Source organism: Pipistrellus kuhlii, unplaced genomic scaffold, assembly GCF_014108245.1.
Source record: "Pipistrellus kuhlii isolate mPipKuh1 unplaced genomic scaffold, mPipKuh1.p scaffold_m20_p_12, whole genome shotgun sequence".
Lineage (NCBI taxonomy): Eukaryota > Metazoa > Chordata > Mammalia > Chiroptera > Vespertilionidae > Pipistrellus > Pipistrellus kuhlii.
In genome coordinates, this window is record NW_023425427.1 from 10144134 (window position 1) to 10216222 (window position 72089).

Sequence of the window (72089 nt, forward strand, 5' to 3'; positions counted from 1 at the left end):
CTTGTAGTTTTAGAAATAAATTCTTAGAAAGTATAAATTCTAATACAGTACATTTTTTAAAAGATATTTTAAAAATATATTTTTATTGATTTTTACAGAGAGGAGGAGAGAAGGGGATAGAGAGAAACATTGATGAGAGAGAAACACCGATTAGCTGCCTCTTGCACACCCCTTACTTGGGGATGTGCCTGCAACCAAGGTACATGCCCTTGACCGAATTCGAACTAGGACCCTCCAGTCTGCAGGCCGACGCTCTATCCACTGAGCCAAACTGGTTTCGGCTAATGCAGCACATTTGCTAGAATGTAGCCATTAGCTAGTTTATGGACTTTAGAACTCATATGTGCATTAAAAACATGAACAACAGAAATATATTAGCATGTAGGACCTCAAATTTACATAAATGCTGAATAACTGGTTGGGTGGGAAAGATGTGACTTGTGGATTCATAACCTAGACTTACAGTCAACTGGGAGATTATGAAAAAAGATGGTTGTGACTCTGTATTGATAAATTTGTTGGGAGGTTTACCCCCCCTCCCCCCTTTCTTCTAGTTCTTCTAAGTTCCTGCTTCAAGAAAAGAAAATAGTTCCATTTACCCAAACACATACACATTTCCCATAAACTCTGCAGTCATGATCTTGAAGTGAAATCTCAAAACTGAATTTCTAAGCTGATCAGTTGGAAACTGATGTTTGATGTAGGGAAGAAAAAGCTTTTACTCAATTATCTACAATAACAGCAGGGGAAATGTTGAATATTACTGATACAGTAAATGGATTTTTGCATAAATGTTCTCTGTTTTCAAATCTAGCTTAGTGTGAAAGACCTTTATTATGAAAGGGTCCCTCTTACCTCATCTTTTGTTTTTCAAAGAATAGATTTATTTTTTTCTTGGGGAACAGAACAAATTACCATGATAGATTGTTTAGTTTTAAACAAGGTTGTTTAAGACTAAGATTTGATTTTCCTTGGTTCCCAAGATTTGATTTTCCAGTTAGGTGGACAGTGTTTGGTGAATCAGACAAAGAATGGTGTGAACTTAAAAGATCTATACCTCTTCTATTTCTTTACTTTTCTTTTCTTTTATTAAAACTGCTTTATTGAGATATAATTTACATGCCACACCATTCAACTGTTGCTAGTGTCCAAATCACTGGCTTTTAGTATATTTATAGAGCTATTGCCATAATCTAAATTTAGGACATTTTCATCACCTCAAAAGAAACCCTGTATTCATTAGCTGTCCCTCCCATTTTCTCCAATTTTTCAAGCACCTTTTAACCACTGAACTATTTGTCTCTATGGATTTGTCTATAACGGACAATACATATAAAATTTTTCATATGCTAAATATGCTTCTTTCTACATATATAAAAGCCTAAGCAGCCATTATGACCAGTCGACGAAACAACTAGTCGATCGGTCACTATGATGACGCTCTGACCACCAGGGGGCAGAGGCTCAATGCAGGGGTTGCCCCTGGTGGTCAGTGTGCTGTTACAGCCAACCTCCCATGGTCCCTGCCCCCCACCAGCCCCAGACCCCAATCAGCTGGCCAGGCCAACGGACCCCACTTGTGCACGAATTTGTGCACCACACCTCTAGTATTCTTTTAATTAATAATGTTTTTGAGGTTCATCTGCAGCATATATCAATATTAGATTCCTTTTGATAGCTGAATAATATTTTATTGTATAGTTATGCCACATTAAAAATTTGTACTTATTGTTTTCTTTTTTAATATATTTTATTGATTTTGTACAGAGAGGAAGGGAGAGAGAGAGTTAGAAACATCGATGAGAGAGAGTCATCGATCAGCTGCCTCTTGCACACCCCCTACTGGGGATGTGCCTGCAACCAAGGTACATGCCCTTGACCGAAATCGAACCTGGGACCTTTCAGTCCCCAAGCTGATGCTCTATCCATTGAGCCAAACCGGTTTCGGCAAAAAAATTTGTACTTATTTTTTTGAGAGAGAGAGAGAGAAAGAGAAAGAGAAACATGGATTTGTTGTTCCAGTTATTTATGTATTCATTAGATGACTCTTATATGTGCCCTGACTGGGGATGGAACCTGCAACTTGATGTATTGGGACAATGCTCTAACCAATTGAGCTACCTGGCCAGGGCCTAAATATGCCACATTTGTTTAGCCAATATCCTATACTTGAGTTTGTTGATAATCCCTTGAAAATCCTTCCTGTCTTGATTTCCGCAATACTGCTTTTGATTTTCCTTTTATTTCTCTGGTCATCCCATCTCAAACTCTAGGGGATTCTTTCCTTCAAGTCATTTTTGTTGATGCTTCTCAGATAGTACCATCCTTTACACTCAATATTAGAAGCCCTGCCCTGAACAACATCCTTTAGAAACACCCAAATATCGCACCTACCAATACATTTATTGAAGAACACCACGGGCCTCTACCATTTGAGATCTAGTGCTCAGCGCAGGCAGAGTGTGTCTCATAGCCTTAAACAAATTACTATCATCACTAACAGTGTTCAAGCCCCAGGGACATTCTTCCCAACAAAAGACCTCTAAATCCAGGTCTGATAGGAGTGTGAGGGTTACACTGCTGTGGGAGCCAAAGATGGCCACTGCTTCTGAGTACAGGGAGTATTTGAGTGGCAAAAGTGCTTAGATAAGAGAGAGGACAAATTATTTAATGTGTCAAATCTTTCCTCTTAGATAACATGAATGCAATATTCTTATATAATGAAATATATTTCTCCAAAAGTGTCAACTGTCCATTTTCTTGCTTCTCTTCACTCTGATTTGAGAGTTCTAGAAGTGTTCATGAATTAATGTGGAATTTATAGTAGTGTCACATAGAAGCAGGGAAACATTTTGTAATAAGAAACAACACACATTGCTCTTAAATTTGTATATATGTAGGTTTAGATATGATAAGTGTGCAGTATGATACTGAGTTTTTTACATTGCTCTATAGATGTAGATGCTACACTAAGAAAAAGTAAATTAAATATTTTGTAACATTTTCTACATATATACTATATAATAATGTTTGAACATGATATATAAAATTAATGATTCATTTCTGAATTGAAGTATTACTTTTAACAATTTTTTTTGACATTTCCAATTGATACTTCCTCAGTTTCCTATTTTGGCACTATTGTGTAAAGAACATGAATTATGTGAAAATCTTGATTATAACAACATAATTAGTGATTTGTTGAAATAAAGGCAATAACATAAATTTCATGGGATAAATGTATAACTCATGAAGTGCATAATGACTCTTTTTTGCCTCAATTTACACATTTTTGGCCAACTGACAGAACATGCAGACATTCAAAATAATAATTGAACTAAGTCATGTTGTTAAAATTTTTTGGTCAAATTTCATTTAAACCCTTTTTTCACATCTAAAATTGTGTTATTCCAAAGATATAATTTAAAGGAGAAGGACTTAACATTTTATTTAGCCTATTAGCTCCAGGATCACTTTCAAATGCTTAACCATATGCATGTAGACTTCTGCTGGTCCTTTTTCCAAGGCCCCACCAACAAAGACTGTCTTCAGGGACCTGTATTAGGACTTCTTTCTTTTCACTCAACATCCTTTCTCTGGGTAATATCCATTTCCATGGCTTTGTACTACCTGCTTGTAATGGAATCCAAGTTCATTTCCCTGCCTTGACTTGTATATCTTGATGTCTAACTTGGATGTTCCACCTCGGACACAAAATATCACTAAGTGCACCCTAATTCCACTCCTCCTCGAACTGACTCTCCTGAAACCTGGGGTCATCTCCACTTACTTGTCCTTCTTCACCTTCTCCTACAGGAGCATAGTGGTTGTTATCTTCTTTTTTTAATTTTTTTAAATTTTTATTGTTAAATATATTTTATTGATTTTACACAGAGAGGAATTGAGAGGAATAGAGAGTTAGAAACGTCAATGAGAGAGATACATCGACCAGCTGCCTCTTGCACACCCCCCACTGGGAATGTGCCCGCAACCAAGGTATGTGCCCTTGACCGGAATCGAATCCAGGACTTTTCAGGCCGATGCTCTATCCACTGAGCCAAACCGGATTCGGCTGTTGGTTGTCTTCTGCTGATCATATCAATTTGACCTCTCTTGTCTATCTTATCTTCTCCATTCCCATCACCACAAACTTTGTTAAGCCATGCCTCATTTTATTTTTATTTTTCTATTAGTTTTTCTGACTCCAGGTTTGGCTGTTCCTGCAAAAGTCTAGTCTGTTTACACTCCTGAATAAAATTTTTCCAATGCCGTATCTGGATGTTTAGGAAAAGATTCAAAGTTCTTAAAATGGTATAAAGGGTACTTTGTGATCTAGCCCTTGCCTCCTGCCTTTCTAGCGATAGTTTCCCCCATGCTCATTTTATGCTCCAGTCACACTTTTATTTTCTGAATTGCACCATTCCCCTTTGCCTCAGTGCCTTTGTATGTGTCTAGATTGTTCTCTTTTGTTCTGTTTCTCCCTTTTACCTGTCGTTTAGGTGTATATGTGATAAATGTCTCTACCATAGGCGGTCCTGTGGGCAAGTCCCCAGTGCTTGGCTGGGACTCATTATATGTCAGTTGAATGAATATAGGGCTCATTTACTTTTTGAATCCTCAATGCCTAGATTAAATGCTGACTAAACTAAATAAACTGATGCATTCTATAGGACTACCTACTAGTATGCAGTTGTTTGAGGGATGGTTCTTCAGAGCTTGAAGTCACTTGAAGGTTAGATAACTTGTTCCTTTAATTCATGAAGAGCCTAACTAAGGGCTGGCTATGTACAGAAATGTAATAAATGGAACAGATGGATATGGAAAGGATACCAGAGTTTGTCTCTTCAGCATCTGGTCTAGATTCCCTTTCCTGCAAGAGATGTCAGGGGGCTGACTAAGCAAGTGAGTGTTCTATTAATCTAAGAGGAGAGGGAAAGAGGAGGTGTGTGATTTGGGCATAAAATTAAGGGGCTAAATAGATTTGATAGTTTAGTGTAGACCTTAACATTAAATCCATGGGTCACCCAGATGAGGATGAAGGCCAATGACACTGTCCACAGCAAGAATGCAAGACCAGGGCCATGAAATGAAAGTGGCCAAAATAGGTACTGGGTCTCACCTGTTTGTTGTGATGTAATATGATGTATAAGAATAGTACTTTTAAAAAAATCTTCACACGTTTTAGCCAACTCAATACAACAAATGTATTAAGATTATTCTGGCCTAAAGTAACAGAAAAAACCTAATTCTTATTGGCTTACCGAATACAAAAATGTATTATTTCACATAACAAAAAAAAAAAAAAAAAAAAAAAATCCAGAGAGATGGGGGCTCCAATGTTGGTTGTTCAGCAACACAGTGCTAGTATCAAGAATCTGGAGGGGGTTTTTTTTTATTGATTTTTTTTTTTTTTTTTTTTTTTTTTTTTTTTTTACAGCGAGGAAGAGAGAGGGATAGAGAGTTAGAAACATTGATGAGAGAGAATCATCGATCAGATCGATCAGCTGCCTCTTGCACACCCCCTACTGGGTATGTGCCCGCAACCAAGGTACATGCTCTTGACCGAAATCGAACCTGGGACCTTTCAGTCCACAGGCCGATGCTCTATCCACTGAGCCAAACCGGTTTTGGCAAATCTGGGGTCTTTTTTATCTTTCACCTCTGCCACCCTTGTCTTTGTCCTCAGGCTCGGTTCTCTCTTGGCTGCAAGATGGCTGCTACAGCTGTGGCTATCACAGCTGGCAGGACAATGTCCACAGAGAAAAAGAGACCAGCTTTTCCATTATCTTTTTTTTTTTTTTTTTTTTTTTTTTTTTTTTTTTTTTTTTTTAAGGAAAGCTTCCCCAGATCCTCCAGCAGCTTTCCTCTCACACCTCATTGGCTTGAATTACATCCATGCCACCATCCAAACCAATTACTGTCAAGGGGAATGGGTTCATGACCCATCCCTGGGGCAGGAGCTAAGAGTGTGCATAGGCAACCAAACGTATCTGCTTTCCCCAGGCTGCCTCTACCCTGAACATCTGACTTAAAAGCGTTGCCAAAGAAAATAGGTCCTCTTTCTTCCAAGCCCCACTGCACAGGAGGAGGAGAACTGAATTTCAAAAGACTTAATGCATTATTTGCATGTGAATTGTTTCCAGTATGCATTGGAATCATAGTCAAACCCATCTCTGTGGGTTGAGTCTAAGTTATGGAGCCTGGAGAGCAGTCCAGGGGTGCTGGAGATTAACTGCACAATTCATAAAGGTGATTAAGTTTATTCACTGTATTTTCTCCCCCACCCCCACCCCCTTGCAAAGAGCAGCCTAGGTGTGGTTTGCCAATCGTATCAATCTGTTCCAGCTCCTAGGCCAGTAGTATTCACAGTTATGTGGCCCTGGAGTCACATTTTCTGTCACCATTAACCAAAGGAGCCACATGAGCCTAGTATAACAGAATATTCTAATACAGAAATGAAAGGTCTTGCAGCCCTGAAGGTTGAAGGCAGAAGGAACTACACTCAGTCTATGATTTCCTCATCAGACAAAGCTCCAAGCTTGGCTTTGCATCCAGCGGGCAAGAAACTGGTCCAACCAGCTTATTTTTAATTCTTTGTTTTCTCTCTACCATTTTAAATTAGGAAACATTTTAGACCACCATGCAGTTACGTCAATAAAATGAAATTCGATCAAGCTGAATGCTTCTTAGATGCTTAATTCAATTATAAATATACTTTTTGAGCTCTTAGTATGAGTAAAGCACAGGACTAGATATTGTGGGGAATACACAAACCAGCAAACATGTCATTGCACACATGTTTTCTGAGACCATACTTTTGGCCAAGTATTTGGGTAAATTTGGGCATGAAAAGTAAGAGATTTCTCTATTTTCAAGTTGTATGTGTATTTGGAATGACAGGAGTCAATATCCTATATAATAAAAGCCTAATATGCAAATCGACCACAAGTGAAAAGACCAGTGGACTGAATGGTCATTATGATGCACACTGACCACCAGGGGGCAGATGCTCAGGAGCTGCTCCCAGCCTGCATGCCCCAGGCCAGCCAAGTTGGGTGCCAGTGGGGGTCGCTCTGATCACCCCACAGGTCTTCCTGCAGAGGAAAGTGACCAGCAGTGGTGGTGGGAGGCAGGGTTGGAAAGCAAACAGCACCAGTTCGGCCAAGGCAGGTGCCACCAGGGGACCCCTGATTGCCCTGCTGGTTGCTCCAAAGATAGGCCCTGATTGCCAGGCCAGGCCTAGGAACTTTACTCATGCATGAATTTTATGCACTGGGCATATAGTAGATAAGTAAAAAGACTCCTGATATCGATTGAATATTCACATTCCTCCACACCCAATTCACATATTAAAACCTAATCCTTAATGTGTTGGTATTTGGAGGTAGGACCTTTGAGAGATAATTAGTCACAAGGGTGGAGCTCTCATGAATAGGATTAGTGCCCTTATAAAAGAGACTCCAGAGAGCTCCCTTACTCCTTCTACTATGTGAGGACACAGTGAAAAGACAGCGGTCTATGAAAAAGGAAGAGAGTTCCCACAAAAAACCAAAGCTGCTAGAGCCTTGATGTTGGACCTCCCAGCCTCCAGAACTGTGAGAAACACATTTCTGTTGTTTAAAAGCTACCTTGCTTGTGGTGTTTTGTTATAGGAAATGAATGGGCAAAGGTATCTACTAATCTCATTGTGATGTATCAAGTTAGTACTGGTTTATGTGACATCAAAGAGATGGCCAAACCAAGGATGGAAAGACAGTGAAAAAACTCATTTACCAGGAAGCAATATTTAGATGAGCATTGATCTTGAGACCCAATTTTCAAAAGTAGAACTAAGACATTTGCACCAAAAGCTCACAGATATGACAAAAGGTACACCGTTCTCTAAGGTGCATGGAAGAATGCTTCAGGGAGGAAGAATCTTTTGTTCTGGGCTTTGGTGATCGAATGGGATATTGACAATTAGAAATGAGCAAAGGGCATTTATGCAGAATGTGCATGGTCAATGCGATGGAAATAAAACAAACTATATTAAACACTTTCCTTTTTTCTGATCTTTCCTCTTCCCCTATCTTCTAAGGAGGAAGAATCTTTTGCTTGGTGGGTCAATTCTGGGGCTCTTTCAGGAATATTCAAAGAAGCCAGGGAGGCTGAAATAACAGATGGTAGCTCTCTCTTATCCGTGGTTTCCATTTTCTGGGTTTTAGTTATTCTTACGGGCATTAGTTATTCATAGCCAATAGTAGTCTGAAAATATTAAATGGAAAATTCCAGAAAAAACAAACAAACAATTCATAAGTTTTTAATTGTGCACCATTCTGAGAAGTGTGATGACATTCAGCCTCATCTCACCCAGGACATGAAACATCCTTTTGTCTAGAGTACCCAGCTGTTTGTGCTCCCCTCCCAACACCATCACTTCTCAGTTATCAGATGGACTGTTGCAGTATCACCGTATGTTCAAGTCACCCTCATTTTACTTAATAATAACTTAAGTGTTTCTTATGAGAAAAGGTATGTATGCATAGGAAAAAAACATAGTATACTATAGTATATAGGGTTTGGTTCTACCCGTGGTTTCAGACATCCACTGAGGATCTTGGGACATATCCCTCACAGATAAGGGGGACCGTTGTAGAAAAGCTTAGGCAAATCAGAGAGACAAAAGACCTAAATGTGGGTTCAAAGAAAACATTGGAAGAGGAGCTTAGAATCAGGAAGAAGACAGACATGGTCATTTTTGACCCATGGGGAAAAGGAGAGCAAGGAAGGGAAAAAGACAGGTTTCAGGCCTTTTTTTTCTCTATGCGTTATGAGCATGTTCTCCCTTTTGGTGCTTCTATAAAAGATAGCTGTAAAGATTTAACTAGCTTTACATTCTGAGGTCTGGATTGATGTGCCTCTGACACAACACTGAGTCAAAATGGTGCTATAGGGTTTTTTACATGAGATATATAAGCTATGATATGAAGGTGGAAGAGCATAAGCAGAATTGGGAAGCAAGTATGGAATGATGGAAGATGAGGCTGTTTGAGGGAGAGTACAGGGACAGAGGCTAGGTTTATTGCAGGCAGTTAAAGGCTTAGAAGTCAAGGTTGGGAAGGAAGTCTGTGCTTACAGGCAAGGCAAAGCTTCTGAGGTTTCTGAATAGGATGAGTCAGTATCAGAGATGAGTTTTAGGACAATTACATTGATAGAATCGGTAGAAAAGGGATAATGGAGTAAGAGATATCAATTAAAGAGTGATTATAAAACCTGGTGCCAAAATAATAGATTTAGAAGCTCTTTTGTGGAATTGATTTGTTTACTTGAATCAGCCAAGGCTTTGGTTCTTATCCAGACACAGCCGTAACCAGGTCATCAAGATGAAAATGTGCTCACCAACCTCACGACTGTTTTTTTTTTTTTATTTCTATTATTGAGGAGTGGCCAAGGACTCAGTGCTCAGGGTGGGTCTGGAGTATAATGCACTGGAGCAAGTTTTTATTGAGCCCCCACCAGGTGGCTGGCACAAGAGCCTTGAGCACCGGGCTTACCATATAATTAGAGCTACCAGATCAACACACAAGCCAGCCCCCCAGTGCAGAGGGAGACAGAGGGCTGTAACTTAATGAGAGGCAGATGTCAACGGGGAGCAGATGTTTGCAGCTCTTCAGCTATATCAAATTAATCATCTCCTGACTTCAAGGTGCTTGTTGGAGTCCAGGAAATTTCCCTGTAATAAATTGCTCCTGGGATTGATTTTTAAAGTGAGAATGTATATGCCACTGTCTTGGATGCTTTAGAACAGTGCTACCCAGAAGCAGAAGACGACGTTTTAATCTGGACAAATTGAGGTGGAGGTAAAAAGACCTAATCTAACCCCCCAAGACCTATTGGTATAAAAACAGAGAGGCTGACTTTTTATTAATATAAGTAGAGGCCTGGTGCACGAATTTGTGCATGGGTGGAGTCTGGCCAGCCCATCCCAATGGGGGTCAATCAGGCTGGGGGTGGGGGGCTGATAGGGGTGGGACCAGCTGGTGGGAGGGGCCACAGGGAGTTGAGGAGGTCTGATTAGGCCAGTTGGCTGCTGCAGTGTGTGTCATAGCAACTGGTTGCTTATCTTTTATATAGATATATAGACTAGGGATATATATATATAAAGGAACTATGGGCTGCGAGGCTGCAGTGGGCACAGGGATGGGTCTTGGCCCATCCTCCATACCCCTGCCTAACCCCTCTCACTGTGGCCTCCAGTCCCCTTTCTGCTGGTAGCCCTGCTCCCACCACCACTACTCCCAAGCACTGACGACACTAGCCCCACTTGTACCTGTTGATAGCATGATTGGGGCTGGTGCCAGTAGCAGGTGCAAGCAGGACTGGCATTGTCAGTGGGTGTGAGTAGAGGCTGCTGCCCTGATTGCCACTCAGGATGAGGGGGAGGTGGAGAAGCCCTCAGGGGTGATTGGGGGCCATCTGCTACTGCTAGTATCCACTGACAGTACCGAGTGATCAGAAACAGCACCAGGCATGGACAGCTCTGGCACCAGCTGTGGGTGTGAGTGGGACCCTCATTGGCAGCAGGTGCGAGAGGTGGCTACCAGCCCCCATTGCCCCTCAGGAGCAGGGGGAGATAGAGAAACCATTGCTGCACCCACTGATGGTGCTGAGTGATCAGGACCAGTGCCAGGCACTGGCAGTAGGTACAAGTGGCAGCTCTGTTGCTAGCAACAAGTATGAGCAGGGTTGGCGCAGCAGCAGGTGTGAGCACCAGGCAGGACCATGGCATGTAGGAGCAAAGAATGTTCAGTAACCACCAGAGGCTCTCTCCAATGACAGCGACAGGCATCCCATCTTGCATCCTTGCTCACCTGCTCCACCATCCCACCACCACAACAGACACCCACCATATTCCATGCTCTGTTACCTGCTGCTGCTGACTGCCATGTTCTGCATGCACCCCCTGGTGGTCAGTGCACATCATAGTGACTGGTTGTTTGGTTGTTCAGTTGTTCTGCTGTTTGATCTATTTGCATATTAGGGTTTTATATATATAGACTAGAGGCCCGATGCAAGAAGATTCGTGCAAGAATGGGCCTTCCTTCCCCAGGCTGCCAGCACTGCCTTTGCTCTAGTCAGAGCCACCTTTCTGCCTTCCCACATTGCCCAGAGGCCTAGAGCAGCTGGGGAGGTGTGGAATGCCTGTGTCAAAACTATGGAGATGATGCAAGCATCACACCCCTAGCTGCTCAGTGCCTGTGTATGCAAATTAACCCATCATCTTTGTTGGGTTAATCTGCATACTCACTCCTGATTGGCTTTTGGGCATCGTGAAGGTACGTTTAATTTGCATCTTTCTCTTTTATTAGTGTAGATTAGCTTCTGGCCCTGTCCAACTAGTCTGCCCACCTTTTCATTGATGCAGCAAATAATTTGTATAGACATACTATGTATGGAAGGCACAATGTGCATGGAAACACATACACTGACCTCATGGAGTTTACATCATAGTAACAGTACTCGTGTAAATGCATCTACAATTACAAATGTGGAAAATTCTAGGAAAGAGAGTTATATGGTTCTTAAAAAGAGTTAAAGCAGGAATTTGACTTAAGTCTCAGAGATCAGAGAAATATTTTCTGAGCAAGAGACAAGAGCAGAGTTTTTCCATCTCTCCCTTCCCTTTCTTCTTCCTATTCTCCTCTTCTCTCCCTCCCTTTTCATCTCCCTCCCTCCCTTCCTCCCTCCCTTTCTTCTTCCTTTCCTCCTCTCAGTCTGCTTCCCTCATTCCTTCTCTTTATTTTCCTCCCTTCTCTATTCCTCTTTCCCTCCCCCCTCTTCCTTACCTCCCTTCTTTTCTTCTCTTTCTCTTTGCAACTCTCCCTCCCTCTCTACTTTTCTTCTTCTTCTTGCCTAAGTAGTTGCTGAAAGCTTGTTAGGGACCCAAGCCCTGCACTAGTTCTGGGAAGAGGTAGAGGGGTAGGTGAACATGCCCAGAGACAATGCACAGTTAGCTGAAATTCAGAACAGCAGGTGTCATATTGGAGGTAGTTACAAGTGCTTCTGAGACTCCATCAGAGGGGCCCCAGCCTTAGGCTGGGGTAGTGAGTAGGTATGGGTGTCAGGTGTGAAAATGTTTGAGATAAGTCTTTGAGATTGCTAGGAATTAGATGAAGAGCAGACTAGAGGTCCTTGTAGGCAGAGGAAAGCTTCTGTGATAGGACTGTTATAGTCTGGGGAAGACAAGAAGTTCAGTATGACTGGGGTAAAAGACGTGAGTTGGGAAGATCCAGGAGAAGATATGATTGCAAAGATGGGTGGGAGCCATATCGAGGAGACCAACTGTGTCCCATGGGGAACCATTGAAGCTTCAAAAAAGAGAATCACATAATCGACTGCCATTTAGGCGTATATATATATATATATATATATATATATATATATATATAATTTTTTTTTTTTTTAGTCAATAGTATGGTCCTGCCCACTCCCAGCCAATAGGAAATCATGTGTCCTTACATTTGTCATTTTCAAAACATTTTTTGAGGCTGTAAGGTCCTAAAAATATATGGTGAGTCCTTTGTGGCCTCAAACATGGAACAAAATGGGGAGGGGACTGACAATTACTATAGCCCTCCCTGTTTCCCAAGCTCTCCAGTCTCTAAGACCATGGTCAGCAAACTGCGGCTCTCGAGCCACATGCAGCTCTTTGGCTTCTTGAGTGTGGCTCTTCCACAAAATACCATGGCCTGGGCAAGTGTATTGTGAAGAAGTGGCATTACAAGAAGTATAAATTTAAAAAATTTGACTCTCAAAAGAAATTTCAATCATTGTACTGTTGATATTTGGCTCTGTTGACTAATGAGTTCGCCGACCACTGCTCTAAAACTCCCTAACTGAAACAAGTAAACACCGTTAAAGCATATTCTTAAAAGTTGGGACATTTTTTTTTTATCACTGTAATGATGATCAGGTAAGCCATTTCCTTTTGTCTTCAATGGGTGCTGTCTTTCAAGGTACAAACAAAAGAAAATAAAAATTTTAAAAACCTGCCAAGCATGAAAAGGTCAGAAAGCACCCATTATTCTAAACCAAGGTTTCTCAACACTATTGACATTTGGGCTGAATAATTCTTTGTTGTGTCTTGCATTATGGGATGTTTAGCAGCATCCCTGGCATTCACCCATTGGATGCCAGGAGAATTCCTTCCCAGTTGGGATAATAAAAAATGTCTCCAGATCTTGCCAAATGCCCCCTGGGGGACAAATCTGCCTCCTGATGAGAATCATGCCTCTGACCTGTATGGTTGGAGGTTTTGCAGACAATAGAAATTGAGATGAGATTTCGTCACGGTAAGACACATTCTTCCCCTGCTTGGAGTCACACCGGGTGGCATCTGAAGTGAAATGAATTCCAGTGTTACCTTCGAAAGCGCCACTTCTCCCTCCTCTCAGGCCCCTGCTAATTATGAGACCACCTCTTTCTTTCATCTCCAAATGCCTCTAATGTGTTATCGTGGCACAGATCCTACTTTCTCTCCAATTACACGATCAGATGGACCTTTTTCAATTTGGCTTTCAGAGCTGGTTACTCCTAGGAGACAGCTTTGCTAAAAGCATTTAATGATCCTTGAGGTAGCCAAGCCATAGAGGTGGGTATCTGTGGGGTTGAGCAGGCCGGGATGCTCTCTGGGGCTCTGTCCACCCTCCAGGCCTGCCGAGAGTCTTCCTCTTCTCTGCCCTCCCCGAGTGGGGCCTGCCTGCTGGCTGTATTTAGGTTTTGCATTTCAGATTGCTGCTTGATAGGATGCCAGCAGCGACATTTCAGACGTTCCCAGGCAAATGCACGGGGCTGCTTTCCCCAGCGAGGCTTTGTGCGAGGCAGTGCCGGCCTCACAGATTAAAATTATGATATTTTGGAATTGCCACTAGACCAATGACTTTCTGACCCCGAAGAACAAGGATTCTGTCTTACTTCTCTTTGTTTTCCCAGTGCGTCTATCCTCTCTCACACCTAAAAGATGCTAAGAGGCACCCTCCTGGGTGCTTCAAATGGATATCTTCCAGAACACACAAGAGCCTTGGACTTGACACATTTGGCAGCGATGTGGGTGTCTCAGCTCTCGGAGCCTCTATTATGGATGTGAACCCATATTTTACCTGGGACCTTCAGCTGAAAGATTGTATGCTATTTTTAACAGTGTCCTTTCCCCCGCCCCCCCTTCTTTCCCAACATGGTTCTTTAACAAGGTCATGTCATTATCAGTTATTTAATATTTCTAAAATTAGAAACAGTTTCACTGCCGTGGCAGCTCCAGCTTTAGGCCAGACTCTGAGCCTCTCACACTGGGACTATTGATACGGTCTCCTGGAGAGTTTTCCTGTTCCTTCCTTTTTCAGTTTCCAGTAGGTTCCCAGTTCAGCCAGGCTGGAGTTTTTACGCTCTCTCCGTTAGGATTTTCACTTATTGAAGGAGTCGCAATAGCCACCTTTAAGCCAGAGGGCTCCTCCACCCAACATGTCCTGGTTAGTAGTCAACGTTCCCAGTTGATTTAATGGTCTCATCCGATTAGCTCGACAGAGCTCTCTGCCCAGCCCGGAAAACAAGGCAAAACGGGAAAGGGTTATGATAAGAATCCCCTCCAAAGCAATGGTGAGTTCCTGAATTCCAAGGATAATTAAGAGGAGGTAAAGTGACAAGCAACTAGAAAAAAGAGAAGGGAAGATGCATGCTCTTGTTTAACACAAACCTATTAATTGCCAGCAGTGTGTGAATGGCCATGCTGAGAGGCCGAGACATCCTGCCCTCACCAATTCCTAGTCCACATGCAAAGGGGAGGCTGGGAGCAAAAGCTGGAGTGTAATTGAAGTTTATCTGAAAGTTTTCTACTAGCACTTCCTAGAATTGGAAGGATTTTGAGCATATCCTGTAATCTCTACGTGACATGGGTACTATTAATATCCCCATTCTACAGAGGGGAAAACTGAAGCTCAGATAGGTTCAGTAACTTGGCCAAGGTTTCTTCACTGACGAGGGAGAGAGGCGGAGCTGAAGCCCAGGTCTTCTGACTCCAAGGCTGGGGAAAGGTCTACATTCCCACCTGAGCTCAGCCTCTCTCCTCCATCCGACAAGTCCTGAGTGATGTCACATTATGGACTTCCTGCAGTGTCTTTTGGCCCATGCGCCATGTCTAAGGGCAAAATTGACTCCTCTTTTAACAGGGCTTCATGTCGGCGGAAGGATCACTCCTTAGGCATGTTGGAAGTCCTCAGCACACCTTCCAGGGCAGCCTTAAAGCAAGAACCTCAGAACTGTTATTGATTAGCCTGTTTCCATTTCCCATTGTGGCCTATCATTCTCAATACACCTATAACTTGAATGAATTATTTTATCTAAGTTATGTATAGAAAAAAAATGTGTCCACCATTGACTGGGATGCAAATATGTGTTTGATTCATGTAATTAGCAGCATGCCAAGAACACAGTGGATACTCAGTAAATATTGGTTTTATATGGAATGAATAAATAGATGGCTCACTGCCAAGATATCCACTGAAGGTAGAAAACTGTAGTGGCTCAACTGGGTATTTTGATCACATTATGCCAAAAAACAGCATCACTGATGTTTCCACCAGTGGCACTTGCCCAGTGTGGAGTATGTATTTGGGACAATTTGAGATTATATGGGATTTTAGATTTGGTGCACACACCAATTATTGCACATGGCCTCTAATTATTATGTGGGATAATTAGAAAACACCCAAGGGATTCAGACTCAGAAGATTTGGGGTTAAAGTCTTTGTTCTGCCTCCCACTAGTTGTGATACCTTGGACCAATCACTTAATCTCTCGGAGCCTCAGTTTCCTTCTCTGTAAGTGGAGGTGATTCCAACAGAGAACTCAGTGTTGGTTGGCTGGTGGGTATGAGTTGACGATGACTATGGAATTTCACTGTTGGCCATCAACTAGGATGCAAGTATGAGATGTGATTCATGTAGTTAGTCACCAGGGTCTTTATCCATGTTGAATGAATGGGATGAATGACCAACTTTCAAATTATGGTATTCATTATCATGATATGAATTAATTAGAAATAGTGTTAGTCTTTGCTCAAGTATGTCATCCATCAAAGCTGGAGGAAAAGCTCCTTGCATGTTGTTGGAAGGCCATAGTAAAGGAAGGTCCCACTCATTTCTCTGGGACCCTAATGATTTATTTGGGGTCATTACTGGCTGACAGCATCTGAATGAAGAGCTCTACTGTTTTCCCCACAATGTGTTTTGATCAGATGATATGAGACAACTGACTTCATTGAAGCCAAACAGAAACTGGGTGCTTGAGTCTCAGTTTGCCTATGTGTGCAGATTCTTTTCTACAGCTAACTCCAAACAGGAGAGGACATAGATGCTTCTGATACTGACAGAACCCTATTTGTTGAAGGACAGCCAGAAAGTGAGGAGGAGCTCTTGTCCTTGAGGGGTTTGTTTTAACAACCTTCTCTCCCAGCAGACATATGGGTTAAGAATTCTGCCCCAAACAGGGCAAAGTTAGAAAATGGAGATTGGCTCTTACTGAATCACCCTCCCCACCGCCATTTCTCATCTTTAGGAAATTGGGCATTGAAATGAAATAAGAACATAAGCAAACATATTTCAAGTTGTAAGCCCCCTCCCTATTCCTATTTAACAAGTTAACATTTAATTTCCTTAGCACCTCACATTTTCTTTTCCACTGAAGCTCTGTCTTTGCCACCATTGCAGTGATTTGTATCCCTGCTAGCTCAGCTCGACTTGATCAACCTAACTTGGATAATACGTGAGCTATTAAGAGAACACACCATTTCGTCGGGGAGTCATTTATTCCCATGATTACTGATAATAGAAACTCCTTTTCTGGGCGTGATGCTAATGACTTCTCAATCCAGACTGGGTGCATTTTCTCCAATTGCTGGTTATTCTCAAGCTCTCACTTGCAGACTTATGGAGCAAGGATAAATATTCAGCACGGACCCAACTTGGGCTCTGTTTCTATTATTGTCAGCAATACGAATAAGGCAATATAAGTGAATGGGTGTTGGATAATCGGCTTCATTGTCAATTAGACAAAGAAAACATGAAGGGCTTCTATTTTCCTTCTTGTCTGGAACTTAGAATAGATTGATAAACAAACAATGGGAAGGTATCTCCAGATTTTACTACTTCCCAATTCAAATCTAAGCTTGAAAACAGAGATTTCTCACAGGCTCAGTGAGGAATATTTTTAAACTCCTTAAATATTTAAAACTGAGTTAATAACACCCCTCGTATATTGGTTGTTCCTTCATGGAGCCATTTTGTTTATCTTATCCCAGTTTAAAATTCCTGAGTCTTCTACCCTTTCTTCTTCCTCATTCCACAAAGATGGTGTCTAATTCTTCCCCATCTGTTCTTATAATTATTAATTATTTTTGCCTCCTAATCTCTATCAACCTAGGTGAAGTCATTATTATCTTGCATTGAATTGACTGTAATAGCCTTATAGTTGATCACCATAACCCCAAGTTTTCTTAACTCATTCAGTGCTGCACCCAACTTTGAGATCAGTGTTCTGAAAGCAACACTCTGCTCAAATCGTTCCCTGCTCAAATCATCACTGACTTCCCATTTCTAGTAAATAAAGGCCAGACTTGTTAGTGTGAGATTTAGTCAGTGGTAACCTGCCTCTACATATTCATACTTTTTCAAGACTTTCAAGATATGTGACTATTAAATCCATTCTTCTAATATTGAACCACACTGATTCAGTCATCCTCTAAAATGATGTTGTTGTTTTTTTTTAATAAAAAAAGAAATTCAACTGACTAATTTTGAAGATATAATTGAGTGTATTCAGTGTGATTCATGAATTGGGCAGCATCCCATCTATTGGGTAGTAAGTAGAAGGGCACTGGAGGGGTTGTACAAAATGCCAAGTTTTTATAGGAAGAAGGGTGGGACAAGGAAGCTCTCAGTAAAAGAAAAGACAGAATTATTTTTAGACCAGGACATACTGGTTTTTTTTGTGGGGGGGGGGGAAGAGAGGGGAGAAAGATATGGAAAGTGTTTTTATCATGCAGATTGCCTCTTCTTTCAATGGGGTTGGGTGGGGGATAGAGAGGGTCCACATGACAGATTAGTTTACTGGTACTTGAAAAGAAAATTCCAGACTGGTTGATTAGATTCCATTTCTGGGGGAGGTTGAAACTGCAATTAGATCAGTTATTAAATCTAGGTTTGGTATCAATGGCTTTTAGCATTAGTGATGCCATTTCGGGCCTGTGGTTTTCTCTTTAACAATAGCTTTGTACATTTTGCCTCTACATCTGTGCTCATGTGGTTTTCCCTTCCTGAGATTCCATTCCTTTACATCTTAATGTGTACTTCTAAATGCCTATTTTAATTAATTCTTTAATAATCAATGTAGAGTGATATATTACAGTCATATGTACATCTATTTTGTCTGTCCATTAGTCAATTATATCATAAAGGTACAGAGAAATATTTTATATAACTTTCTACTTTCTACAATGCTTCATATAAAACCTTGTACAAAATACACTGTAAATAAATATATTTACTGAGTGAATGAATGTGTAAATAGAGGTAGAATCAACATATTGTTTAGAGTTTTTGGATTACAATCATACCATGGAATATAATGAATGGAAACTTTTGGAAAATGAACTGGTGCTTTCAGAGTATAATAGAAGTGAGAATTTTAAATTTTTAAGTTTCATCAAGGCCAAAGCATTCCACTGTTCTCTTGCTTAATCCTTTTCTCATTTCATTTCCTCAGACCCTTACTCCTTCACTGTCTCATAAATATAGCATGTTATATAGAAAAAAAAGTTTAAAGCTGTGAGCGTTTAGAGTATATGTGACAATGAAATCTCTTCTTCCTAATGCTGCCAAACTTTTCCACTGTTCAAACACAGCACGTAAATGATAACAACACTTTGTGATCACGGGCAAAATCATGTAGTGGGTCACTCTAGCCAGAGTCATCATTGGAAATAGTCAGCAGCCTCCTGGAGAATTTAGCTTTCTAGGTGCTTTTACGTTGATATTCTCATATTCTGGAAAACTGTCCTCCTCCTCATGTTTTGGAAGAGTGCAGGGTCCTACAATGTAGTTCCAATACTCATTGGGATATGTCTGAATACCTATATTCATACATATATGTATTGTATGGGGAAGGGTGGCTATTTGCATTTATGGTATGGTTTTACTCCAAAGTTTCCAAGATCTTTTGAGACAGAAAAAAAGTACAAGTCCTTCTTTAAAGAAGGGCCCAAATCCAAGGACTTTGAGGTTTGGTTTGGACAAACACCCAGAAGTTGGGAAGACTATCTGAAGCTCTTGCATCTGCAAATTTGGGCTGGATCAATTGAGGACAGGCATTGTCATGACATTTCCAATACTCCTCACTGACACCTCACCATTAAGACTTGAACTTGACCCAGAGAAAGAGAAGCAGCGATCAGACTTTCAAACCTCAGAGGGAAAGTAGGGGAGGGTGGGATAAGGGGAAGAGATCAACCAAAGGACTTGTGTGCATGTATATGGGCCTAGCCAGTGGCCATGGACAACAGGGGGGTGAGGGCATATGTGGGAAGGGGTTTGGGATGGGAATGGGGGGATGAGGACAATTATGTGAAATCATAATCAATTTAAAAAAGTTAAAAAAAAAGACTTGAACTGGAAGAACTCTAGAGGGGAAAAAGGAAAGTTGGTTTAATCTCTTTAGGAACTGCCATTCCTGCATTGCCTCCAAGTTGTGATTACACAATTGATAGCTGGGTCAGGCTCAGACACACAAATGTTATGAGTTAATGATGGGCAACTTTACAATAGGTCCATAGATCCACAGAACTTAAGAGCTAAATTGGACCGTGGGGGCCTTCTGATCAAACCATCTTTTTATACAGATTATAGAACTGAGGCTTGGAGAGAAGAAATGATTTGCCAAAGACTCCAAGAGTAGAACTGGGATTCATTCCAGAGTCCTGACATTTAGTCAACGTGGTTATTCTAAATCATCACCCAGTCAGTTCTACTGTAGCACATCTGGATGGATTCAATGGGCCGAGATCAGACCGAAGCTAAATTTTACTGTTATTCTCATTTGTATTTAAAGGGACTTGCTTTTATCAATTCATTTGTAGGAAGAGGGTTTAAAAGGTGGGATAAATGAGTAAGTACAGATAGAAGCCATCAGCAGGGAGTATTAGGATAATTATTGCTGGCATTCATTGACTGTGAGGGAGCATTATTGAATGTTCTGAGTCAGGAGGAAATGCTTTCCTTCATGCTGGAAGATAGCAACCAAAGACAGGAGGAGACAAGCCAATTTAACCATAATCCAGTTTAGGGAACCTTATGCCATGAGCTAGAGACCCAACTAACCAGGAAATAAAGGAAATGGTCCAGGCTGCCAAGAACCTTTCACCAAGCAAGGGTAGGAAAGTGAGTTTGAGAACCAAAGCAGGAAGAGGACCACAGGCTACAGGGCTGGCCAGAGGGTCCCAAAAAGCAAGCTGCTTCTGCATACAGTCCTATGATGACAGTCATATTTTGAAGCTCTTTGCTCTTCATTTTTGGTTTCTAATAATTTCAGAAACCTCCTGATGGAAGAAATGTTATGAGTTTGTCAAGTTCAGTTTTCTAATTTATTGATGCAGTATATCTTTGAAATCTTACTATCCTGAAAAACCAGATTTACACATAGGTATATTAGTAAGGCTAAAGTCTATCATGACAGAATCAAAGAGCAGGAGGAACAAAATTAAAACACCCCTAGACAAGTTTTTTAACTCCATCCAAGATGAAGTTTTCTTAACTACAGACCTTGCACAAGAAGGAAATTAAGATTATTTAATTTATGCCCTAGCTGGTTTGGCTCAGTGAATAGAGTGCCAGTCTATGGACTGAAGGGTCCCAGGTTCAATTCCGGTCAAAGGCACATGCCTGGGTTTTGGGCTGGATCCCCAGTAAGGGGTGTGCAGGAGGCAGACAATCAATGATTTTCTCTCATCACTGATGTCTGTATTTCTCTTCCCCTCTCCATTCCTTTCTGAAATATATATATATTTAAAGATTATCTAATTTATGATAACTTGATTTTAGCCCAGTAAACTGATTTTAGATTTTTGGCCTTCACAACTATGAGAGAATAAATTTCTGTTGTTGTAAGCCACTGAGTTTGAGACAACTTGTTACAGCAGCAATAGGACACTAATTCACTACCTAAACACATTCACATGGTTGCATTTTAATAAAACTTTATTTACAATAAAAAAGATGATTTAGTTCTGTTCTTTGCCTATTTTTTCCCCCTACATTTGGGATTGATATCTAATCCATCAGATGATTGATTCAGAACCCAGGAGTCTCAAGTCTAAAACTATGGACAGAGAAGTTAACTTACTAAAACACATGGAACAATGTAGTCCTTGGTCAATAATCAAGTTTCTAATATACTATATGATTTAACTGTGGAAACATGAATTAATTAATCTACTTACAACTTGATTAGTAAGGGGGCAGGCATTTATGGAAAAAAGGGCAAATTTTACTAATTACAGTCTTAATAAATATATAGTAGAGGCCTGGTGAATGAAATTCATGCATAGGGGTGGGGAGGGGTGTGTTCCTCAGCCTGGCCTGTACCCTCTCCAATCTGGGACTCCTTGGCAGACATCCTTCTCACAATTTGGGACTGCAGGCTCCTAACTGCTCACCTGCCTGATAGCTCCTAACTGCTTCTGTCTGCAAGCCTGATCGCCCCTTAACTGCTCCCCTGCCAGTCCAATGGCCCCCATCTACCCTCCCTTGCTGGCCTGATCTCGCCTTCAACTGCCCTCCCCTGCTGGCCGGATTTTGACCCCAAGTGCCCTCCCCTGCCAGCCTGGAAGCCCCCAACTGCCCTTCCCTGCTGGCCATCTTGTGGTGGCAGCCATCTTGTGACGATGTCATGGTGGCCATCTTGAGGTGACGTCATGCGAGGGTGTTGCATGACACCACCTAGGTTTTAATTATATAGGATGTATGTACTAGTATGTATGTATATATTACATGTATATATGTAGTCCCAAAATGTATACAGACTTTAACTAGATTCTATTACATTTTGAAAATGAAATGTATTTCAATAAACACTATCTTTATAATTATTCAACATATGTATACATATATATATTCCCTTCCCTCACTCAAAGAAAAAGAGAGGAAGGGTGCTAAACTTGATATAGGTCTAGAGATTCAATGACTGTCAACACATCAGGATTAATTTTGGGTCCAGAACAAGCAGAGCAATACCCCACTTATTACTCTGGCCTGATTAGATTATACCGAGAACATCATGTGCAATTCTGGTAATCCCAATACAGAAGGAGAAAGGTCAAACAGGAGACAGTCCAGAAGGAAATGACTAAGGTGAATGATGCATCTAAAATCATGCCAGTGAAAGGCAGTCTAAATAAATGAGGATGTTCTTTCAGGGAGAAGATTTCAGGGAAGGATACAATAGCTGTCTTCAGATCCTCAAGCTGCTATCAGCCCGAAGAGGAATGATCTCATTCAGCGTGACTCTGAGGAGCAGTGACATAGAGTGAACATCTTAAGGAGAAAGCGTTCAGCGCAATCTAAGGAAGCAAGCATGTTCTAAAGATGGACTGAAATGAGAATACATGTTTTCTTCATGGAGCCAATATGACACTGAGTGCTGGGTGGTTTGGGTTCCTGGTAAGAGGAAAATTATTTTAAAAATGATTTTCAATGTGTTTTTTTTTTTTTTTTTTTTTTTTTTTTTTTTTTTTTTTTTTTTGTAGGGAAAGTGCTTATTAGCCAAATAAATAGTGTGATGTGATGGAATAGTTACACCAGAAGACACTTTTCAAAGGATGCATCCATCTATAAGCAAACCCTTAATATCCATTTTTTTTGAAGTAGGTTCCCTACAACTGCATTAATCCTTTTTACTTACTTTAGTTTAAGTACCTGTAACTTTTTGAAAGTAACATAATGGATTAAAAAAAATACTTAATTCACATTTTTCACCAATTCAAGTAGATTTGTTTCTTTTCTTAATTATCCTGAAGAGTTCACACTGTTCTGAGCATGTAAATGACATGGACTAAAGAAAAAAAAAAAATAACAGCAGTTTTCCTTGGTTGAAAGTGCTTGCTATGTGTGAGGCATGGTTTGAAGCATGAATTCACTCATTTACATGGATTTACTCTCTTAATTTTCATAGCAACTATATGAAATAGCTACAATTATTATTCCCATTTTAACAAAATGAAGAAACTAAGCTACAGAGAGGTTAAGCGATTTGTCCCAGGATACCGTATGTTTTAGTAAGAAGCAAAGCCAGGACTCTGGCTGGAGTCTGCATTCTTATTACCACATTATTTCTGTATAATACCTTTCTGATTTTACAGCATTCCAGTTAGAAGCCGATGTAAACCTTGGGATCCCTGCATGTAGTCAGCGATATCTTACCTTAGTGTAGGAGCATAAAAAACACCTAACCTGCTTGGGAGACAAATGTCTCATCTCACTCTCATACTGAGACAGGCAGGCAGGTTGAACATCTTTGTGATCTAGAAATTAGCCAGCGTTTCATTCCAAGTCAGCACCAAAGCACTGCTTCTGTAACTTGAGTTTTTTTTATGTTCTTTGATTCTAATATTTTACAGAAGTCCATTAAACTTAAACTCTGGTCCTAACTCTGCATCTGCAGTGTGTGTGTGTGTGTGTGTGTGTGTGTGTGTGTGTGTGTGTGTGTATTAGGGTAAATGACTATCCTAGGTGACAGCTTCCTCCTTGTGAAATGGATGTTCTCATACTTACTTTGCAGAGTTTTTGGTGAATAAAAGATATATTATGCATAAGACCTGACACATAAAATAAGTATTCTAGAAGTGGAGTTCTTTTTGTTTTCATTTGATAAATGCTATCTATATTGTACTTAAAATTTTTGATACTGCTGGTTGAAGGACAAGTTACTCCTTGTAATCTGAGTTTCTGTTTGAAGATAAAGAAAAATCACATTGAAAATAACTTCCAAGAAGTTCCTTAAATTCAGTAGCTTCCCATGTGCCCAGAGTGGTGGGTGCATTCCAATGCGATGTGTAAATAGCGATTTCTCATGCTGTGCACACACATTCCTGGGTATCTTAAATTTCCCCATTATTGGGGTTAATGATATGATTGTGTTTTAGACACAGCCTCCATATCAACGCACTTTCCACGAGATGCCAAGTTTTTCCACGAACACATTGAATATCTATTACGTTTTTGCCTCCTTGTAATATGACACAGTGCTTAAGGTCTAGGCCAGTGGTCAGCAAACTCATTAGTCAACGAGCCAAATATCAACTGTACAATGATTGAAATTTCTGTTGAGAGCCAAATTTTTAAAACTTAAACTTCTTCTAATGCCAGTTCTTCAAAATAGACTCGCCCAAGCCATGGTATTTTGTGGAAGAGCCACACTCAAGGGGCCAAAGAGCCGCATGTGGCTCGCGAGCCACAGTTTGCCGACCATGGGTCTAGGCAAAACAGCTCTGATCACAATGGAAACAAGGTTACATTTAAAAAGTGCTATGCAAACATAGAGAATAACTAAGGGGAGGGGAAGGGAAGTCTAACCACAAACTCATGTATTTAAGAGAAGACCTGTACAAATGAACAGTTGAACAGTTGTATGAACTGTGGGTGAACCTTACCATGTAACTTCTTGCTTTTTCAGACTTCCACAAATAGATATTTTTCTCCTCTGGACAACTGAGTTCACGATTAATTCTTTGTATCTCTTGACCTTTATGAATAGAAGAGAGTATTTTAGGTCTATTGATGTTTCCTTTTCCTTTTTCTAAAAACAATCTTATATTATTTTAAAGAAATACAGTCATGATGCTACAAATTAGAAAAAAGTAGAAAAATACAAAAAAAGATGAAAATTATTTGTAACCCATTATGTAGAGATCATCTAACATTTGAAAGGACTGCCCTCCATTTACCACCATCCCCCATACACCTATATGCTACATGATAGGCGTTTTATACTGCTATTTCTTTTTGTTTTTATAACTTAGTATGTGGTGAACATTTTCCTGTGTTGTTAACAAAGGGAGAATGGGTGCAACCATTTCTTCTTTTTGGAAAAAGACGTGGCAGTTACTTATTAAACTCACCTATGGCTTAGCAATTCCATCCTAGGTATACTATCCAAGAGGAAATAAAGCATTTGCTCATAAAATTACATGAACATGTTGTTCACTGCAACTTTATTCAAAATAGTAAACAACTGGAAATAGGGCAAATATCTATCAACAGGTGAATATAACAATAAAAAGGAACAAACTAATGATATATGCCACAACATAGATGAATCTTAAAAAGTATTTTGTTAAATGAAAGAAAACAGTCTTTAAAAAACACATTTATGTAATTTCATTTATATGATATTCTAGAATACACAATACTAATCTAAGATGGAAAAAATCACAGAACAAAGACTTCTCTGGAGGGTAAGCTAGGGTAAGGGAATGACTGACTGCGAAAGGGCATAAGGAAACTTTCTGGATGATGACACTATTTTATATCTATCTTATAGAGATTTGTGTTACATGAATATATGAATTTTTCAAAGTTCATTGAATGATACACTTAAGACTTGTACATTTCACTGTATATATATATATATGTTTTACCTAAAAAAGAGAACAAACACATATTGAATTTTAAGCTTCTATTGAAACCAAGCATGGAATCATATTTGTAAAGCATAATGCCTTTAGGTAGCATTGTTCCATGATTGACAATGCTCCTTCAAAACATGAATATTTCTTCAAAACAAAGAGTTAATGTACTTTAATATTTGAAGAGCCCAATGAACTCATGAATCATAAACCACTGAAACTTCAATACAAAAATAGAAAAAAAAATTAAAATTCTAAGAAAATCTATATGTAGCCAGTAACCATGAAATAATGTTCAATCTTACTCATTGAGAACCTACTTGGTTTATATGCATAACCTCAATTTATACAGATTATTAAGAAACTTATTAAACACATTAAACTTTACTGGTACTCTAAAAATAAAAATTAAAATAATAACTTGCTGTTTCTAACAAAATAATGAAGTTTAAAAAGCAAAAAAATGCTGGGCAAAGTGTGATTATTAAATAAGCATTCTCAAATAATCCTAATGTGATATGATTTATTACACTTTTTTTTTTTTAATCCTCACCCAAGGTTATTTTTCCATTGATTTTTAGAGAGAGTGGAAGAGAGAGGAAAAAGACAGAGAGAAACATTGATATGAGGGAAACAAATTGATTGGTTGCTTCTAAAATGTGCCCCTGACCAGGGCTAGGCAGGGAAGAAGCCTACAACTGAGGTACCTGCCCCTGGACTGGAATCAAAACCAGGACACTTTGGTCTGCAGTCTGACACACTATTCACTAAGCCAAACTAACTAGGGCTGTTACAACTTTTTTTGGCAGTGTTTTTGCTACCCAGATTAAGAGTTTAAAAGGAGAATAGGTTTTTGGAATTAGTAATTTCATTCTGGGATCTTTTCTAGGAAACAGTCAAAAGTGTACAAAAATGCAATTATTAAAACTGTTTATTTCAACATTATTTATAACTAGAGACCCAGTGCATGGAATTCATGAATGGGGATGGGAGTGGGAGAAGTTCTGTCAGCCTGGCCTGTACTCTCTCACAATCCAAGACCACTAGCTCCTAACCACTCTGCCTGCCTGATCTTTTCACCTTGAGAATTTCCACTATCTTTCTTAGATTCTAAGTAAAGATGGTGGTAGGATAATGATCAGAAACACTTGAAATGCACTTTTGGTTTTGGCAATTCCTCTAGTTGAAGGGGAAGCTGTCCTTCCGGGTCTCTCATCTTTACAGAAGAACCATGCTGTTCAGCTTGACTGGAGTTCTCAGGACTTGTCTGTTACTGGGGTTCTGGAGTTGGAGTTTACAGCTAGATCTTGAAGCACCAGCAGAGGTTCATCAGGCGGGAAAGCCTAACTCTGTTTTGAGCAGAATGCTGCTGGACTGGAATCAGATGGGAGCGGCTGTTTTCTCATCTTAATCAGTCAATCAACAAACAATTTTTGAATACCTGCAGTATACTCGTTAGAAGCAGCAGGAGAAACACGATTCCCATCTTTAAATAACTTGCACTTTGGTTAGAGAAACAAGATTTCGTGAAGCAGTTAGTAAGATCAACTAGTATGTAAATGTTGAAATATGCCCTCCATAAAAATGCTGCAGGGTCTGCTAAGGAAAATGAGATGAGTGGGGGAGGTGATAATCAGGGAGGTCTCTCTTTGGGAAGGGTGAGATGTGAAGGCCTAGGAGGACATAAGGGGGACTCCAATAAACAGGGTACTTCAGACTACATTGCAGCACAAACCAGTGTACAGACATATTCATGCAGCCAATTGATAGGAACATTTGATCCAATTATTTGGTTAAATAACAGGAAAGGCCTAAATTTTCTGCCTGCATTCTCAGACACCAAAGCATCCTACCTTTCCTCTTGCTTGTGAGTCACAGATTCCTTCTGGCCAACAAAGGAAATAACAGTTTTCTTATTGTCATAAAAATAAGTTGCAGGACTTTGATGTGGTTGAAGTTCGTGCCCCACCTCTCCTATTTTCCAGTGTACTATCACTCTCATTATCGTGGTTGGTGGAGAAGCTGGATTTGCTGTCTTGAGTGTTAGAAGGCCCAGTTTCCACCCAGACCCACCATTTAATTTGCTTCATGATCCTTGGCAAGTTACTTCACTCACTTAGAGGGACTAGTTTTGCAAAATTGAGGAATATCATTGATATATATAAAAGGCTAATATGCAAAGTGTCTCCTTGGGAGTTTGACAGGGAGTTCGATCACTTGCTATGATGTGTGCTGGCCACCAGGAGACAGTGTGGAATGAAGGGAGGCCCCAATTGGCCCTGATCACTGGCCAGGCCTAGGGACCCTACCCATGCATAAATTTTGTGCACTGGGCCTCTAGTCTAATTAGAATGCTGCACCTTGCTCTCACATCCTCTCAGATAAGTAGGGTTGAACTAGCCCAGGTATTCTTATCCTAGGGAACTATGAATGAAGGTGAGGTCAGTCCTAAACTTCTCCAACTTTATGCAAAATTTGGTGCATGTATGTATATTTCTGGGGAGAGATTCTATAGTTTTATTAGATTTTCAAATAATTCATAACTTTCCCAAAGTCAATCACCTGTAGATGATAGAAACTCTAAAGGCTTTTTTCTAAGATCAGCTATCCCTATATGACAAGGTTAAGTATTCCAGGGGAAATTTTGTTTACTCTATTATTTTACTTCCCTGAAAAAAACATATTTTCTAAGTTATTTTTTCTTATTTCCTCAGTGTTTGCCTTTTCAGTTGGCCACTATAAAGCTGTGCATTTGTCTATCCCAGAAATAGTGGAAGGCATTGTTCAATGTCTACCCACTTTCTCATATAAATATAACCAATAAGATCTTATTTTTTTATCGTCTAAAGTTTTATATATGTCTCCTTTTCCCCCGATTGACCCCACCTCCTGCCCCCAGCCATTCCCACCCCAGGCAAGCCCCCATCACCCCAGTGTCTATTTGTATTGGCTATGCTAATATGCATGCATACACATTCTTTGGTTGCTCTCAAACCCCCCTACCCCATCTCCCCTGCCATTTGTCTCTGGATCTATTTTTGTTCATCAAATTATGTTGATCACATGAATGAGATCATGTGATATTTTTCATGCCTTATTTCACTTAGCATAATGTTCTCCAGGTCCAGCCATGCTGTTGCAAATGGTAAGAGTTCCTTCTTTTTTATAGTTGCATCCCATTGTGTAGATGTACCACAGTTTTTTAATCCACTCATCTGCTGATGGGCACTTAGGCTGTTTCCAGATCTTAGCTATTGTAAATTGTGCTGCTATGAACATAGGAGTACAGCTTGGTAAAGAACAAAGGACACTGCTCCAGTGCCAGGGCTGGTTTATAAATAAATTTGGGTGCACAGGGAAAGGTGACTTGATCTACTTGGAATGTGCTGGTCATCACACACATAGGTTACTGCATCACTTTAATTGTCTTGTTTTCAATGAGAGATGATGTTTCAGTGACCTTTTCCTATGAGGATCTCAGGATGTTCCATGTCTTTCATCAAGCCTCATCTTTTGCATCCAGGAAACAATCACCTCTTGCTTAAAGGGGAAGAAAAGAACAGGCTAGTGTGAGGCTCCTCCATGAAGGAGCACAGACTATTAAAAATAGTTTTGCTTGAAATCAGAGACCCCCACCAGCTGAAAATAATACAAATTATCTTCCAAATCTGTTTCCAAAATGAGAAGTGAAGAGTCTCCAATTTGAAAACAATCATACCCACTGTATCTCTATTCTCTCAGTGAGGACTCTCTCTCATTTTAGTCAGTGGGCAACGTTCCTTTTCTTTCTGTTCTAAGTCTTGACGTCACTAAAAGTAAATGACTCAATTACAGTTGTGCATAAGCCGTTGGGAAACAACCAACATCTTCCCCATCTCCAACTGTGTAAACAGAGATGGGGTGGCGGGAGGTGGGGGAGGGGGTAAGTGGGGGATAGAGAAAAATGAAACAAAAGTGAAGAGAGTGAGGGAATTTTAAAAAGTCTTACAAAAGAAGCTCCCAGGGAAGAGATCCGGGTTTTTATTTCGTCTCTTTGTTCCGGATGGCACGTTGCACGCAGTCCAGAAACCTCTGGGTCCAGAAAGCGAGCCGAGAGAGGAAAAGGATCACATGCTTTATAAACACCTGTGCCCAGCCAACACACATTCCAGAGCTCATCGTGGGGAAAAGTTGGCAGCTGCCTCTGGTCAGATGCCCCGGGATCTCGGGGGCCTCATCTAGAACTTTGGACCGAATAGGAAAAATGGAAACAGAATGCTGGCTGACCAGCAAGCCCCCAACCCCCCTCAGTTTCCAAAGGCTGGTCTTTTGTGGTGGCTCTTGGCTCAGAAAGCACGGTTCACAAACATGAAATGTTCCAAGCGTCCTCTACACCCACAGCATTCTTTCTTTTATTTACTGTCTTGGGTGGGAGAATATAGACTTTGTCTCCGAGTGTCCTTTTGCCAGGAAAGAAAAGCAGGTTTGGCCAGTAGAAAACCTGATCGTCCTTATTCCTCCTTTTATGTTACTCAGGAGATGAAGGAAAAGGTCAAAGTAGCCTTGTTGCTCGGCGGCATGGCCCTGTGTCCGGCTGCACGTTACCAATGTGCTTCAAGGAGGAAAACTTCCTTTGCTCAGGATGGAAGTAGGTCACCAGGAGGTGAAAGGGGAATGAGATTTACCGAGGAAAATGAGAAGCGAAGGCTGGGTTAAACCCAGGCCCGGAGCCCTCAGTGCTGCTGCTGAAGAGCTGACCCAGAGGGGAAGGCACAAGCTCCTCCCTGACCTCTTTCTCCTCCTGCTCTCCAGGGCCCGGCCCTGCTTTGCTCTTATTTTAAACCAGTAAATGAAATGCCCGTGGGAGCCACAGAATCTGTGAAGGGATCCTGTGAGGGCAGTGGCAAAGAGCTTTCCTCTTTCTCCACACAAAGGCAGTCCAGAGGAGAATGGTTTAAATTGCTTCCAGCAGGATTTAGGTTCGGCATGAGGAAAATCTCTGAGTGTGATGGGCCTCTGGAATGCATTACAGAGAGAGGCGAAGGAATCCACTTCTGAGATCTCTCAGGACGCCGTGGAATGCTAATCTTTCCTTAATGGCTAATATTCTGGTGTAATCAGAGGCGGAGGCATGGATGAGCTTTTAAGTCCCTTTCACCCCTGAGACGAATATGAAATCTGGCAGTAGAATGAAATAGCAGTGACATCTGCAGTATCCGAACCCTGCTTCACGGAGGTCACCCGAGGCCCTTTAGGTACCTGCCCTCCACTGGGGATTAGATTTGGATCCTGAGTATATAGAAGTGCCACGCATGGGGGTGGAGGAAGGGGGGATATTGAAGAGAAAAGAATCACAATGAAAACAGCAGGAACAAAAAAGACCGGAAAGTGAGTTTGAGCCAAAATTTTTAGGAAGTGCTGAAATTTGAGTGAGGGAAATGACAGTAATCTAACAAATATTCCAAGGGGTAGGAACTATGCCAGAATGGAAAGCAGAGCCGAGGCTCCCAACCTAAGCAGAAAGAAGATGAAAAGGGAGACTAGTCAGAGCAGAATTTTTACTTATGGGTCCCTTGAGAAGCGTAGTCTCACTACAGTGTGTCAAAGAAGTTGAGGAGGTAGTGAATAAGTGAACAAGAAGAAAGCACTACAAATTTGTTATTAACCAAAGTGAACATCCATAAATTTATAAATGGTCCTAAGAATGGCTTCAAGGGTTCCTTTATAATAATAAGATGATATTGCTTTTAGGCCCGTTTATTTCCTTGGGGAGGGGGGTGGGGTTGGGGTAAACTCATATTTGCTTTTGAAGTTGCTTCCTTAGGTAAATGAGAGCCACATGTGTGAGGGTCATGGGCTGGCACTCAGCAAAAACTGTCTGGATGGTCTGACTGGCAAGGTCATCAGTATGAAGTAGACAATTGGGGGAGTTCTTCTGGCCATTTGATGGTCCGTAGTGTAGCATTAAGGTCTACGCATTAGTGCATCTTCATTGTGACAATATGTGCCTGTGCAGAGAGTCCCACTTTTTTCCTTTACTTCTTTTCTCCAGAGCAACTTTGTCACGTAAGCATGTTCATTGCTATTGATTAGTTTGGGAGAAACAAGTTCTAGGTTGAGGTGCCAGGATATGGACTAGTTTGTGGGTCTTTGAGCTAACATGCATAGGGAGGTGGTTAGCCTTCCTTCCCCTTGTACTTCACAGTGACATCTATTCAACATTGTCCTCTGTACTGTGAGCTAGGCTGTGGAACAGGAAGTCAAACACAAATAAGATAGGGTTCCTGCTGTCAAGGCAATTTGCTCAGTAAGAGCCATCAGCCTACCTCAGGTTTCTGTGTCATGGAACCCGTACAGAGAGGAGGGAAGGGATGGAGCTACTACTGATGAACATATGACTCCTGGCATCACATTTTGTTTGATTTAATGAGAGAATGGTAATCAATGAAGGTTAGTAGAAGTCATAACCCTTGGAGAAGATTGGTTTATACACTATACCATCTATTTTCCTTAATCATGGGATACAATTTATCAGGAATACTCGAAACCTTGTAATTCTCTAGGTTGAGGAACAAAAATAATAAAACTACTTAGAAACCACAGCAGCCAAGGTGCTCTAATCCCCTAGGCAAATATGTAACACTTGGGTTTCCTTCCTTGATGCCTCTCATCAAGATGGCTTTGAGGCAAGAGGTTCTAGGATTTTTTTTCTGCTCCTTGGGGATGGGTGGAGTGAGGTGACTGTTGAATGGCAAGGATGATGTTAATGACCCAGGTCTGGGAGTTGTTAAGCGGGTGGTAATCATCTGAATCTTGTTATTGACATTTCTAGGAAGGAATCTTGGCCCTGATGGTTTTGGCTGCAAGGAGCTGGTAGGATCCCCTTCCCCCTTCCCATTTTCAGCTCCTCTGGGGAAGAGGAAAACCCCAGACACCCGCTTTCTGGTAACATAAGAAGCTTCCCATAACCGTGTACTATAAATTATAATAAGCACGACCCTTCTCTTTCTCTTCCTCTTTGTTTCACTCCCCGAGCAATATTGGAAGAGTCTACACAATCTCATAAGGGACTTGGCTGGCAATCAGTTGAAGATACCGTTCCTTTGGCAGCAGTTCCAAGTGACTAGACTAATGTATTCCTTTTTGCCTAGTTTCTACAAAATTGCAGTATGGTTCTATGCAGCTGAGGGACTGAAAGAAGAAACCAAAGCATAGAGAAGGTAAAGCCACTCACCCTCTTTAAGTCGCAGGTCTATACACACGCAGTGGAGTTGCTCTCTCCTCCAGGTGTGGTCTTTTGGCAATCAGTGAGGTCCAGGGGTTCTGGTTGACCAAGAGGCAGCTGGGCTTTGATGAATCTCCATGGAGGTCAAATCTTCTGAGAGGACTCATTTGCAGTATGGCGTGACTTCCTTTAACTGTGCCTTTGCTCTTGCAGAATCTGGCTGTGTTTGGGATTGGAGGATACACTTGGCACAAGTATCTCTGGAAACAAAGAATAATGACAAGCTTGTCCAAGTGAACCAGAGAAAAAGACTATTTATTAAGTCCATTTTCCCGCCTATCTTGGAGTCATAAGAAATGAACTCTCTTAATCCCAACACTAGCCACCTCTGAGATCTAGGGCAAATTGTAAGCTTCTCTGCTCCCCAATCCCTCATTTGTAAAAGAAAGAGGGGAGGCAAATGGCCTCTGAGTTCCCCTACTGCATACTTAAAAAGAGTCTATGAAACCAAGTCTTACTTTCTCTAAAGCAGATGAAAATATTTTCCCCTACCTCCTGAAAAACAAAGAAATACATACAACCTTATCAAAAGCCAATTGAGAATTCCAGCCCTTATCTTAATTTTATTTTGTAGAAAGTGAAACAAATTCAGAATCAAATGTATATCAGCATGAAATCAATCAAGCTTTAGTCTGGCTCAGCTTAATAAACTTCTCTAAGGCTGAGCCACATCCAGGGATGCTGCAAGGAAATCTAGTCTAGCAAAAAAGCAAGGCTCACAACATATGCATGTCTAGCTCTCTTCCCCTCTTGAAAATTGCTCTGCCTGCCCCATGTACTGGCTAGTCCATTAAGAGGTAATCTAGCACCCATGTCCACAGTCTTAGTTTGCAACCACTTAGTTTGCAATCACTTGTTCATTGATACTATCTTGCTGTGAATCCACCCTGATACTAACCTTGATGCTTATTCTTTTGTTTCTGTACTTGCTTTGCCCTTTGGACTTGAGGAAGGGTATAGAGTCCCAGCTGAACTTCCTTCCACAAGACTTCATTCACCCAGATACACTACTTTAGGCCTCCTTGATTGAATGTGGGCTTGACCTCTTCTCCAGGGGCATGACACTCACCAATTTTAGCTGGTTTTCTTGAGTAGCTCTTAAACATAGTAATAGATTACAGGTGAAATAGGAGCAAAGAGAGTCAAGGATCTAAGAAGATTTTAACAGGGTTTTTGGTGGATGAGCAGGGAACACAGAGCAAGTAATATTCCAAAGTCTAAGTGTATGGTGGGAATCAAGAATACCTACTGGACTAGCGTTCAGGGTTTGGGTTCTAGTTCCTGATGGTGGTGATGGTGAGGATTCTAAGAAGATCAAGGTTCTAATGAATCCAGGGATCCTGCAAGCCTATAATAGTAGTACTGATTAGAAAGCCTTAACACATCAGTATCTCTACCTACAGGACAATAATAGTTATGAACCCTAACAATTGTGAGGTATTCTGCATGCGGTTTGCAGTGCCCAAAGACATGCACTCATGACCCTGGGTCTGTGGCTTGTTATGGGCTGGGGCTCTGCTGCTCCTACCTTTCCCTGAAGGAGGCAAACCTAACTCACCTGGTCCAAATAAATCGTGTTTAACCAGACCTTGGAAATGTCTATGTTTTCAGATTTTCAGGGCCAGGCCAATTACATGCAGTCAATATTTCCTCTTGTGAAACAGCCAACAGAAGGGCTGCCATTGAGGGAAGTGAGTTGAGCAGTAGGACAGCAGGGTGGCATGGGGCGAGGGGGATGGATTCCAGTACACAACCAGGAATGAGGTAGAGGAGAGGGCACTTCCTGATGACTTTGTAAGTACTTAGGAATGAATGCATGAACAAGCCACTCTTTCCAGTTTTTCCCAACTCAGGATGAAGCATGAAGGCTAAAGAGAATTATCCAAATTGACCTACCAGGCCATGGGTAAACTATGGGCGAAGGTGACTCAACAGTGAGTCCTATAATGAAAAGCTTTGTACCTCTAACCCTAGTCCAGGTGGGTCCTGGGGGCAGGCTGAGTTGTGGAGAGGAAGAGGTGTAAGGAGGCCGAGTTGTGTGTTGGATCAGGCTTTTCAGGGCAGTGTTTTTTCAGAGCCAGCCCATTTCTGGCAAAAGATACTACTACTCTCGAGACAAGTGTCTATTTGCTATGTTAATCTAACACAACATTAACTTCTGAAACAGTTGCATTTATTTTGCCAATTTTCCAAGCTCAAAACAGAAATGGAGTTAAAGTAACAGAGGCATTTTGGATGGTGAAGCTCTACTTGAAAAAAAAAAAATGCCCACATCTGTATAATTTTCCACTTTCTTCCTAAATTCCTGTTCCTGGAAGGAGCCTGAGAAATCAAAACCTCTTGTTTACAGATGAGAAAACTTAGAGGCTTTCCTCCAGGCCACATGGCTAGTGAGGGAAAAACCAGGATCAGAATTCAAACCTTCAGACTTCCAGAAAGTGCCTTTTTAACCCTATCCCAGTGGTCGGCAAACTCATTAGTCAACAGAGCCAAATATCAACAGTACAACGATTGAATTTCTTTTGAGAGCCAAAATTTTAAAACTTAAACTTCTTCTAACGCCACTTCTTCAAAATAGACTCACCCAGGCCATAGTATTTTGTGGAAGAGCCACACTCAAAGGGCCAAAGAGCCGCATGTGGCTTTTAAGACACAGTTTGCCAACCATGGCTCTATCCCAATCTTTAAATTCACAATTGGATACCACTTAAGGGTTTTGAGATATTGCTTAGCATCAGTGAGAAATCAGCCTTTCTCTTGTTTGCCCTGATCATTGCTTTGCCTCAGGGGCCAACAGAAGACATGTAGATTCATAGTCTTTTTTTCAGGGGATTTCAAAAAAGATGTGATAGCCTGGCCTGTGTGGCTCAGTGGTTGAGCATCAACCCATGACTGAGGAGGCCATGATTCAATTCCTGGTCAGGGCGCATACCCAGGTTGTGGGCTCGATCCCCAGTAAGGGGTGTGCAGCCAATCAATGATTCTCTCTCACCATTGATGTTTCTAGCTCTCTCTCTCTCTCCCTTTCCCTTCCTCTCTGAAATAAAAACATTAACAAATAGGTCTTAAAAAAAGATGTGATGAAACAGTTGGGAAGCTTTATAATAAGCTGATATTTTATTTCATACCAACCATTTTATGCTACAATATTATTTTTCATAACAAGCTTGGCAGTCCAAATACTTGAGGATGTCTATCACAGGTCAGCACCATGAAAGGATCAGAGGGAGGGTCGCAATGGTGAATAAGCAGCCTCAGTCCTTGTCCTTACAGAGCCTTCAGCCTCATGAGGGACTTGGAAGGCTGTTTTTCTGTGTATGTCCCACTTCATCATTCCTATTCAAAGCCCTCAAATCCCTTTCTGGCTCTATCATGACACTATTTTATAAAATACATAATTTTATAAAAGCATAATTCAGAGGCGTGGAAAACAAATGCTTGTTCCAAATGTAGCCCTTAGTCAAACAGCTGTTGGTGAAACAGATCTACTAACTAAGAAAACAGCGCGAGAGCAGGTTGAAAAGCCTTTGATGTCTGGAAAGTATGGAAACTGCCCCAAACAAGACAGTCACTTGTCCCAGGCCTCCAATACTGGTAAAGCCAGGAAGGAAATCAGATTCCACAGCTCTTATGGCATTATGCCTTTACAAGAATGGAATCTTCTAAAAATTCAAAAGCATGGTAAAAATTCTAAAATGCTCCAAAAAACTTCTTTCTTTGCATAATAGGAAAAGCTACCAGCAGAACCACACCACTTGGCCCCTGCTATCTTTCTACTTCCTGCTACCACGTGGAAAATTGGCCTGCACAATGTAGGCACTCAGTATACTTGTTGAATGAACAAATAAATGAATGAATGAGTGAATGAATGGACACTGATATACTGGTAAGTCACTCACTTATACTCACCACTCAGGCATGTATGAAGCACAGCTTGGAAATTTACTTTGCTCGGTATGCTCCTACGAGAGCTGTGTGTAGGATTTGTGAAAGTTTTGTTAAATTCCGCAGGAAATGGACTTGAAGCTATTTCTGAGTACTTCTGTCTCCACAGCTGAAACTCAAAACAGATTTTTGATGTCATGTGTCAGGCTGGTCTCAAAAAAATATTACAAGACCACTCTCAAACTGGTTTTTACCTTCGAAAGAGAAGATAGAAGGAGGGAGAAATACTGTGTTTCTTTCTAAACACTGGTCAGTTCGGTAGAAACAGAAGGACATTTGAAGGGGATGGAGAAAGATTGGGAAAAAGGAGAACGATGTTAAGTAGGCTAGTATTTGTAAAACACTTTCATAGCCACGATCTCATCTGATGTTTAAAACAACTCTGTCGACACCAGTACTGTTCCCCTTTCACAGATAAAGATACTGAGGCACAAGGGCATAAGCCTGCGCTCAAAGCCAATTCTCCTGAGGTTAGAGCTGGTGGTTTTCAAGCATCTTCCTCCACTGTGAACAGGGCAATATCCCACCACCACGCACACAGATTCTTTCATCCACAGATCCCAAAGTGGGAGGTTTTGTGGCGAATCTGTCTTAGAAAGGATGGGTGCTGTATATTGGTGCACACCCCCTATTTTAGTTGACAGCATCACCTTGTGGATGAAAATACATCTGGTGTGTGTTTTTGTTTGTAAATATATGTGTACTCTGTCGATTAGGGGTAATGAGCCAAGCTATTATGCTGTCAATCAGAATTATGTAGGGTTTGAGTTTATTTTTTAGTCATCAACCGTTAGAGAGTGATCAAACAATCACATTTAACTGATGAGCGATCAGAATGAACGTTGGTTTGTTTCTGGTCATCTTGGCTAAAACTGACTGCAATTGTATTTGCTTAATTAATATTTTTTAAAAGCAGGAATGAGAGTTTATGGTGTCTGTGGCTTTGTGGTGAGAACTAAATGGGCAAAGGGAAATCATAGCAGAATCTCATCGTTTAAAAAACAAAAGGACGCTAGGACTTTGAGTCCAAAGCCTCTGAACTTCTACCATTTCAACGTTGGGTGGTTTGAAAGTGTCTTAGCCTCAGTTTCTTGATCTCTAACATACATGGAATAATGACAAGCTTATAAAATGGTCATCCAATCCCTGAAACCTGGGTCCATATTTTTAATTTTGAAGAGAAAGGATCGCTGCATTTAAATGACAAGAAATGAAAATCCCAAGACAGTCCTGCGTCTAAGTGTGGGCACAATTCCTGCCACTCAAGCCAAAATTTGGACACATTTTAGCAAGGACCTTAGCTGACTGGAATCCTTTTGCTGCTACAGTTCTGGGCAGAAAAACAGGTTCATAAAAATATTTTTGTTACCCATAGTGAAAAATGACAAATGCCTTACCCCATAAAATAATTAAAAAAAAAAGATTTCTCCAATGAGAACATAAAACTAAAACCACAACTTGTGGACAACAAGGAAAGGGCAATTGATCCCAATTTGATAGGATGTTAACAATTATAAGAGATTACCATGAATTATTCAATTTAATCATTTGAAACTTGTTAATTTGAATGATTGTTTGATGGGGAATTTAGCAATCTGCATTCCATTACAGCTGAGGCCCTGATGAAATGTTTCCTCCAGAAATTTATTGGAAAAACTCTCTCTCTCTCTCTCTCTCTCTCTCTCTCTCTCTCTCTTTTTAGGAGAAAGCCTTCTTGGGCAATCCACGAACAGTCGGAATGGATTATAAATCATGTCTCATGTTCACCGAGTCTGAAAAAAGCGGCCCCCTGGATGCTACCACGCCAGCCTCTTTGCAGACTGCCAGCCCCCCTCACTACACATCCTCCCCCGCAAGCCCAACCCTCACAGCTGAAGGTCTTTAGGGCAAACTTTCAGTTTAAATTTCCCGGCTTTTTGTCAGTTGATGTCAAAGACGTAGCCACCTTCCCCCCACGGACTGTGGTGGCTTTGTTTTTTCTTCCCCTCCATTTGCTACTTGTCAGCGTCCGTGTCCTGTGTCGGCACACTTACAGTAGGCAGAATGCTGATGACAGATGGTTGTGGTGGTGGTGGTGGGGGGGGGGGGGGGGGGGGGGGGGGGGCTGGGAGCTGGGCTGCCCTGGCGTGGGGCCAAAGGATCTGCCTTATCCCCCCCCCCCCCCTAACCCCCCACCTCCGCATGCGCAGCCCAGAGCTCCTCCTTGAAGCCTCTTCCCTTTGGTTTGGTTCTCTGGGCGTGTTTGTGTGGGCCTGTGCCCACGTGGCATGTTTTGTTGTTGTTGTTGTGGTGGTGGTGGTGGTGGTTGTGGCTGTTTGTGTTGTTGTCGGGGCCAATGTCAACAGAGGCCTCGCTGGCTGGCTGCTGCTTACCATGCTTGGCAGTTTCCAGACTTCCAGACAGGAAATTCTCCCAGCTGTGAATTGGCCCATTTTTCTGGAGAGAGAATAAAGAAAAGAGTTTTGTGGGATCTTTTGCTTTTCTCACACGAGCAGGGACGCGCTGAATACAAACAGGGATATGTGTGAGGGAGATGAAGGGCTGGGCGAGGGGAGGGCCCGAGTGTTCTCTGGGAACATAGGAGCCAGATGTGAGGCTGCCCTGAAGGTCCTCCTGGGGTTTTAGCAATTCAAACCCCTTTGACAGCCAAGAGAGATTCGCTTTCATTCATTCCTTTAGCAGACAGTTGAGTGCTTGCTCTGTGACTGCTGGTTTGCTAGGGCATGAAGTATAGCAGAAAACAAAATGAGCAAGGATCTGCCTCATCGGACCCACAGTCGGCGAGGCAAAATGCAAGTAAGCAAACACACCATCACAATCACACACTCATGTTAGTGTCTTCCATGCGATTTAATAGGCTATCAAGAGAGACACCTATAATGATGATGATATATTTTTAAAAATATATTTTATTGATTTTTTACAAAGAAGAAGAGAGAGGAATAGAGAGTTAGAAACATCAATGAAAGAGAATCATCGATCAGCTGTCTCTTGCACACCCCCTACTGGGGATGTGCCCACAACCAAGATACATGCCCTTGACCGGAATCGAACCTGGTATCTTTCAGTTCGCAGACCGACGCTCTATCCACTGAGCCAAACCGGTTTTGGCTATTGACAACTTTTAATGAGTACTTCTTCTGTGTCAAGCACTGTTCTCATTTAATTCTTATTATAACACTATAAAGTAAATGCTATGAAAATGGGCATTTGGGAGTGGACAGAGAAGGCCTCTCCAAGGAGATGAAAAAAGAGTTGAGATATAAAGAATGTAAAGGAGCTAGGGAGAAGAAACAGCAAGTGCAAAAGTCCTGAGGTTGAAAAGAGCTTCAGTGTATTCAAGTTGCTGAGAAAGGCCTATAGGATAGGCTGTAGAAATAAGATGGTGACAGGGATGGGAACTAGAGACTGGAATGAGGTGGGATAAACTTGGAGTAATAGGCAGGGCCCCGTTGAGGACTATGTCCCGGGGAGAGGGATATGGGACCAGAAAGCCATTGTTGAATTTAGAATTGGGAAGAGATGTGATTGGAATGACATTTTTTGAAAGATTTCTCCATCTGTACTGGGGAGGCAGAATGAAAGAGATTGGATCAGACAAGCATGGAAGTGGGAGTATAGGAGGTTATTACTGGCAAGAAAGGAGGATGATATAAATTAGTATGGCAGCTGCGGACATGGAGAAGTGGGAGGATTAGATATCTATGTTGGAGAAAAGACAAGACCTAAAGTGCCAATCAACTGAATTGAAAAGGTGGAAGACGCAATAGCCGGCACCCCTGGTTCCTGATTCTGGCCACTGGATGGTGGTGGATGTACCATCCAGTGGCCAGAAATGGAAAGGCTGGCTGTTGGAGGGGGGTTTCCTCTGCTAGCACCCTGAGCAAGTGTGCACTCCTTTGTATACTAGAGGGATGCTCAAAGAGGGAATTCGAGGCCCAGGGAAGACATGGAAATTGCCTTCCACTGAGGGCAAAAAAGCACTACCAGATAATAGCAGCAAATTTCTGCATGTTTGTGAGGTGATGTTGTACCATCTAGCTTCTGTCCTTTGTCATTTTCTGATCTTCCCTATGCTGTTGTGATAGAATTATGGTTATCTCAATTTTGTAGATGGAGAAAATGAGATTTGCTTTCCATGGTCACATAGCTTATAATACTAGTCATTGCTAATACTAATGGAAAGTTTACTTTGTCCCAAGCACACTATTCCATGTATTTTACACATGATCTGTCTTCTTAACCTTATAAGGCAGTTATTACTCTTACCCTGTTTTCAGAGGGGAAATTGAGGCATAGAAAGTTTAAATAACTTGTTTAAGATTATAGAGCTACTAGAGGCCTGATGCATGAAAGTCATGCATGGATGGGGGTTCCTAGCCTGGCCTGCACCCTCTCCAATCTGGGACCCCTTGGGGGATGTCTGACTGTGGGTTTAGTCCCGATCCTTGTGAAATTGCAATCTGGGATGACTGGCTCCTAAACACTCCCCTGCCTGCCTGATCACCCCTAACCTCTCTGCCTGCCTGCCTGATCTTCCCTAACTGCCTCTGCCTGCCTGATCACTCCTAACTGCCCTCTCCTGCCGGCCTGATCTTGCTCCCAATTGCCCTCTCCTGCCAGCCTGATCACCCCTAACTGCCTCTGCCTCAGCCCCCACCACCATGGCTTTGTCTAGAAGGAAGTCGGACGTCTGGAAGATGGCAGGTTGACCCGGTCTAATTAGCATATTACCCTTTTATTAGTATAGATAAGTATATTCTTTATTACTATAAGTAATAGAACTGGACTTCATGTCCAGCCCCCTTGTTGGTGTTCTTATCCATCACTCTATGTGAAGTATGACTGAATGAGGACTCTGAATTTCATCTTTACTATTTACCTCCATACTATTCTGAAATGCCTCTTCAGTGCTACTTTTGATGATTTATGTGCCTGAGGGCATTTTCAATTTTGCTTTAGGTAGCCAGATGCCCATTCTGCAAAAATTTTCCTCCAAAAACTATACAGCATCAGGATGTGACATCTCAAAAGAGACTACACCTTAAAGTGACATAACTTTCAATCAAAATTTAAAAAGGAAAGAAAGAATCTATGAAATAATTTGATCTATGTCTATTTATTGGAAACTACAATATTTTTATCTTCTAAGTTTAAAATTAATGTATACATCATGGAATGCAACTTCTTATTTTCTTGATAGCTTTGGGCCAAGTAGGCAGGCAGGCAGGCATATAAACATTATATCAGTTTCGTTTTTTCTATCTCTTACAAGATGTCTCTGCATATAACAAAGATGAAAGAATTAGGCCACAAACAATCACCACGAATATCCTGGCTAGATCCTGTAGGTGATCATCTCTTGGCATCATCTTGAATGTCCCTCACACTGCATTTCTTTGTAGAGGGCAAGATAGGAGAGAGACTGTTTCAGCTCCATTGGTTCATATGGATCTGATCAAGCTTTCTGACGGCTGGCGTGAGAGTGATGATGAGCACACATTCTGGCACTCACTGTACAGCCTTCCAGAAGGCTGTTCTGTTCCCAAGTTAAACAACCACAGGCAATTTAAATATTTTTAAAATTTTAATCTTTTGCTAATGGTTAGTTGGATCAATGCTTGACATTGGTATCTCATACCCAGATGATGGTGAGCAGCTGCCCCACCTGGTTGGTTTTGAAGATGAAGTGAGATGATTTCTCTATTGTGGCCACCATCCAATCAGGTAGCAAGGATGAGAGAGGCAACATGATTACCCCATATGGCTCAGAAGGCAGACTTCCCAGCATTAGTATATGTTCTACTCAAAACATGCTCCTCCGTTAGGCTTAGGAAATGTTGCATTTTACTTCTGCCATGTATAGGCATATTGAAAGCTCTGATAAGTCCTATAGTAATGAAACTTCTTAAATTTTTCTTAGCATAGTATTTTCTAAACTGTCTATTGCTGTCAACATTAGTGATACCTTATGCAACTAATGTCCTAACCAGATAATTCTTTAGCCTGTTAAAGGTGTTTTAAATCCCTCTTAAAAATAAGCCTTAAGAGAAAAAATATTGTCTAGAGTAAGGTGTTTCCAGTCTTTTGACATGGGGCCCAAGTACTGGTGCAGACTATTAAAAATTCTGTAATTTTGTGCAAGCATAATTACATGCCTTGAGTTCCTTCATCTGTAGAATGAGAAAATGCATCTTTCCTGTGATTTGTTTATTCATTAGTGAATCCATGATTTGTGATTTCATTAGAAGAGTTTGTTTATTTAACAAATATTTACTGAACATCCCCCACCTTTTTGTTCTATTCAGCCCTCAATAAATTGGACGAAATTGGGGAGGGCAAATTGTTTTGCCAAGTTCAGTGATTTAAATGGTAATTTCATCCAGAAACACCTTCACAGACATACCCAGAAATAATGTTTAGCCAAATGCCTGGACACCCTGGTTTCTAGTTAAACTAACAAATAAAATTAATTATCCTACCAGCACACCTAGAGATGAATTGTCTACTCATGAGGAGTCTCTGAGCAGTCTTCTATACTTATCCCATCCTGGGCACCGGCCACTTGTCCCCTTTTTGATATTACAGAGCAAGAGAGATTCACCAGCAAGACTGGTCTGTCTTGGACCTCAGGTCAGCTATTGTCAGAACTTCCAAGCAGAGAGGAGTCACTCAAAGGCCTGGATAGATAACATACAATGTGCCAAAGTGAAGACCAGTTACTTGCTAAGGCTTCTGCTACAAGACTTTGTAAAAACACTATTCTGACTTCTCTCCTTTGTATTATTTTTTTTAAAAAAAAATTCCTGGAGTTTTCAATCTTTGTTCCATCATTTGACAAAAGTATTTAAAAAAAATCAACACAGATATTTTTCTTTGAAGATGAAGATGTTACTGAGGGGAAAGCGGGAAGAAGAAAATGGCTGGGTCACTTGTGTTCTGTGCTTATGACTGATCCCCAGGTGGCGAAGACCTTGGATCCCTCATCTCCTCTTTCCTTCCTGCAGCCTCCCAGCCTTGAAAAGGAACCCCACATTCTAAGAGAAGCTGCCCTCATGGAAATCCCTGAGTTAGCCACACAGTTATTGCAAGGCCTGGGTAGATGGATGGGCTTATTGACCATCTTACTTTTGTCTATGGGACACCGACTCCTTGCTTCTGTTTCCAATAAATGCACCAACATTTCCTAACTTTGCCTTGGCCGGAGCTTCTGGCTCACAGACACGGGACCAGAGTTGGAGTGGGTGCAAGAATTAAAAATAAAAACATAAACAAACCCACTTCATCTGGGTGATTACTCAAAGGGTGGGCGGGCAGATTGAAACAGATGAACATAAATGGTTTTTAGGTGGGAAAGGAAAGACCAGCAACTTTTGGCCTTCTGTTGTATAGGATTTTTCAAACTCAGCTCAGTTTACATTTAGGCATAATTTATTGTGTGTAGGTGCTTTCCTGTGTATTGTACAATATTTAGCAGCATCCCTGTCCTCTACTAGGCAGTAGCAACTATTTCCAGACGTTGTCAAATGTCACCAAGGGACAGAGCCAAACCTGTCACCCCTGGAGAAGCACAGCTCTAAGCAAGAATTCCTAAAAATTTGGGGGCAATGAACGCCTGGGCCACAAGGAGAAAAAAAATTCTGTTTTTAAATGTAAGAAGCATAATACATCAGATAACAAAGGAAATAATTTATATTGGACTTATCAAAATATTTTTAAAGACAAGTTTGTGCCATAGTAATTCATGTGGTTCCATCAATCACCACATTTTTAGTGCTGAGTCAACCTATTCATCTCTTAACATTATACTCCTGGGGTGAAGAAATTGTGGAGATAAATTTTTATCCAATTTGCTTATTTATTGTGTAATTCTAATGCACTTACTCATAAATCACACACATGCACACGAGCTCCTTATTGGGTCTGGTGGCTCCTGTGCGATAGAGAAGCCCAGGGCAGGGGCGTCCTCTGGAAGATCCCTGAGAGCCTTAACCAGGTTTCTATTGACAGCAGCAAGGCTCCTGCAGGATGTATTGCCAAGTGATGTTACCTCCCTACTGAAGTCCAGTGTCTGATAAACTGTTTGGGCCTGTGAGTATATAGTAATGGAAACTAGAGCACAGGAACTGTGTAATGGAAACCATGGAGGGCAAGAATGGCTGAGCCAAATTGGGAAATCAAGGCAGGCTTTCAGCCTAGGGTTTTCTTTGGAAACCTAGCTTTTTCTCATAAGGGGGAGCCCGGATCAGCTGTGGAGAAAAGCGAGCCTTTTTCTTTCTTGTTTGGGAGAAAACAAATGGGCTTGATTATGGGCAGGGGATCCACACTGTGTGAGGTGTATATAAATGCAGACTAAGGGGCTCTAAAGCAGAGAATGGTGGGAGTGAGTGCTTGCTGTGTGATGGTGGTCAAGACCCTGCACTATTCAGACCTGCAATTATTTCTTCTGCATAATGTGGTTGTTAAACTAGCTGCAGGGTTGCAGCTTCAAGCCCTACAGAGGGAGTGTATATGAGTGAAGAATGAGTCAAACGGGAGTAATGGGAACTGTGGTCAACTAAAGGGTATAAGTCTCATGTGAAAGAGGTATCACTGTTCACACCTGGCCATTATTATCACATTAGAATGTAGGTCTGAAGTTGCCAAATCTTCCAGACATTTTTTAAAATCTGAAATTTCAGTTTTAAACATTGACAACTCTTTCAAAATCTTGAAGTCATAGTGCAGGCTGGATTTTACCCTGAGATGGCCATGGATGGTCTTTAAATGGTTGCAGTATTAACAATGCAGTGAATACAAGTAGGTATGAGTAGTGCCTATGAAATTATTCTTTAAACTCCTTCTTTACAGTTTGAAGGCCACTTTCCTGATTTTATCTGAGTCTCATGTAAATGCTATGTGCTGCTGTTATCCCTGTTTTATAGAGGAGAACTCAAATTCTGTGGTGTTAAGTGACTAGTCCACAGTTAGAGAATAAGAAAATAGGAGAACCTAGATTCATTCTTCCCAGAACATTTGCTAAACACTCTGTCTTGTCCCCTAACACAAGAACTTAACTACCCTATTTAGCATCTCTGGAGGTCACATGAAGGAAACCATTTCAACCACTGATCTGTGAAAGTCTGTCCTGGGAATGAGGAAGGGTTATGAGGAAGAAATGATCATTCTTGAAGAAGGAACATCTAAATGTCCACGCTTGTACCAGGCTGGCTGTCAGGTCAGTGTTTCTTCTAAAGTTTCAGGTGTTTGCTCAGTCACACTGAAGGAGAAATAGAACTGGAGGAAGGAGCCTTATACTCTAGTCATGACTCAACTATGTGACTTTTAGCTGGCTGCTTGACTTTAGACAGAATTCCTTGTGCTCTCCCTGAACTTTAGGATCTTCATCTGTAGAACAGGGCTCATGATATGTAAGTGGCAGAGATGGAAGCCAGATCAGTTCCCCACCTCATTCCATGAGAAGCCACCAAGTTATCCTTCAGAGATCACAGACAACTGGGAGAAGCAGACTGTAGGGTGATAAGTGCTACTAATCATGGAAGCATGGAGAGATACAGAAAAAACAAACAAAACAAACACAGAGCAAGGCATCCTGGGTACTTAGTACTTACAAATAGTTTCTATTGAGGATTCTATAACTGGTTTCTATTGAGTAAGTGTAACATAGAAGCTGACTCTATTTGTGTTATCTTAATATTGTACTGACCAGAAAGGATTAAAAATTGTGAATATAAAGGGATATACAATAGAAAGGAGTCTTCCTCTCATCCTCACCCCAAATTATACTTTCCAAAAGGTTCCTTATAACAAGTTCTTACGTGCCTTCTCAGCATTTTCTTATACAAAAGCACATCTGAATGTGGTGTATATCTCTATATCTGAACCTATGTATTCCTTATATTTTACAAATGTGAGCACACTACACACATCCTTTTTCACTTGCTCTTTTTAAAAATATATATATTTTATTGATTTCTTTACAGAGAGGAAGAGAGAGGGATAGAAAGTTAGAAACATCGATGAGAGAGAAACATCGATTAGCTGCCTCTTGCACACCTCCCACTGGGGGTGTGCCCACAGCCAGGGTACATGCCTTTGACCAGAATCGAACCTGGGACCTTTCAGTCTGCAGGCCGATGCTCTATCCAATGAGCCAAACTGGTTTCGGTTCACTTGCTCTTGTTAGTTAAAATTCTAGTTTCAAAATTTCTACTTCAGTGCATATAGATCTATCTCATTCTTTATAGTAGCTGTATAATATTCCATCATTGCATCCCATTATGTACTTGTCTTAGTCAGTTGCAGCCCCTTTAACAAATTACCATAGACTTGGTGGCTTAGACAACAACTAGAGGCTGGCAAGTCCAAGATTAAGGAGCCAGCACAGTCAGGCTCTTGGAGAAGGCCCTCTCTTTCATTTAAAAGGGGCTATCTTCTCCTCACATCCTCACATGATGAAAGCAGAGGTAGAGAATAAGTAAGCTCTCTTGTATTTCTTCTTACAAGGGCATTACTCTCATTCATCAGTGTGGGACCCACCCTCATGGCCTAATTAACTCCCAAGGCCCCATCTCCTAACACCATCACAGTGGAGGCTCTTTCTCATCATGCATCAAACACTCATTACATAACATTTTCTACTAATTTCTAATTGATGGACATTTAGTATATCCCTGTTCTTTTGCTATTTTGAAATGTTTCAATATAACTATTTGTATTATCTTTTGAGTACAAGTTCATTATAAAATAAATGTCTGCTATTGCTTAATTTTTGGTTTTGAAGATTGATCTTGCTTTTTGAAGAGGCAGCACTATTAATACTTTAAGGAAAATTTCAAGAACACATCTACACATTTTAACCAACATCCTATAACATATAACTTCTTTATTTTTGCCCACTGAAAGGTGAAAATGTTCTGTTTGCATTTACTTGCTTTAAATGGAGTTGAACATCTTTTCAAATTCTCACAAACTATTTGTGTATCCTGTTTAAAAGCTTGTTCATGAGCTTTATTCATTTTTCTATAGGGTTGCTAATATTTTCTCATTGAATTATAATAACTACTTATATGTCAAGGAAACCAGACTACTTGCATGTCATATGTGTTACAAATCACCTTTGCAGCTTGTTATCTGTCATAATATCTTACAGACATGCTTTTTAAAAAATCTGTTTATCGATGCTTTAAAAATAGGGGTGGTCTTCAAGATGATCTTGACTATGCGGCTCATGCTGCTGAAAGTTGGGTTTGCACAACTTCACCAAGATTTTGCTTGTAATCACAAGGGGATGGTGTAATACTTATTGAACAGGACCTGGGTTATGATACTATCATTTAAATTAATGGAAAAACTGACTGACCACTGGACATTATGGCATATTTCCCATAACTCTCTGAGATATTGGAGATATTGAGGACATTCAAGAGGAGTATATCTCATTTTTTCTGTATCCATTCATTGTCCTGACTGATTTCAAGGCTTTGTCTCCGTAAGAAAAACTAAAGAAACCCCAGTGGTACCCTAAGTTATTTTGAATTCATGAAAAAATAATGTTCAACTGAAACCAGGAGTTTTGGAAGAAAAATCCAGACTTCTTGAAGAGCTCAACATATTTGGTTTACAAGCCACACAGTGACACGCTTAAAGCATCCCAGCCAAAGAAGAGAGGATGTCCATTAATCAGGCAGAGACAATGATAGAGGAACTTGAGTTCAGCCCGAAGCAGTGGAGACAAAGGTCACGTACAGACACTGAAGTAAGAAGGTTGCCATGTTCTTATTCTGATCCAGATTTGATAAGACAGGACACAGAACAGGCCCCTCGCTACAGACACTGAGTAGGAACTGTTCATTCAAAAACCATTTGGCACTGGGCTGTCAGATTCACTATCTGAAATAGCATCAGAGGCACAGGGAAGGGAAAATCCATCTTTCTTCCAAGGTCACAACAACCGCTAAACAGAGTGTCCTGGCAATGTACACATACCATCAAGGCTTCCAGTGGGCTGACTGAAAGACCATGTTTAGTTAAGGGGGAATGGTGGTAGTGCACACAAGGTCTGTACGGGGCTTTTGCCTCTAGCTGCCCATTACTCCTGAATGTTGGTGTTTGTTTATAGTAGAAAATAGAAAGTAGAGAGTTGTACAGTTCTTGAACCAGAGATCAAAATTCTGCACTCAGTGAGGTAGAGTGACCAACAGTTTCTGTTTTCCTAGGACTGGCCTCATTGTGGTACTGGAAGTTCAATGTCCTGGGAAACCCCTCAGTCCCAGACAAACTAGAACAACTGGTCACAGTAGGTCTTGGTCTTGTCCAGTTGATTCATTCTCTACTCCTGTTATTATGTTGAGAACTAAATAAAACAAAAATGGGCTTAAACTTGAGAGGAAATTTGGGAATACATAAATAGGGTCACAGCTATTGGAGCGAGAAATGCTGGAACAGATGTGTAAGACCATGCTTTCAGGGAAGAGAATTTCTTGAGGCCACTTATATTTCTCATTGACTCCATAACCCTACTCCTATCATTTTGGGAAAGTTAGGTTAGCTCTAATAAAAATACTCTTTATTGCCATTTATTGAATGACTACTATGTACCAGGCACTGTGGCAAACTCTAATTTTATTCTCATGACAGAGTGAAGAAACAGATATTATTTGATATAATTTAAAGGTGAGAAAACAGGTCTAAAAAGACTATGTTGTGTTCATAGTTATCCAGGTACCAAGTGGTGAAGATGGGATTTGAACTCAGCTCTATGTGGCTATTCGGCCTATGTCCACATTCCTTCTACTTCCATCTTCCATTATCCACATATTGTTCTAAGCTTTTCTGCTGTCTCCCTGAGAGGAGGGTATCAGTACTGTTTATGATGTGATTCCTGGAGACCAGGGAAATAGTAACACTAACAATGTGCGTTTGCATAACACATTTTACATTTCAAAACACTTTCCTTCTACTTTCCACTGTCATTGTCCAAAATATGCTGGGAAGTAACTCATATTGATCGTATCTCTGTTTATAAGGGTTGGGAAAGAGAAGTGTGGGTGAGCAATGTCCACCGCTGACGCACGCACAGGGGATTAATGGAAAAACGAGATGCACATTTACAAGTCATGATCCTAACTCCTGAACACCAAGCCTATTCAGCAGAGATTAAGGGATTTTGTGACTTCCCTGGTTGATATCTAAGGCCTTCCAGACTGCTGCCAGAAGTGGTCCACTTTCCCATCTCCCCCACTAGACTGTAAGCTCTGAGAAGACAGATTCACATATGTCTTCTTCATTTCAGTATCACCAGAACCTGACACATAGAGTCTTAATAAATATTTGATACATAAATGAATGTCCTTCACAAACCTTCTCCTTAATTCAGATGGTTACTATTCCCCATTTCTGTGCCATGTTTTTTTTCTTTTTTTTTCTTTTTTGTTTTTTTTCACCATGGCTTCTTTCACACTGTTTCCTCTGCCTTGAATGTTATTTCTTCCTTTTGTTTCCACAAGGTTTAAGAGCTAATGTCCACCTGGTCTTCAAGGTGTAGCTAAATAAACACCTCCACCAGGCAGCTGTCCTAGGCCTCCAAGCAATTATACAAATGTTCTTCCCTTAATACCCAGGGTCCACACCCTGGCACATCCTACTACTGTTGTACTTACCTCTATCTCTCTTTTATTATAGTGATTTGCAACTTGCATAAATCAAAAGGGAGTAGGGAGACTGTGGCTACTAGAGGGTAGCTATTGCATATAAAAGTGGCATGGCTACTTAATTTTAGTCCATTGCTACAATAGGAGTCTAATGTTTCCAGACTTTCCAGATTTAAAAAATAAATAAAACCTAAATCTGACTTTTAAATTTTGATAAGTCTTTCAAAGTTTTAAAGACAGCACAGCCCAAATTTGATCTGTAGATGGGCAGTATCCCAGTATTAACCATTCAACGAATAGAGCAGATAGGCTTATTGTCTGTGAAATCATATTTTAGTTAACACCGTATAATGCTTTATAGATTGTAGTCACTTTTATGATTTTATATGAGTCCTGTGAAAGCCCCGTAGGGTACTGTTCACCTTGAGAAGGAAACTAAAACTCAGAATTGTTAGGTGACTTACCTAAAGTCACAGGGCAACTGTGTGATAGAACCAGGACACATTCTCTAGTCTTGGCACTCCCAGCCTTTTTGCGAACCATATGCCTTATCCCTCTCTTTCTGCATTTGTTAAAGAGAGACATCTATCTGATCCTTCAGTGTCATTCTCACAGTGGCATCTTATCTATCTATCTATCTATCTATCTATCATCTATCTATATATCATCTATCTATCATCTATCTATCTATCTATCTATCTATCTATCTATCTATCATCTATCTATATATCATCTATCTATCATCTATCTATCTATCTATCTATCTATCTATCTATCTATAGAAGGCTAATATGCTAAGTGTCTGACTGTCCAACCTGTCACTATGACACACACTGACCACCAGGGGATAGACACTCAACGCAGGAGCTGCCAAACTGCAATGACTTGGAAGTGGCGATTCTTGGGTGACGCACCCCAAAACCAGAGAAGGGGGAGCCCAATTCCTCATGGAACCATAACCTTCGGCTATGGGGTTATGTTGTTGTTGGGGCACTGTCGCCCCGAATCTGGTTTACTGCACACTTGCATTTACATTCCACACCCTGTATGACAGCAACTTTGCAGAATGCCCTCTCGCACTAGGGACCCCCGGAGTATGTCCGAGAGCCGGTTTTGGCCCAGGCTGGGGGACGCCCCCTGCTGGAGGGACCTTACTCACTCCACAGATGCCTTTAGAGCCACGGTGTCACCCCAGGTGCAGCTGGCATGGGAGGGAGAGACCGAGAGATGTTGGGTCCAGGGTGTGTCTGGCCCATCTAGCCCAGTCCCGACCCGCCAGCCACCTTCTACTTAATTTTCTTTCAATGTGCATGCATTGCGCACTGGGTCACTAGTAAAGAATAAGTGCCCAATACAAGTTTATTTGTATCAAAGAAGGAACAAAAATATATAGACTCTTAGAGGTAGAAAAAGAGCCAACACAATTACAGTGGTGGGCCAGCATAGGTTGACAGCTATGAATACACAAAGTACAGGTTATTCTTGTATTATTATTTATTAATTATTGTACTATTTCCCACATGAAATATTGTCAACGTACTTTGATTCACCCCTGTATATTTCTCTTTTTATTCCATTAAGCTAGTTACATTATGATTTTCTATGACATAGGAATCCATGATCAGAAACTCAAACCATTCAATTTCTTGGTTCAACTTCTTGGAATCCTCATTACTACCATGCACACAGTCTGCAATCAAAAGTGTTTCAGCATGTATCTATTGATTAGCTGTACCAAGCCTTCCTTTTGAAAGATGTGAGTGTGTGTGTGGTTGTGTGACATATATATATATATATATATATATATATATATATATATATATATATATATATATATATTGAGAGAGAGAGAGAGAGAGAGAGAGAGAGAGAGAGAGAGAGAGAGAGAGAAAGAGGAGAGGAGTCTCAGTCTTGGTGGGTGTTAGTGAATTAGGGAACTAAAAGAGATGAATAAGCAAGTGTTACCTATATATTCTTGAAGTTCATATTTACTAAGAGTTTCTAATATCTAGACCAGGGGCAAATCGTGCTATTTGAAAGTAAAAGAAGATGGGAGAGAAGTAAATCTTAATTAATCAATAGGAATTTGTTTGATTCCAACTCAGCCCAGATATAACATTTTCCATCTTCAAAAAGTTTACCATCCAGTTGGGAGGCAGAGGTACACACACACACACACACACACACACACACACACATTCATATTCATACCCTCAGCAATTAGCACACCCAACCAGAAGTATCTTTACTTATTTTTATCCTTAAGGTGATTTAGGGTTAAAATATTACCTTCTGCCCTTTATTATTTTTTTTAGACACAGCTGAATATTTCTTTTAATATTTATTTCAAAAAAGTAATATTTTGAAAACCCAAATAGTTTTTTTTTAGTCAGCCATCTTCTAACCTAATTTATATTTTTTGTTACTTAGCTACTCTGAAGAGAGGGCAATGCCACCTCTTCCTGTAAGAAGTGGCATCTTATAAAGATTAAGTGCCCAATGCAAGTTTATTTGTATCAAAAAAGGAACAAAAAATATAGACACTCTTAGAGGTAGAAAAAGAGCCAACACAAATTACAGTGCTGGGCCAAAGTAGGTTGACAGCTGTGGTACACAAAGCATGGGTTATTCTTGTATTATTATTTATTAATTATTGTACTAGTTTCCATATGAACAACTGTAAGAAAGATTCCTTAGTACTTTCATTTGCATGATGCCAGGAGCTGTTACTTCCTATGTGAATCCAAATTAAAAGCACTCTGCCCTCAGAGATGCTCTTGTATCCTAATGAATGTCTGCTGGTCCCCAAACAGAGTTTCTTCTCTCCTCCCTGTGGGCCAGAAGGGCTTTACTTTTTATATCTTGTAGACTCTCTAAAGCAGCCCCAAATGAGCTGAGTCTCTCTTCATGTTTCACAGACCCTGAGCCCCTAGCTTGTATTATAGGACCACCACCAAGCCCAGAAGCTTCTGGAAAGCACCCAGAGTCTATGCCTTAGGGTATTAGCCCACAACTCAGAAAGGGCCCCACAATAGTCTCTGCAGGCTCTTCCAGTTATATGAAGGTCTAAGACGTGGACTGGATGGTCCATACATGACACCTCCACTTGGAGTTGGGAGAGGAGGGCTTCAGATACATCATGAGGGCTTCTTGCTATTGTTCTTCATTAGTGAGGTAGCATTGCTGTGTAGCCTGTGTGCACTCTGCCTGTGTCCACCTGTGGTCAGCTCCATGGGATCCTCCCAGTAGGGTTCTAAAGAAATGCTTGTTATTATTTTACCCAACTGATAGGTTGAAGGAAAAATATTAAAAACTATGGATTCAAGACAGCACCAGGCCTTTGAGATTTGCCTCTCTGCTACTGTTATTTCAAAATTCAAATAAAAATCTACAAAACTGTTTTCCTCTACTAAACCATGTAGGAATGGAGACAGTCATGGAACACTCCGAGGTGTTCATTCGGGAGGCCCTGGCGGCTGGGCAGGATGGTTCAACAGGTCAATGTTGTTTGACCTCAGATTCTTCTCTGTAAACACTAGATGATGTTTAAGATAAGGCTCATCAGATCAAGGCAAGATAATAGCACTGACATGCTAACTTGCTAGAGAATCCAGAAAAAAATTAGTAATTTATATACTCAGGCAATATAACAAATAATTTGCTACTTTAATGCATTTGGTGTAGCGATGGTTTGGTGTGGTAGGTTTTCTTACTTATCACAAGAACTAGCTGTGTTATTTTGGTAAAATATGTGGTGCCTTTGGTTTTCATTCCAAAACACAAACACACACACACACACACAAACACACACACACACACACACACACAAACACAAACCATTCCAAAACAAAACAGAGCAAAAACAGAAGAACCCTAATGATATGCCCATAGAGTGAAATAATTCCTCTCCAAAGGATGGCTTTCTCATTAGTTGGTGAAGAGCACTGATGCTCCTCTCTTCTCTCTTCCATGACCCACACTGGATTTCACCCCTCATTATCGAAGCAGATGGGTAAGATGGCATTCATACGATCTTGTCCTCTCACTTCGCAGCAGTGTGATTTTAATGCAATTTCGTTCCTTTTTTTAAGACTTGGTTTTCTCACCAAATCATATGAGGCTCATAACTCCTAGTGTGCAGGCTGTGAGGACTAAGGAATATATAATTCCTTTCCTCCTACCTCGTAGAGGGTAGACCCCATTATTTAATATTTAGGTTCCCTCTCCCTTACGTAGCTGCTACCTACGTTTCTTGTGTTTCTTTTCCCAGAGCCCTTCGCATTGTCTCACAAGGCTCCTCTGAGTGGCCTCTTTGCTGATGGTGGCCACAGCCGCCACAGAGCTCGTGTGGAGGGATATGCTCCTTCCAGAAGTCTCATGTGGGCTGTCTGGGTGAACTCTTACTTACAGTGCTGCCTCAGATGTTTGCAGAAGCAATAAATACAAGGTACTTGTACCTTGTTCATGTCTAATATGGGCAATGGTTAGATTTTTTTAAATTTAAAAAATCACCAAGAGATGCTGTTTAGCTCACAGACCCCTGGTGAGTCTGTTCTGTGAACAAAATAAATCTGAAAATAAACCAGCAGATGTTGATTTTGTTCTGTATATTCTAGATGGATTTTCCACTCATTTCCTTCAGCACTCATTACATGTAAAGGAACAGTCTTCCTGAGTTTTTCAATTTTCTTTTGATTTTTCAGGTTGAGCTTTATTTTGAATTTAATAAAAAAATATATTTTTTACATTCAATATTATTTTTTATTAGTTTCAGGTGTATAGGTTATTGATTATCTAATCAGGTGTATAGGTTATTGATTAGATAATCATATACTTACAAAGTGCTCCCTGATATTTCCAGTACCTAACTGGCACCATATATAGTTATTACAATATTATTGGCTATATTTCCTATGCGGTACTTTACATTCCTATGACTATTCTGTACTTCTCATTCCCTTTCCTTTTTTCACATAATCCCCCAACCACCTCCCATCTAGCAACCACCAGTCCGCTCTCTGTGTCTATGAGACTGTTTCATTTTTGTTTGTCCATTTATTTTGTTTTTTAGATTCCAGATCTAAGTGCAATCATATGATATTTGCTGTTCTCTGAACAACTTATTTTTGTAGCATAATACCCTCTAGGTCCATCCATGCTGTTGCAAATGGTAAGATTTCATTCATTTTTATGGCAGAGTAATATTCCACTGTATATTTGTATCACAGTATCTTATCCACTCATCCAGTGATAGGTACTTGGGTTGCTTCCATATCTTGGCTGTTGTAAATAATGTGGCAATGAACATAGGGATGCATATATTATTTCAAATTAGTGTTTTGCGTTTCTACAGATATATACCCAGAAGTGGAATCATTGCATTAAAGGCAGTTCCATTTTTAATTTTGTGAGTTAACTCCATATTATTTTCCATAGTGGCTGCACCAATCTGCATTCCCCTCAACAGTGCACAAGAGTTCCCTTTTCTCCACATCTTTGCCAACACTTGTTTGTTAATTTATTAAAGACAGCCATTCTGACATGTGTGAGATAATATCTCATTGTGGTTTTAATTTGCACCTCTCTTATGATTAGTGATGTTGAGCATCTTTACATATGTCTATTGGTCATCTCAGTTTTTCTTTTTTTTTAGAGATGTAATACAGTTGGATGATGGAAAAAATAGACTGTGAGGTCAAAAAGACCTGTGCTCAGATTTTGACTGCGCCTCACATTCTGGGCAAGGTGCTGAACTTCTCTGAGCTTCAATTTACTTCTATGACAAATGGGGTAGAAATAGTACTTATTTGAAAGGGCTGTTGTGACGATTAAATGAGATAAACATGAGACATTTTTATTAATAGAAACTTTGTTGTGATTTCTTCTTTTTATTTTATTCTTGTTTGGGATTGGTATTAGCATTCTCCTTTTTGTTTGTATTCTTTCTCTAAATTCAGATAAAATACACTGACATTTTCTCTTCCCAAATAAACCAATTTGCCTGGTTCCTTTTTCCAGTGAAGTTCCAGATCATAACTTAAGAAGATGGACTTGCCCAAGACTATGAGGATATTTTTTTGCTTTCAACCTTCTTGCCTACAAAATAGAAACAGAGCTTTTGAGTATTTCCAGAAGGGTGAGGAAGGTTGGCTTGGCTCAGAGCCCATAATTGATGGAGATCTGATTACATTTTTACTTCAGGACCGTGAGAGAACCCAGGAGGACACAGGGGGTATTTTTTAGAAGTTACAAGGCCTTCTGGGCAAGACGGTGAGCTGCCTCTAGGGTTTCTTTAAGGGCTTCATTGAGCTGGAGATTCTCATTCAAACTTTGAGCTTTTATTGAGAACCATGTGGGAGGCCCATGTCACTGCTAGGAACTGTAGATTCTGAAATGAGAAAGACATGGGCCCTAATTTTAAGGAGACCACAGTCTAGTAAGGAAAAAGAGTGATTACAGAATTCTCCTTTGAGGATATTTTGCCAGCTCAGTTCTGGATACAGAGAAAGAAATAAGTTGAGAAGAGAAGGGCAGATTCTGAAGCAAGAGTGCCATGCTCATATGCATGCATGGGAGAGGGGAGGAGGAGATGGAAAGAGAGAGAGAGAGAGAGACAGAGACAGAGACAGAGAGAGAGAGAGAGAGAGAGAGAGAGAGAGAGAGAGAGAGACAGAGAGAGAGAGAGAGAGAGAGAGACAGAGACAGAGACAGAGAGAGAGACAGAGAGAGAGACAGAGAGAGAGAGGGAGGGGTGGATAAAAATGGATCTATATAGACAGAAAAGTGTCATTTTATGGGAAGGCTTTTTAAGCTAAACACAGGAGCTTGGACTGAGGACCCTGGAGAGCCACTGAAGGATTTTAGCAGTGAATGACACAATCAGATAAGCATTTCAGAAAGATCACTCTTACTTGCACAGAATCAATTGGAATTGGACAAGCACCAAGGTAGGGAGAACTGATGGGAGGCTGACACAGTGATCCAGGCTAAGACATACCACTGGCTTGAGCTAACGTGACACATGAATTAAGAGACATTAACAGGCAGAATGAGTAAGTTTTATTGTAGAAGGGTAGGGAGGGAACTGGAAGAATCAATAATTACCCTCATGTTTTTGACTTGAACAAAATATGCTGATAGGATTCCATCAGTTAGAAAGTCAGGAAGAGGGGGAGGGAAGAAGATGAGTTAGGGTTTGGACTAGAGGTATCTGTAAGAAAACTACGTAGCCAATAATACACATTTGGAGATCAGAGGAAGGAGCCAGGGCTGCCATTAGCCTCAGTGGTGAATGAAACCATGTAACTGTTGGGATGAATTCAGTTGTTGAAATGAAACCTGAAATAACTGAATGAATAAAGAAAGGAAGGAAGTCATCTAGGGAGGGAAAAGAGAACCAGGCATGGGATGGGCCTTGTTTGACTTCTCAGTAATTATATGCCATCACCTAGTGAGGGCTAACTGGACTGATTGTGTCAGGTTGAAGATGGCAAAATACTTTGGGAAGCCACAGACAGACATTATGCAATTCAAGATTGGTAGACTTTTAAGGATGCTGTATTTTGCTTTCTTTGCAGCTGAGTTAAATTGTAGCATATTGGGTCTCAGTGACCTTATAATCTGATAGTCAAACTACTAAAACTAGTTTTTAATTAATGAGTTTATTAATCATCACCTGGATATTTTTTCCATTGACTTTAAAAAGAAATCTTCAGTATTGAAAGTATTACAGATGTCCCCTTTTCTCCCATTGACCCTTTCTGGCCTGCACCTGCTCTACCTCCAGGCTTTCATCACACTATTGTCTGTGTCTATGGGCTATGAATTTACAGTATGCATACAAGTTCTTTGGTTAATTTCTTTCTACCCACCCCTGCCTTCCCTCTGAGATTTGAGGGAGTAGCAGGGAGGGAGAAAGGGTGAGAGGGAAGGAGGATTAGAGAGAGAAAAACTTCTTTGTGTGAGAGAGACACATTGATTGGTTGCCTCCTGCATATGCCCATTGGGCAGGAATCGAACCTACAACACAGGTATTTGCCCTTGACCAGGAATGGAATCCAAGACCCTCTGGTGTACAGGCGAACACCCTAACCACTTAGCCACACTGGGCATACTTATTTTATTTTTTAGTGTTAATTTCCTGTCTCTTTAATGATATGGAGGCAAACATGGCAGATATGTACATATATAATACCTTAATAAAAAAAAATGGAAAAAAAAGTGAAAACAACTTTCTCAGAGGTGCTGACCTACCCCATGGCTGGGCCCCTTCCTCTAAGTCTGGAGACCCTTCATCGTAATATGTTCACTGTCTTTTGAAGAGCTCTTGGCAAGATGCTGAGAAGCAGTACAAATTTTAGTGTAAAATGTGATCCATTTTCTCGCTCTTGTATCTGAGAAGTGAGACTTGCCTCTCTATATATTGCTACCTATCTCTGCTCACCTTATGTAGTCCTAATCTCTATCATCCTCCCACCTCGCCTCCCAGATGCCAGGCTGGAAAGAAGATTAGCAGGAAAATTCTCTCTCATCAGCCCTGTTCCAAAACACCACAGAACCTACTGCATATTCCACCTTTGCTGAAAGCTGAGCTGCTCTTCACATGAACAGGATTTAAATGCGTGCCAGGAGTCTAAATTATGCAATGGAGACCATCACTGTGTCTCAGAGAGGAGAATTCAGCCTTAAATGATGGGGCCAGAAGTCACACTTGGAGTTGCCAATTGTTCTCTGTCTTTTAGCCCCAAAAAAGCTTGCAGCTTTTATAAGAAGCTTTCTCTCAAGCAAACCATGCTTTTCTTATGACTTAACAAGAATATTCTTTGGCAACTGAAAGGCACTTGAAAAGCAAGAGGGAAAAAGGTAAGGAGACTTCAGTGGGTTTTCCATGCTTGTTTTTTGACACTATGAATTTAATGCAGATCTGGGTGTGTGCACAGATTAGAGTGACTTGTATTGTTTGAGCTATAATTTTTCTGCAGTAATGAGCGGCTCAGAGAAAGGAATAAGGCAGTGTATCTCCTGCAAATTCAGATGCTGTTGGGTGATTGTTCAGATTTCTGCTTGTGTGAGAGTCTGGGGATCTTCATTGGAAAAATCAGTGTCTTGGAAATTGAGCTGATATCTGGTTCCCAGGTTTAGGGTCATCCAAATCGTGGAAAATGAAAATCACATCTTAGCATCACAGGAAGTGGGAAAGGAACTATCATGAAAAGAAGAAAATCAAGGTGCATATCTTAATCCAGAAGTAACAACAATGACAAAAAAATTGTTGTGTCTCTTTATATGTTGGGCCCTGTGCTGGTGCTTGATAATCTACAATACATGATTCTTCTTCCCATTTTACAGATGAAGAAGATGAGGCACAGGGAGATTATGGCCTTTGCTCACGTGCATACATCTAATCAGTGGACAAGAGGTGATTGGAACCTGGGTCCATCAAATTCCAAAGCCTATATTCCTCCTACCCTCTAAGCTAGAAAAGAAAGGGATGATGCAGAATGGAGTATGCCTCCACCCTTTTCAAATAGCTTGGACTCCAAATTGGTGAGAGGGTTTTAGGTGCCACTGTTAAGGTAGCCTAGATGAATCGAAGATGTCAGCACGTTAGTAGGCTTTACCATTAGGGCTGGCAGGTGAACTGAACATGAACAATACTCAATAGGCTGAAAATTGAGAGCAACACAAGAAAGAGGAATATTTCTGCCACCCAGACATGCATCCCTACTCTTGCTTTTAAACCAGGGCAATAGGTAGAACTTGGTCAACACGGGTGATATTGTATGATGTGCAGAAGCTTCACAGCAACAACAAGATTGGACCCCACATTCAGTGTGACTCTGGGGAGAGTCACCATAAGACAGACAAAAACTGAGTCATGACTATTCCTGGGTCATTGCAGGAACCCCAAAATAGAAATTCACAACTTCAATGGAGGATGGGGCTCTGAGGATTTTGCTCCAAAAGATCCTTTCATCTTGCTTAGCACAGACTCCAGATTGGCTTTGGTTTCCTCAAACATACCAGCCTGATCCCAGTTCAGGGCCTTGTTGCAACTCTGCTCAGAGCTTCACCTGGAGAGGTACTTCTTGACCTTGAGGTCTGAGGCTCAATGACATCTCCTTAGGCAGGCACTGCCTAATCAAATTAGAGTCTTTCCCCAATGCCCATGCACTAGTCACTCTCAGACCCCTAATCCTGTTTTTTAGTCCCACAGCACTTAAATGATTTTGTTCCATTTGACTGTTTGTATATGTTTAGTATCACTCCCAACTCCTTGGAATGTAGACTCTACTGTTCAGAGACATTTGTTTTGCCCAGTGCTGTTCTCCACACATGGAACAGGGCCTCAGTAAGTGTGCAATAAATACTTATCTATACATGTAAAAGCCTAAGAGACTGTTACAATTGAATGTCAGAACAACTGACCGACTGCTTGACCAGTCACTATGATGCACACTGACCACCAGGAGGCAGATGTTCAACACAGGAGCTGACCCCTGGTGGTCAGCATGCTCCCACACCCAACCTCCCACAACCAGCCAACCTCCTGCAGTTCCTTCCCCAGCCAGCCCTATAGCCCCGATTGGGGCCAGTAGACCAACCTCCCACAGTCACTCCCCTATGGCTGCCAGCCCTGATAGGCCCCTCCCCTCCAACCATTGGCCTTGATAAGGGATAATCAGGGCCATGAGCCAACTTTCCCTGGTCCTTCCTGCCCCCCAGTCAGCCAGTCTGATTGCCCCCTCCCCAGCTGGCCAGCTGGCCCTGATCACCCCAACAGGGACTTGGCAAGATGGCCCTGATCGGCCCTGATCGCTGACCAGATGAAGAGACCCCACATATGCACGATTTTGTGCATTGGGTCTCTAGTTGATTAAGGAAAGAATGAATAAATCAATGAATGGAATATGGCTGTGTCATTATCATAATTCTGACCTTTTTGCACTACCAACCCTTCAATGGCAGGACATGAGTGTTTGCAGATGGCGGAGGCCCAGATGATCTGCTCAGAAACGAATGGAAAGGAAGAAAAGAACAACCAGGTAGAGTCCCTTCTGTGGGTCTAAGTCATCATATATGCAAAATCATGTAGCTGCTGCAGGTGAAAAAATATGAACATAGGCTCAGAGCCAGTAAGAGTAGAGAATGGAGGTGTACACACGGGTCTCTGACTCCATCACTTTCCTGTGCAAATGGAAGGCTAGGGAGAGTGGGCCAAGTAGTTTTAAGTATTTTTGTTATTAACCTTATTTTACAAATTGGGCACAGAAAGATTTGATCATTTGCATAAGGTCATGTAGTTAAAAGGTAGAAGGCTAGGTTCAAAGTCCATGCTCCCGATCACTAAATTATGATGGCATCTTCCAAAAAAGGTGAGAAGAGTCTCTGAGGAGGTGACAGTAAATCTAGGACCATCAGGAAGTGTGGGGGTTGGGGGAAGGGCCTTCTAAGCCAAGGAAATCTGCCTGAGCTAAAGCCTGCTGTGTTCTCTGCCAGCCACCTGACATTCTGACTGATCTGCCTTACTGATATTCTTGGAAATGTTGCTGCCTCTGATTTCTGGGTAAAGGACACAGCAAAGACTCAACAGGATTCATGTGGGCCATTGTTTCTCTTTGAGCTGTTCTCTCTCTGCTGTCTCTGAGACAGGTTTATGGGGTCCTTAGTGCTTGTCACCTGAAACGTACATGACCAGGTGGTCCAGCCTGGAGGTTCTGCCCTGTGAAGGGTGGAGACTGTGCCAATTTGCATTTCATCTGTAACAATTAAACAATCTCAGGAAAGCCTCTGGCTGCCGACGGGCTCACACCCCATTGCCGTCTGTGTAATCACATCTAATCTCATTGAGCTCTGCTCAAAATAGCCATAATTGGTGGTTTTATCCAAATCAATAAAGACAGCTTCTACATATTGATTATCATCCAGGGTATAAAATCATCATCTGTTACCTGGAAAAGAGAAGCAGGCTGCCAAGGGAAAAGGTCAGATACGCCATTTGAGCAGGGGAGGGACGGGGGAGGCAGAACCTGTGCATTTTAAGGTAATAGTATCAAATTACCTGAAAAGGCACACAGTATATTCTTGTAATTTGCAACAACAGAGAGCCCAGAAATAGGTCAATCATTTAAGTGAGTCTTCAAGTCTTCTCTCCTTGATGCACTGAGCTGGCTTGCATTAGCTTGTCTTAAAGGGGCTGGAGCCAACTGAGATAGAGCTGCAGGCCTCCTCTTTTCCTGCATTTTACAACCACATAGTGACACAATTTTGTGGAAGCAAAGACTCAACCCGACTTCTTATATCCAGTTAATGATCAACAGAGATTCCCAGCCACTGTCATCAGTAATGATGAGAAAAGTCCTAAGGGAGAGGTGAAGAGACCGTTCCATCTGAGAACCCAGGAGACTCAGAGCAGAGTTGCTCAACACCAGAATGAATTGGAAGGCATGCTCCACAATGGCAGTCGGGTAAGGAGCCTGCCCTATTCTATAGTTTGCATTTCAAAGCACAGAGTTGAAAACAAACTGGTTCTTTTCTTTATTGCAAGACAAAGCTCATTTTTCTAGTTTTCTTTCTAGTAAATATTTACACAAAAACTGCATAAAGTCATTCAACATCAGTTATGAAAAACAATAAAAAGAAGACAGTTCATTCATAATCTTGCTACTCCAACATATTAAAATTGGTCTTGGGCAATTCCTGAACCCATTTTCCTCCTATATGAAATGGAAAAGGCAGTGATGACAATACCCAGCACATAGGGCTTTTATAAAAAATACATATATATTATATATATATATATATATATATATATATATATATATATGTAATAGGAACTATGACTCAGCAGATAACTACACAATTTGACTTCTTAAAGTCAAAATCATATGACTACATCATTTTATATAGCTATGATTATTACAGAAATATCATCTGATATTTCTTCTACTTTTCTCCTTTAGTCCTTTCTTCATAAATATGCCATTGTAAGAGCTGCTTAAAATTCTGTTGAATGGATATTTACTTAATTCATCTCCTATTGTGAGAGATCTTTGTATGGTAGATAATATTTCAATGACTGTCTCTGGCACACAGATTATTCTTTCTTTTGGATTACTTTCTCAATATAATGTGAAGGGTGATTTTGGAGGTCACATTTTTGTGGTATCACAGGCACCGGGAATGGTTGGCATAAATGGCAGAAGCCATAGCAATGATCTCTCTAGAGGAATAACAGTCCAAGCCAGAGTTAGTTTGTAATGTAAGAGTATTAAGTAGAAAAATCAGGATAGTTTCAATTGTATAAATGGAAAACTTAAAATGTAAAGGGGATATTTAAGAATATATAAAACAGTTAATACATAGACTAATGACCTTCATTTGCCATAGGTATAAGAAAAAGTAGGTTTGTCAACAATATTCTTGCATGTTTTGGGATGCACCAACATTACAGTAAAGGAGAGACAAAGATGTGAGAGAGGAGGGAACACAGGTATGTAGCTTGATGGAACAGAATCTGTAACTGGCTGACTCTTGAGGATGGTGACTGTGACATGTCCGCTAATGATCCCCAGGTTTTTATCTCTTAAAGTGAAGGATCCCAGGGCTCCCACTTCATGTGATGGCTGGAGGGGATCCCTGCCAGGTAAGGATTTGACTTCCATTTCTTTATTTCATGGAGGCAGAGAGATGGGGCAGATTTTAAATTTCACCTGCTGAATTTTGAATTATTGCAATTATAATTTTGAATGAGCACCTAGAGGATATTTGGTTTATGAATAATGACTATATTTTGAATGCATTGGAATGGCAAATAATAAACAGAACCAAATTAGCAAAATAAATGAAAAGAATGAAATGGGATAATCAAAGGCTAGTTTTTTTGCCATCACTCTTCACAGCTGTGGATTTGACAGCATTTTTTTTTATATATAAACTAGAATGTTTCTATATGGTGGTATTCAACATGAACCTGGAAAATCTGTAGTTTTACAAATATATGGTTACCAAGAAATAGGGTAGAGCCAGAGCTGCTGAATTGCTGCCACCAGGTCCAGGATTTCATCCCTAGACCTCACTTCCCTCACTCTGTCCACTTTCCCTGGATTATGGGACCTAGACCCATGACCTCAGGTATACTGTATATATCAATGACTCCAAAATCAACATGTCTGGTTAAGATGTCTTCCAAGTTCCAGACTGGTGGAGATGTCAATCTACCTGCTATCAGTCTATAATTGGATATACTTTGAGCACCTGCAATTCAACTAAACTTTTTCTCTTCCTCCATATATCTTATCCAATGCCCCACATGACCCCTCACTGCATTCCAACAGGCTTCTCCTCTGTCTTTGAAGTTTTTATGAACCACTTCATCATCCACAGGGTCACTCCCTCCCCACATCAGACCAGGGATTAATCGTTCTGTCCTTTCCCCCTCTTATGCCCCTATTTAAGTAATCATCAAGTTTATCCACTTTTACCTACTAAGTATTACTATGGTTCACCTCCTCCTCTCAATCTCTGTGATGTCTATCCTGATTCATTTCCATATCATAACTGGCCTGGGCCAGAGCAAAAGTTTCTTCAATGGCTTTCCCTGTTTACAGTCTCGATGCTCTTCAGTCTACCTTCACTTTTCTCCCAAAATTAATATTCTAATAAGTAAATGCGACACTTCACTTTCCTGCTTAAAACTTTTTTGGTGATTTCACATGACATGCTAACAAGTCATTAAATATACATACATGTATATGTATGAGAATGAGGAAGTATAAGATATGGATAAAACTCCTTAACTCACAAAACCCTTCATGAACTGCCTCTGCCTACATGTCTAGCTATACTTCCTATAATTTATAAGTTATCACTTTATATACTAATAGTTCTGCAAATATACCACATTGCCTCACTTCTCTGGACAGGCTTGGAATGTTCTTCCTCATTTCTTCACTTAGATAATTTTTGGACTTCCTTTGGGACTCATCTTATGTGTCATTTCCTCTGGCTTATCATTTATAAATCAGTTTTCTTTAAGCACTTAATTATCCTACTATGTGCTAGGCACTCTGTTAGGTGCTGAGAACAAAATGGCAAGATATACCATTTCTGTTCCCAAGAGAGGAGGGAACAGACATGTGGTGAAACTGAAATGGAAACAAATCATAACATTGATGCACTGAAAGAAGAACTATGAGGAATGCAAGAAAATGGTAAATAGGAAGAAGAAATACAAGGTTTAGATTATCAAGTCTACATACAGAAATTAGAGAATCAGTGACAAAGTGTTGCAAGCAAATGAACCAACATCTACAAAAACATAGATGTATGATCATTTGCAGCGACCTGGATGGAACTGGAGAACATTATGCTGAGTGGAATAAGCCAGTCAATGAAAGAAAAACACAACATAATCTCACTCATTTATGGATAATAAGGAACATTATAAACTGGTGAACAAAAAAGATAGATACAGAGACAGTAAAGAAACAAACAGACTGTCAAATTACAGCGGGGAGGGTAGGGATATATGGGGGAGATAAGAGATCAACCGAAGGACTTGTATGCATGCATCTAAGCATAACCAATGGAAAAAAACTATGGGGAGGGAGGGCATGTATGGGAGTGGGGGTGGGTGGGGATTGGTAAGGTATGTACACATATAATACCTTAATAAAACAACAACAACAACATAGACGTATGAAAGGGACTGGAAGGATAATATTATGGCTTGAATTGTGTCCCTCAAAATTTATATGTTGCAGTCCCAATCCCCAGTACTTCAGAATATAATCTTATTTGGAAACATGATCTTTAAAGAGGTACTCAAGTTAAATTGAGGTCATTAGAGCAAACTCTAATCCATATTGACTGGTGTCCTTCTAAGAAGAGGAAATTTGGACACAGATGTATAGAGAGGCATAGTAGTGCAGACACAGGGAGAAGACAACCATCTTAAAGCCAAGGAAAGAGGCCTGGAATAGATTCTTCCCTCAGGGTCCTCAGAAAGTATTGCCACCTTGATCTTGGATTAGCCTCAAAACACTGTGAGACAACACCTTTCTGCTGTTTAAACCATCCAATCAGTGGTGCTTTGTTACAGAGAACCTTCTCAGCTAACAAAGATGGTAATTTGTTTGGGTTTGGAGATGATGAGAATGGCCAGAGTTGAACAAACTATGGAAAGTCTAACATGATATACCGAGGTTTACTTTTCTGATTAAAGTTTTAAATTTTATTTTATAGGTGATGGGAAGCAATGAAGACAATTAATCAATTTAGGACTGAGTTTGGGTGGTTAGGTAGAGGATTGGTCAGAGGTGGAGAAGTTTGGGAACGTGACTGACTACACAAAGGCCCCACCAATAGTTCAGATGGGAGGGTAGTTGGAGAAGATGAAACAAAGATGAAAAATATGTAGGAAGGGAAATTGTCAGGACTGGTGACTTGACTGGATGTGTGAGTGACAATGCCTAATTGCTTTCATTGCATTTATCTTTACATTATGTGTGACTAACTGAGCCTATGGCTGAAATCACAGAGAGAGGCGGGAGAAACCAAAGAAGAAGCTGGTCTAGGCAGTAATATATCCCCCCCCCCCCCAAAAAAAAAAGTGTCTCCAACCCTGATTCAGACATCCAAGTAGAAGTCATAATCCTAATGCTTTAGTATTAAAGAATAGCGGGAACTTCAATTTGTTTATTCCATAAAGCCCAACTTCTTAAAAGAAATTATCAAGAGTAAGATTTTTTTTTTTTAAAGTCAGTGGACTCCTTCATTCTGGAGGCAGCAAAGAACATTCTTTCTTCTTTCCTTCCTCCACTCATCTTTTCCTCGTTCCCCTCTTTCCTCTCTTCTGTGCATAATTACTGAGCCCCAACATCATGTTAAGTGCTGCATAAAATGCTGGGGATACTTAGAAAACAAACACAAAAACAAACCTTTGTACAAAGAGCAAATGATTTCCTGGAAGAAAGATGTATAGATCAGTTACCATAGTCTAGTGCAATAAAAGCTACTGGCACTCCAAGCTGATTGGCCATGCCTGCTCTGATTGAAGGAATTAGGAAAGACTTCTCAGAAGTTGTGACTCTTGAACTAGATCTCAAAGGAGATGGGGAAGGGCTGAAAGTGCTGGAGTGTGGGAAGAGTGTGGTCACTTCTTTGGGAAATGTAAACAATTTTGAAGTTAGGCCATTTCGGGGCAGACAGAGGCCACATGAGGAGATTGGAAAAATAACCTCAAGGTCTGATCTTGCAAGTCTGACATCTTGCCACTGAAATCCCACAGTTTGGTCTATGCCACCAGAAAACCTTGGATTCCAGGGAGGAGAGAAGATTTTCCAGACTCTCTTTTCTCAATCATTCAGCCTTGGGAAAATCCCAATAAGATCGTGAGTTAGCTCATGGACATGGACACAGTGTGGTGACTGAAGGGGAGAGGAGGTGTCAGTGGAGGTGGAAGAGAGCATAGAGGGGATAAATGGTGAAGGAAGACATAAAATTAAAAAATTTTCTAAAATTAATGAATCTAAACTCACACTATTTTACTAGTGCAATAAGTTTTTAATACAGTGTTTAAATTTTGGGGTTTGTCACTATGGAAAACTGAGAAAACTTCTTCAAGATTCCGAGTGTTAGCTTTCTCATAAGACAACATTATATGGTAGAAGTCTGCCAAGTTTGGATATGATGACTACTCAGTGACCCACTGGCCTTGTCACCCTGAGCCTCCTTTAGCTCCATGAGAAGCACTCGCACTCCAGCCCTTGGTTAAAGTTCCCTCAGGAAAGCTGTAGCCACGGCTGCTGCTGGACCCCAGTCCCACAGTGAAATGCACAGGAGCAATGAGAGACAGCAAAGTCTCCAGCCAGCCCTCCTTCCCAGCCCCCAGAGATGGGTGCCAGAGCGAATAGCCAGAGTTGCAATAAAAGATTGGGGGATCAAAGCATGGCTACAGTCATCTTCTGGATGAGGTGAAAAGTCACCCAAATCAAAGTGCTCCAGTGGGTAGCCTTTGGCTGCATCAGGGCCTATTCCAGTCAAGAGGCACAGTCCCCAGGGATGGAAAACCACAGCCCCCAGGGATGGAAAACTACAGATTGGAACAATCATGGGGCTTTGGTGCAGGAGGAAATTTGTAGCTTGAATCAAACTCCTTCATTGTACAGAGGGGGAAACTGAGACCTGGAATGTGCAGGGGGCTCAGCTAATTAAGCAACCTTAAGCATCTCATCCCTCCCCCCCCCCCCTTTTTAAATATATTTTATTGATTTTTTAGAAAGAGGAAGGGAGAGAGATAGAGAGCCAGAAACGTCCATGAGAAAGAAACATCGACCAGCCGCCTCCTGAACAGCCCCTACCAGGGATGTGCCTGCAACCAATGTACATGCCCTTGACTGGAATCGAACCTGGGACCTTTCAGTCCGCAGACCACTGAGCCAAACCAGTTTCAGCTCATCCCTCCCCTTTATTAGGGGGGGAAATCTGGTATTGGGAAAAAGCCCACCTCCTCATCTTTTGGGCATGAGAAACCTAATTATAGGTAGGATTGCCAGATAAGATATAGGAAAGCCAGACAAAGTTAATTTTCTCTGAACCAAAATTTTTTTTTAGTATTAGTATGTCCCAAATATTTCAAGGATAACTTATACTTATGTTTCTTTAAAACAGAAATTCAAGTTTAACTCCCTTCTTTTCTCCTTCTCCTCCTCCTCCTCCTCCTCCTCCTCCTCCTCCTCCTCCTTCTCCTTCTCTTTCTCCTTCTCCTTCTCCTCTTTATTCTTCCTCTTCTCCATTTGCTATATCTAGCGACCCTAATTATAAAGTCTTTCCATCTTCCATCCTTACTCTGACTGCTAGAAATTTTGAAGGAAAATAACCTTTATTGCTTTCTAATAGAACTTTAGCTTATGTACTTTCTCATTTGCTTATATCCCCTTCAATTTATTTTCTTTATTAAAAAAAAAATCTAATGGTTATAAGTATCTCAGTAAGCCACTTCAAAAACTTTGCTTTGATATAAAATTTGAAACACACAGCACAATATTGGTAACTACTGAGGGCCAGATTTTGTAGTAGGTCCTATGGATTTTAATATGAATAAAACCCTAGCCAGGTGGAGGAGATAGTCATTTATATAAGAAATCACAATTCAGGGAGATGAATGATGAAAGCAGCCCAAGGTCACCTAGTTGGTGGCAGAACTGAGATGTGTTTTATTACATTAAATCCAGGTAGTTGGTGAGCTGACACCCCTTTTCTTACACATATTTATCTACCTAACTGCCTACGGGACAGTACAATGGGCCCTGCTTGCCCTTCTCAGCACTCATTCTTTTTTTTTTTTGGGGGGGGTGCTCCCCCTCTTACTTAAACTTTGTGGTATTAATAATAGTTGCTAATCAGAATTCTTGCTCTCCATGATCTTGGTCTTGAATGATTGGTTCAGGGGTGTAGACACATGGCCTAAACCAGGCCAGAGTCCTTCCTCAAGAATCTCCAAACTGGAACACGGAAAAAGGCAGTCCCTCTCTGGGGGCAAAAATGAAATTATAAGTATCAATCCTATTGCTGGTTGTGTGGAGGAATCTTGGCTGAGCACACAAAGGTTATATGCAGAAAGCAGCAGAGACAGAAAAGAGAATGCTCTTGCAACATTAGAATTTATCATTTCAGCAATTCTCAAAGCTCAGCAGCCAATCTGCTTAATGCTTTTACCCTGAAATAATTCGAGCTGTGTTTCTGTCACTTGCAACCAACAGGGTTGTAGCTAATAGAGATGGTTTGAGCTGGATGACCATCAGCATTTTCCCAAGCACTAAACTATAATGGGATGCCAGAGTGGGCTTTGATTTGGTGGTTTGGAGCACAGTTTACACAAAGCTGTGGATTCTGCCTTGAAGCAGTGCAGGAAAGCTCCTGCCCTTCTCAGGCAATGCCAACACCAGTGTTTTCCAACCTGCTTCTAAGATCCCCTCCCAATGTCTTCACTGTGGCAGAGCTGCCATCTAGCAAAAATCAAGTAGCACTTCGAATGTTGAGTAGCTAAGTGGACATCATAGTGGTTAGACAATCATGTACTTTATAGTGTTCCACCCCCTGATATTGCCAGTACCCACCTCATACCATAAATAGTTACCACAATGAAACCAATACAAAATAATATCAAAAGTAAACTGCAATTCAAAAAAGGAAAAAGAAAAAACACACAATTCGGCTATGCAAACAAAGAATGCTGAGTAGCCTACCAACCTCAAGATCTCTGAGCTAGCTTCATGCCATTGTTATAACGGCCCCCACTTTAAAAATGGGGAAATTAAAACCTACAGAGGCAAAGTAGGTTATTTGAGTCCACATATATTTGGAGTTTATTCTAGAATCTATGTCTCTTGCCATTTAGAACATTGCTCTTTCCAAAATGCTCCCTCTTAAGAGCCTGCATTGTTCATTGAGGATCCTCAATGTGGGAAGAAAATATTGATTTCAACGAACGTGAAAGGAGCAAAATAACATAATAACTTTCAGGCTATAGGGTTGTGTGCTTAAATTGCACAGTCATCTGGAGGAGAAAACTTGAGAAAATTGTGAAGACATAAAATACATTTGAGCATTCCCAGGTTGACGCACATTCTAAAGACTTACAAAGCCCTTTATAAAGAGAGATTTTTGGGTTTTCTGCACTCCCACCAAGATCTATGTACCAAGTCAGAATGTTGGGGGGGTGGGCACCAGGCTTTTATAGAGTTAACAAACTCCAATCTGGATTGAATTGATTTAAGAACCAGCACTGGACATCGTTAATGTAGATTTAATAGCACTTAAGAAAAATCTCTCTTGGTTGTATGATGTAAAGTCATCACATCTATTAATACAAAAACATGTGGATTTGTAGTTAAGCACTCCATTCAAGGGATATTTACTAGTTATCTACAAGTTGCTGGGTTCTGTGGTAGGCACTTGGATCAAAGATGAGTCAGATGGGAACACTGCCCTCAAGGAACCTAGAGGAAGAGAGAGTACACATGATGCCCAAATGTGGTTGTGATGTCAGAGTATCATGGGAGAGTATTTCAGGGAAGAAGCTGGAGAGAATCAGGGAGGGCTTCCTGGAAGGGTATTTGAACTGGGTCCTGAAAGCCAGGTGGTATTTGGACTTGCAGATAAGTGGAAGCTCAAGACATACAGCTGGGACAACATGAGCCAAGACTGGGAACAGGAAAATAATGGCAAGAGCAATGACAATGATAATAATAGCAATTTGTAAGGGCTTTCCATATATGCCAATAGCTGTAATAAATGCTTGATATGGCCATCTTTTAATTCTATGCAATAAAGTAGGTACTTCTATTACTCCCATAATACAGTTGAGAAAACTGAGTTAGTGATAAATTTGGTAGCTTACTTAAGGTTGTACACCAAATAAACGAAGTAGAGGAAGAGGCATTATTATTTTGTTCAATATTTAATTTGTGGAATGAATGGATATTTTAACCCAACACTTTAATTTTACAGATGAGGAAACTGA